The sequence below is a fragment of the Agrilus planipennis genome, unplaced genomic scaffold, assembly GCF_000699045.2.
Source record: "Agrilus planipennis isolate EAB-ADULT unplaced genomic scaffold, Apla_2.0 scaffold6, whole genome shotgun sequence".
Taxonomy (NCBI): domain Eukaryota; kingdom Metazoa; phylum Arthropoda; class Insecta; order Coleoptera; family Buprestidae; genus Agrilus; species Agrilus planipennis.
In genome coordinates, this window is record NW_020439302.1 from 243,209 (window position 1) to 310,439 (window position 67,231).

Below are 67,231 nucleotides of genomic sequence, written 5' to 3' on the forward strand. Positions count from 1 at the left end.
GTCGAACGCGCTTCCGTAATTTGCTTAGACCATAACTAAAAAATGGCTTCCGCAGTCACTCCACACTTAAAGATTTTTTTTATTAAGTTTTCTTATTTTTTATTGTTGTGCTTGTCATTAATTAGGTACAGAATAAATTTATATTAATTTTTAAAAAATGTATTAACCCACTTAAAATCTTTTTTTTTTTTTAATTCAACATTAACCTAAAATTGTCAGAAACTGGGCCAGTGTCAATAACAGAGTCTTTTACCTTATGTTATCATTAAATAGTAATTTTCTGAGCAATATAAAAACTCGACTTCTGATGAAGATTACTAAAAACTACATTGACGAATGGTCCTCAAGCAAGAAGTCAACGAATAATTTTTAGATTTTCATAAGACCCTTGCCGAAATTTTGGTATGAATATTTTCCAATTTGGTGGCATCTTTACGAATTCCGCGGAAATTAACAAAAAAAAAAGTAAGTAAAAGCAACTCAAGTTGTATTTTAAAAAGTTGTGGTACCTTTAGAAGCATTTCACTGTGATAATAAATGCCATAAGTACCTTTAGTATTTGCTCAAGTAAATTGCCAGCGCTACTAACGTGGCTGTATCTGATAACACAATATAATTATCCATCTGTTGTATTGAATGAGAGAGATTAGATAGACGATATTTACACTGAATTTTCAAAAGCGTTTGATCGTGTTGACCGTCCTTCTTTCATAGGAAAATTATCGCGTTATGGGCTGTATGGTCCGATACACTCAAATGATTGTAAAGTTACTTATCTAGACCTGGACGTACAGTAAGCGTTAGAATTAAAGGAGTTAAGTCATATTTAACTAATGTTACGTCGGATGTACCACAGGGTTCTCACTTGGGTTAATGCTAGGGTTATCGTAAATTTATAATAGCAGAAGAAGAACTTATGAAAATATATTATTAAAAATCCTACAACTTCATCGGACACATGCCGAGCATGCAACACATCTTGCGAAACAATTGACCACATCACTGGGGGGTTGCTCATTTTTAGCCAGCCGTTAATACACCAACAGGCATAATAATGTTGCTAAACAGATACACTCGCTTTTAGCCAAAAAGTTTAAACTCATAGATCAGATAGAACCGTACTATTCATACAAACCACAAAATGTATTAGAAAACCAATTAGCCTAACTTTATTGGGATAGAGACATAATTATAGACAAAACAGTTAATCATAACAGACCTGACATCACACTAACCATCAAAGAAACTAAAACATTCTACCTAATAGATGCTGCTGTACCAAACACTGAAAATCTTAAACAAAAGCATATTGAGAAAATTCAAAAATATATTCTTTTGGCAGATGAAATAAAAGAAATTTGGAATCAGAACACAGTTCGAATTATTCCAATAATAATATCATCAATACGCGTTATACCTAAAACACGTGGCCGAGTCGAAACTGCATAAGCTTACAGAAATCAGTAATCCATGATGCATGCGGAATAGTACGCAAATTTTTTAACATTACTGACATATCACCCTTTTCAGAAAACACAACAGGTTAAATTAGAAGCGGAGTTTTCAATAATCACCGATCATATTTCAGGGCAAGAAGTGCCTACTGTTAGCTCTATAAAATTTAAGAACAGAAAATTGGTTTCCATATTATATCCCAAAAGATGTGAGTGAGGTTCTTTGGCATTAACCCGTCTTCACTTGCTCAAAGTTAACCAGTGAAAACTGAGAAGACCAGGAGAATAATAAGTAATTAATCGTCGTATATCGTCTCTATTGGTCCTTTGTTTTTTAAATTTATTACGCCCACGTCCTGGACAGTTGGCGAGTTATCGAACGTACGAATGTGAAATTCCATAAATGAGAAATGCACCTGCAGTCTCTTGAGTTTATGCGTAATGGGCGCCGTCACGTTGACCATGCAACTAAGGGTAAAAAGGTACGCGAGAGAGCGAGAGCTACGGGCACTGTGAGTTTTTACGGTCCCCGTCGCTCCTCTATCTACCGATATTATTTACATTTATTGTCTTAAGCGCCCATAAAAATATATTAAAAACAATATTTGTCCTTCCCGTACATTACTTTATAATTTTATTCGCGCTGGCTTCTAAATTATTATAATGAACGCGGCTGTTTAGCCTCGGTCTCGCTCTGACGCGCGTGCAGAACCGGACTCGATCGGTTTTTATTCGCGACGCATTAACTGCCAATTGCGACCGCTCCGTCTTCTATCACGGGGCTAATGATGAGCCCCGAGAAACCTCGGACTCGCTCACAACGACCGAAACGACACAGGTGATCAATTTTATTGAACAATCGTTTAGACGAATGTTTAACTTTCGTTTGCTTTACTCAAGCGACACGCTATACGTTACAACCGCAATTTTGCATCATTCCCATTGCCAGTTTGTCTTTCCGTCGTTTGGTTTTGTTTTAAAACGACTGCGGGGGTCGTCAGAACGAGTGTTACTATAATGCACAGGGTCTACCGCAATTACCATACTTTATAAGGAAAATAAAACATCAAAATACAGTGGAACTTGGTTATAACAACATCGTTTATAACGACAACTCTGATGTAACGTCAGTTTTTAATAGTCCCGCACATGGCGCTAAATATCAATTGGATATAACGTTCAAATACACACTTGACATCTAGACTTGACTTTAGAATGTAGATAGTTTCGACAGAATACAAATCGAGCCCTACCTGCTGCCTTTAGACAGAGTTTTATGAATTAGTACAAACAGCGTAATGAACGCCATCTACAGAAAACATTGCTACATTTTTTGGGGTTGTTGGACTGTTAGGATAAGGACTTTTATTATGGCTAAATACAAAACGGTTGCTTTTCCTAGATTTTCGTATATTTTACTAGGACAAAAAATGCCCTAATTCGAGGAACCCTAGTGACACGTTCCCGAAATCCGAGGGTTCCGCGGAATACCCTTTAGGAACAGATCTAAAAGACAAGTAAATTTTGTACGGTTTCGTTGTCATGATAACAAAGCCACAAGAAACCTACCCTAACTTGCATTATTCTGTTTAGCTTGTTAACCATCCGTCTGCAACAGGCAAAATGGGCAGAAATATTTTCTAAAATGTCTAACAACAGTACGACGACATTTCCACCAGCAATTCCACCGGATATGTCTCGTTCATAGCTGTCGATGACGACAACGAGCGTCTCGTCTAAAATTTACAACGTCTGATGTAGGTCTGCTGTCCGACTCGGACCTTTTTCTTTCTTTCTCTCTCCGTCCCCCCTTCCTCGCCGCACAACCGTACACACTCTTTCTCTCTCAGAAATTAAATGATTCATTGCGATACTGTTAACGTCCCCAGCCATAAATCTTTAATATTTGTAAATCATCGTTCGAGCGTTTGAAGAATCCTGAAGATACACACACGGTTACCGAGGCTTTTAAAGTTTTATTGCTCCCGAGATAAGATAGACGGACTTAAGAGGCTTCTAAAATCCTCCTTCAAATAATTGTTGTTAAGCTCGCCCGGACCCGACGCACCGGAGGGAAGGTCGAAGGACCAACGGCAACGTTGGCATTTCACATTCAAATTATTATTTCACACATAGAAATTTAACCCAAAATAACTTCATACACAATTTCATATTATTGTAAAATATTATTGACGAAAATATGAAATACAATTTCTATTAATTTGTGACAAAAGTTCTCAAAGGTATATGTACATTTTCAACACATACCTAGGACACTGTTAAATACCATCTCTTTTATTCTTTCACCCTGTACATTAATTTTAGAAATAACAGTCTGAGAATATTAAACAATTAGAGATAAATAGGTGAACGAAACATTTATTCATATTATTTGTTTTCATTCTGAGAAATTATTAAGAAAATGTTTGATTTCGATACAAAATTGTAATATTTAATTTTGATATTTAGAGAAACTTTACAAACAACAAAAAGACGTTGATAATTACTGTATAACTTTTTCAAATGAAAACTAGTATAAAAACTCAGTTTTGTTAAATAACAGTCAGTGTTACAGTTAGATTAGCTATCAGCGGGAGTAATCTCTGCCAGTTTTGTCTTGTACATGAATTTTAGATGATATAGTTTTATAGTTGTTGTTGATAAAATCTTCGCGTCAACACACACGTATAAAAATACTGTTTGGTGTCAGAGATATACAACAACACCTTTGTGTTGATATTTGCGTTTGCTTTTAACAAGTGCTTAAAGGATCTAGATATTTTATTTAGCTATTTATAAAAACTACACAAAGGTCAAGAAATTCATGACAATATTTCATGATCTAGAAAATTCTAGACCAAATTCTTGTCTCAATTTTTAGGTTAGTACCATCAGGAGGTACTTGAATAAAAACAAGACGAAAGGCGAATTCTTGAAAACCAAGAATCTTTCAAAACCTTAATTTTACAATCGTTTTTATAAAAATATCTTTCTTCCTATTTCAGTTTACCCGCTTAGGATTTTTCAGAAATTTGTATTTGGGAAGCCAAAATTAATAGAGATTGCATGTATTTAAAACAACTTTATGTATTTATCATCTTCAGTACCTCATCAACAAACAAGATATCGACCTACACCACAAGGTTATTTATAACATTTAAAATTTTACGGTACATGATAACATGTATCAATTAATTAAACTAAATTTAAACATCAAATTATTGCAAAAGTACACTTAATCGTAGAAAAAGCAAGGCCACCTTATCTGCAAAAATATTGTCCTAGGTACTTACCAATACATCGCGTAGACGTCATCATCGCAGAGACTTCAACGTGAGATCACAAGAGAAACTCCGACACAAACCTAAAATAAAACGATAAATTAATTGGAAAATAATTTTACATAGAATTAAGAAGTTTTGCAAGACAATTAAAAACATGTGTAAATTTTGAGAAAATTTTAAGAAATATGATGTCATATTAGTATAGCGGCGTTTTTAAGAAAAAAAACCCATCAGTTTTAAAGAACAAAACAATTAAAAAACTAAATATCGAACATATTTTTTTGTTGTCCAAAATTACGATTTAAAACTAAGCTTCAAATGAGGTTAACAGGGCCGTCTACGATATTATCTCTTTATCCAAATCGTACACGCTTGGGAACAATGGCATAAGTTCGAAAAAGGTCATTGTAGAATATTTATTTTCTGATGAGCCTATTAACATTCATTTCCAACACTGTCTTGCCACACAACAGGCTAAAGTGCCTCGTGTTATCGCACCAGTATAATACGCTTTAATGTATGCAACTCGTTTGTATAAAGTAAAGAATTTACGGTTTTGTCAATTTACTAGCTTTTGTTTTCAAAAATCGTTGTCCGTAATGGCGCACTCGTGTGCGCGCGTATTTATGTACAAAAGCGGACTGTTCGGTCATTTTTGAAGCTTTACGGGCACCGATAAAGAGGCCATAAGCGACACCACACCGCGCCAAAGCCTCATCACCATTAACTCTTTGTCACTATAACGACATACGCATACGTTATTAAACGGAATAAAAGGAAAAAACAACCAACAATATTCCACCAATTATTTTTAATTTAGAAATTAATCTTATCACCGAGTGAGATTATAAATCTTAGTGCTGAGGCTACCATTGTTTCGCAAAATTTATTGAAGAAGAAGAGAAAAAGAACGATTCTGTTCATTAAAAATTCATTCAATAAATTTCACTTTACACTTAGCGCAACCAGCGTGAGAGTTAAGTCCCCAGTTACACATTGTGAATGTATAAATTATTAATAAATCACAAGTTTTAATGTGCGAGTTGTTACCGAATGTCTACACAAATCATCCGCCACAGTTATCCACTTCTCATCTTTTGTCATGATCGTTGTTTGAATTGTCAGGTGCCAAACGTGCATTCTTACACATGTGCCCAGTGTACATACATACACACACGACGCAATACGACACAACGCAACACGATCCAGAAAAACACAACACAGCATACTAGAACACAGATAACCACAACACACAACACTACAGATTAACACAATACAGTGCATTAAACAGCTACAGCTACAACACGTTTGTACAATGACGATTACCCGGCAAGCGGCACGACACAACACGACACTACACAACACAACACAATCGAGCACAACACAACACGACCTGACGCGATGCGTCAAGACACTATACGACATGTCACGATACGACACCACATAACACAACACATCACAACATAATCCAGCACAACACAAGACAGCACACTAGAACGCAGATAACCACAACACACAACACTACAGATTAACACAATACAGTGCAATAAACAGCTACAGCACNCTCTATTTTTCCTATAGATACATGCAAGACAAATCGGGGTAAATTGAACCATGAAGAGTTCAATGATGCTACCGTGGGTAGAGATTAGATATGAGGAAGTATTAAAATTAGTAAGGAAACAGATGAAGTCAATGAGAAATAGGCGAGTTAGTTTAGAGACATATTAGAAGCAGAAACAGGAGTTAAGAAGAGCAAACGTAAGGCTGGATTAGATTTATTATCATAAGGGCATCAATCCTAAGGCTGGTTGGACAGGCGCCTCCACTCTTTCCTATCCTGAACTAATCTTCGTATTTCCTTAAAACTAGAGCAACCCACATCCTTAACTATTTGACACCACATAACACAACACAACACAACACAACACAATCCAGCACAACACAGCATACTAGAACGCAAACGACCACAACACACAAGACTACAAATTAACACAACACAATGCAATGAACAGCTACAAAATAGCACGCTTGTACAAAGAAAAACACACAACACGCGGCATGACACAACACCTTGTGACCACAACGTAACAAAACACACATGGCACACCATACTTCAATCTAAAAAATTAGAATACAACACACAACGTTATACAGACCACATTAAAAAAAAAAACAACGCAATCCACACATTTCAATTTCACTCGCTGTTAACTACATCAAACGGGATAAAAATTTAAGTGTATAGGAGCATTTGCACAATTAGCTTTTTATAGTGTTAATGAAATAAACGATGAAAACAAGTAGCGGGCTTTCATCTTGCATTTTTTTAACGATTTCATCCTGTGTGTCGACTTGATGTCTTCTTCTTCTCGTTGTCGATCGCCATTGGGTTTGTAATAGCAGTACAAGACGGCCCTCCCCAGTTGGTTACTTTGTGATAAACTTGTATTATAATGAGCGCAGTTTTATGAACCATCTTAAAGACGATAATAAAAGCTTAATTACCGAAACGTGGCTGTAAGCCATTCGGGTCGGTGGAATGTAAGCGATAGTCAACGGTCACTTGAACTTAATATGGCCTAATGGAAGGAAATTGATCGCCAAAGGACGAAAAAAATGAAATTATTACGGACACATACGTACGTAACGGATAAATCAGTGTAATCATTTACAAACAATTTTAGTTCCGATTTCAAAGTTTTTCAAACGTAGTTGGACAGATGTAGATTAAAGAAATTATTTACGTGGTTCTTTTTTATACTTTGTTGACTATTTAGAAATAGAATTAGTAAAGAAATCAAAAACTGTTGGACTGTTATAAACGAATACCGCAAGTAGCAATCGGTACGGAGATAACTTTCAAGAACATTTCATAACAGTATAAATGACTGACATTTAGTGGGATACAGTCTATAGATACTAGGCAGTTAAATACAGTGTGCTAACGAAAAAAGTAATCAGTGACATAAATTTAAAAGTGATAATATAGATACCCTAGACAAAAATTTTCAGTCTCTCTCCAGTCTTTCAGCGTCTCTGAGAGCATCTCTCACAGTCTCTCAGTTATTGCCTGGGTGTTTTTATGGATTTCTCACAGTCTCTGTATGAGAGACTCGAACGATAAAATTATTAATTCAGAGTCTCTTACAGAGAGACTGAATGAATAAAACTGAAAAATTGAGAGACTCGAGTCTCTCGTAGAAAGACTGGGATCTCTGAAATATGTTGAACTTAGAAAATTTTAACCATGTCTATCGAGACACCACTTATTGAGAGATTCGAGTCTCTCGTTCAGAGACTGGATACGAAATGAGGATCTCTCTATGAGCGACTCGAGTCTCTCGTTCAGAGATTCGAGTCTCTCGTTCAGAGACTGGATACGAAATGAGGATCTCTCTATGAGCGACTCGAGTCTCTCGTTCAGAGACTGGATACGAAATGAGGATCACTCTATGAGCGACTCGAGTCTCTCGCTAAACAGTTTTTTTGACAGTCTCTCGAACAGTCTCTCTCAGCGACACCAGACAGACTCGATGAGAGACGGAGACTAGAGTCTCGCTTTCAGAGACTCTGAGAGACTGAACATTTTTATCTCGGCTAACAGATTTTATTAGATAGATAACTGCATATAAAAATATTGGAACCTAGATATTACAATTAATTAATCATGTTGTAGTTAAAAATGTTTTGTGGGAAGATATGTAATAGGCATAATATAATATTCTCTCGTCAGTGGTTAGAAAACCAAACGGCGGTAAAATATTAACCAATAATAATAAGCCGTCTGATATATGGGATAATGAAATCCTTTTTCTTCTTCGGCTTCTTTTAAGGCTATTGCAATTTTCCGTTCATATACTTATCTAAATTCCTTGCTAATATCTATTAAAACACATGCTCGTACCTATACTAACCACTACACCGTGTGACTGGATTTCAAGCAACGTAATAATATTTAGTAACTAAGTCGTTAATAATATTTAGTAACTAGTCGTAATGCCTTAAGATCGCCCGTTTCACAATTCCTGTACAATTACAATAGTTGACACCCTTTTTAGCATGAAAAATATCAGCCTTAAGGGTAAAACGCTGACGTTTGTACGTGATTTATTCAACGTAATAGAAGCAAAATTACAGATAGAGAATTGCGCCACTTTATCCCAAAAAAAATATTTATTTAATCATCGTATCGCGAAGATTTCATCCGGAGACTTCAACGTCCGATTTGACGCGAAACCCCAATACTACAGCATTTCAAATGTTATTCATTTTTCTTATCAACCCCAACCTCGAGTACGTAAACATTATTATATATGCAGTTAACAAAAGTTTATTTAAGAGATAATTTGATAACGTTAATGGATTTTTTATTACCAACCTCCTTGTTGCCACACAAACATAAAAATATTACTACAAACTGCGTGTATGGGCTTAAAAAAAAAAACTCAAATAAAAATTAAGGTCCATTAGCATAGATGATGAGACGTCGACTTCACACGACGAACAGGCAGTAAAGTCATAAAATAGAAAGGAATTACATTTTAAAAAGTGTAAAAAACTATGAAATTACCTCAGCGAAGGATCATACAAAAGAAAAAAATTAGTAGCTATTATGTGTTATTCATATGAATTGATAATTTCTAATTTCTCTATTTTTCCTATAGATACATGCAAGACAAATCGGGGTAAATTGAACCATGAAGAGTTCAATGATGCTACCGTGGGTAGAGATTAGATATGAGGAAGTATTAAAATTAGTAAGGAAACAGATGAAGTCAATGAGAAATAGGCGAGTTAGTTTAGAGACATATTAGAAGCAGAAACAGGAGTTAAGAAGAGCAAACGTAAGGCTGGATTAGATTTATTATCATAAGGGCATCAATCCTAAGGCTGGTTGGACAGGCGCCTCCACTCTTTCCTATCCTGAACTAATCTTCGTATTTCCTTAAAACTAGAGCAACCCACATCCTTAACTATTTGCAGGATAAACAGTAATCTAATCTAGGTCTACCTCTACCCTTCCTAACTCCCGTTTCTGCCTCTAGTATGTCTCTGACTAGACCTTGTCCTACCAATCTATCTCGCCTATTTCTTATTGACTTCTTCTTGAGTCCTCTGTTCTCCTATTCTTTCTAATACCTCTTCATTTCTAACCTTCTCTATCCACGGTATCCTCATCATTCGCCTGTAACACCGCATTTCGAACTCTTCTAACCATTTCTTTTCCGCCGCGCCCAACGTCTATGTATCGCACCCGTACAGCGCCGCGCTCCAAGCATAAACTTTTAATAATCTTTTTCGAATTTCTAAATTAACCGTTGATTAGATTACTGTTCACAAATATTTAAAGATGTGGGATGTTCTAGTTTTACGGAAATGCGAAGGTTAACTCAGGATAGGAAAAAGTGGAAGTGCATATTGTAGCGACCAACATAAATTAGAGCACCCTGTATATATAATACCGTTGTATAAATATGTAAATCTTTTGTATGATATTCCTTTTCTGTTTAAATATTTCTCAACATTATCTTCTAAAGCTTTTGTATTCTATCCATCTGTGCCAATAACTTTTATTACTGTAGGTACTTTCCTATAATCCCTATTAACATTTCAACTTCGCGTACTAACCGCATGACGTCTGTACTTTGCTGTCGTTCCTAATTGCTATTTTATGAGGGGTTTCTTCGGTGATTTGGGTTCAACAACTTAATTCTGTATTTTCTATCTTTAGCATTTTTCAAATCATATTTTCTTACTATTGGTTCCCTTCTTTTATCTACAACCCTTAGCTCCACCTTCATAACTTTCCTAAATTATTCAAATTCTAAATTCTTCAGTTCTAAATCAACCTTCGTTTACTTTACTCTTTTTCAACTCTAATAGTGTTTAATAAATATTTGTTTTTACCAGATTTTATTATTTTAATATTGAACACGCCAAGAACCAAAATATTTAATCAGTCTCAAGACCGACGACCTTATGATAACGATGATGATGATGATGATGATGACGATGATGAAACGAAAAACATTAGTTTTTGAATTTGTTTAATTAAAGGATTGCCGTAAATTTGTAATTTTTATCGCCAACTTAATGTACGTGTTTTTGATAAGTAAGCGTTAGAAAATCTTAAACGGCTCGGTGCAAAATTGATCGATTGTAATTCAATATAGATCCTTAAAGAGCAAAAACCTGCTTTTCTAGCCGTTGCCGTAAATCACCCGATTGATTTAATTAACACTTTTACCGCGCCAAGCTTCGAACGTCAAATAGTTAACTTACAAACAGCCTAAAATGGAAAATCAATCATTAACCTCAGTATTTATTGCTCAACCTTTGCAACCGCTTCTTTTCCTTCCACAACGTTTATTTACAGCACTCATATACTAACTCCATGCACAGTTAGTAACGTCGCATCGTTGGTAACTTATCAATTCTGCTTACAGTTCATTGATCGATTCAGGATTATAAATTATATCGTCCATCAGCTTCGACGGTTCCTTCAAAATAACGTTGATACAGCTCAGAGAACGGTGCTACCCTTAAATCGGTATCACGTTAATGTAAATCCTCTAATTTTTGATGACAAGACACCACAATCTGATTTTGTAAGAGAATTGTAAAGCATCGCTCTTTTGCGACAATTTGTCTTACTTTATCTATGCATGATGGCTCTAATCTTTAATTTATAACTGTGCTTATTGTGCAGTTTATGGTGATCATTATATATTCATCCTATTAGCCTTACTTTGTAGAGAATCATTGTAGATGCATCTTTAAAAGTACTACTCCCTCCTAGTTTTAACGACGATTTTGTAGATAATAATCATTATGTTTGTGTCACTGATGATTCTAATCACCTTCATCTATTCCCTCATTTTTTTTTAATATTTTTGTAGACAAAATGATCCGTATCACCCTTCCATTTATAGGGAAGCATCGTAGTTTTAATGATACTTCTAATTTTCTAAGTAGTTTATTGCGTCGATAAATAATGATTTTATTCCTTTTCAGTTTTCTTTTATTTCTTTGGTATTGCCTATATTGCAGAAAACTTCTTTAGTCTTTAGTCATTGTGACTCGTATTGTTTTGTAGAGAATCATTATAGAACTTACATATTGTGTATAATGAAAATGATTCGTTCTCTTAATATTGTAGACTATTATTAACTTAGCGATCACTGAAAAGTATTATGCATGACTCATAATTATGATCGCCGTACATTTTTAAATAATTATTGCAAATCCATAAGTTATGCTTATAAGCTTATCACCTTTAGTTTTCTTTAATTTTGTTAGAGTCATCATGTCGATGGTGATATGTAATTCACTTGGTCTTCCTTATATGGAAGAGAAAAATTGTAGTATCTACAATGATTTATGATTCCGGCCCTAGAAGAGTCTGACATGATTATCTTCTATAATGATCTGCTTTGGTATGTTTACTGACCTTGGCTTTCATATAGAATTATACATCCTTTATTCCCTTCTTCCTTTCTTTCTTTATTTATAATTTTGTCGATAATGATATTTACGAGTAAATCATTTGTATTCCTTTTAGTGAAGAAAAAGATTGTAGTATCTATAATGATTTAAGATCCTAATAAAATTTTACAATGACTTGCTTAGCTATGTTTATCACCTTTAGTTTTCTAATAGCATTATCTTTCTTTGTAATTTTACAAAAAATCATTATGTCGATAATGATATCAAATTCACTTGGTTTTCCTTATTATATTGAAGAGAAAAAAAAATTGTAGTATCTACAATGATTTATGATTTCGTCTCTCGAAAAGTCTGACACGGTTATCATTCTATAATGATCTGCTTAGGTATGCTTATTACCATTGGTTTTCTTTCATTCTTTACTACCAATATTGCAAAAAAACATTATATCGATGATGATATCTAAATCATTTGTCTTCCTTATATTGTTGTATCTATAATGATTTAATATTCTGATAAAATTTTACAATGACCTCCTTGGTTATGCCTACCACCTCTACTTCTCTTATGGCATCATGCTACTCCTTTCTTTCTTTGTAATTTTGCAGAGAATCATTATGTCGATGATGATAACTACAACTACTTCTGTAACGGACTCTTCATATTCATAATGTAATAAACAAATTTTAGGTGCAATAAAAGAACATAGATTGACGAATGACTACGGGATATTTGTCTTTGTGGTATTTTGTTAATCGATACCGATATTAAACGCGGAATCGGTAAACATGAATAAATACATACATACATACAATCGCACCGGTACCTACGATCCGTCTATAAATTACGACTCGATTATCCGGCTTGTTTTGTGACGTGCATATGCGTTTTTACGACTTTACCAAGCTATTAAATTTCAAAAACGGTCATACATGTGTTAAGCTTTTGTACGATCTGTCGCTTTCGAACAAAAAAAATAGCGACAAACAAGACAGTGGCGTTCGTGATTCAATATAAACAATGGATCAAGCACAATACCTAACCTAAAACAAAATTAGGATCAATCATTTCAATAGATCCAGTTGTTAAAAAACAAAAACCGATTTCATGATCTGTTTTGTGTCACTTAACGTTACAGCAAGTGAGTCACTCGAAATAAACGGATTATTATTAACATTAACATAACCTCGTTTTTAAAGTAGTCATGAAATATATATAGGTCTTGTAAATTATCCACGAAAGGGTCTGCAAAACAGGGGCATATTTTTACCAATTACTAATTATAATCTCTGTATGTGCAGATATCTACATTTGCATATCAAAATAACAGAAACTTTTACGTTCGTATGACATTAAGACACAAACCAACCTTAAAATAATTTTTGGCTGACTGTGTAAGGCGTAATCTACGAAACTATACGTACATGAAGAAGAGATTAACTGGAGTGATCTACGCTACTAGTTAAATAACAAAATCACTTAATAGCGGGTTCGTCGCTTAACCGCACGTTGTAGTCTCCACGACATTTAATTTAATCAATAATTCTCCTTACACATCAGTTTTATGAGATTTGTTAGGCCCTAAAGTTTCTCTAATATAATAAACGAATGTAATAGAAATGAATTTCAACTCCTGTGCTGTATGTGAACCATTCAAAAGAGATTTTAAAAAGTGAGTGTACATACATATTCGTGTAACTAACGGATTTTAAGTTATATCTCAACTTTAGTGCCTAATTCCTTAAAGAAGATTAACATATAAGTAGATCATGCAAATTATATCACAAGAAGAACCAAATCCACTTGCATTTTTTTTTCAAAATAGGAGTCGATTAGACCAGCAAACTGATCGACATCCCATCACGAAACTATACATACATGAAGAAGAGATTGACCGGTGTGATCTATGTTCGTTTAACGTGAANATCTCGTCTGTTTCTTATTAATTTCCACGCTTCTAACTTTTCCTTTTCCACCGCGCCCACCGGACATGTTACTACTTTTTGTTGAAGATGCCTCAACCCTGCGTTACCCTCTATTTTATATCTCTACTGCTCCTTCCGTCCTGAGTTATCTGACTTCGTATATAACCACCTAAAAGACATTTTAAAAAGTGGATCTTCGTGCAACTAACGAATTGTAAGTTATATCTCAACTTTAGTACCTAATTCCTTAAAGAAGATTAACATATAAGTAGATCATGCAAACTATATCACAAGAAGAACAAAATCCACTTGCAATTTTTCTCAAAACAGGAGTCGATTAGACCAGCAAGCTGATCGACATCCCACCATTTTTACAAAGTTTAATTAACACTTTTCTGAATAAGGAGCGGAACTATTAGAATAGTTCCACTTGTCCATCGAAGAATGCTTTGCTCTGAACACTTGCATGCGTCTTCTTCAGAAGAGGCTTGTTTGTTGAAATGAATACATTCCAATCTATCAGATCGTTTTCTAATTAAGCGGCAAAGAAATTTATTGCACCGCTTGAATTGTTAATGTAGTTTATACAAGTAGATGTACGGATACACGTCACATGCGTACATATAGTGGACAATCTATGAATGGCCTGAAATTTCTCAATTACTACAGTGATCTGAAATGCGCTCATTTCTAAACTGCAGGAGACTATGACCATGACTATACACCTGTGACGAACCGCAAGGATTCTCTGAAAGAAACGGAAAACCTTTCCTGGAATACTGTTAGCCTGAACCCTGACGAACAGATGAACAGAGAATTCTGCTTACTCTGATTGTTACAGCAACTAATTAACGTTAAACGCGTAGCCGTAAAGTAAATTCACTTTTCTGTCAGGATAGGTACACCAGATGACTCCAGACCATTTTAGAGTGTAAAAACATTTCTGCTATTAATTTTTTCTAGGTTGTTTGTACTTAGTTAATCACTGGGCAATAATCATTGGGACGCTCGCAACAGACCAACGATTGATGATAGTGGGACATTACAATGTTTCGAAAATCATTTGATAAAGGATCAGAACGCAATGGTCCTTCGAGCCGGATTTAGTAACAAAAATTCATTTTGAACTAAACAAAATATTTGCAGTGAAATTCTTTGTTTATGTTTACAGTCTAACGAATCTATTAGCTTAACGTCAGACTAACATTGCATCTATATTCCAGTAACAAGCTGGAATGACAAATTTTTGGTGTAACAAATTGTAAGACATTTAAGAAATGAGAAACATAACTTTGTTGTGCTTGCTTGGTATACGTCAATTGTCCAATTTGTTGTAGTTGTTAGGCGAGAGTTTGTGATGGAAGTGAGTTGACTTGAGTTCCATTTTTTATATTCAATTAATTAGGTATTTTTAGGTTTACATAACTTGAAGACACAAATATGCATTCTAATATTTATATTTCATAATAAATTTCGGTTGAGATCATCACCGAAAAATGAGAACTCCAATAAGTGCAACGTAATAATCGAAATAGTTCTTCCAATAAATTGTTTATTGTTATTTAATTGTCAGACGAAAAATCCGGTAGAGTGCTTTTTACATCTAAAGTCGACAAAAGAAACGCAAAGTTTATTGTTGACGATCCCTATTGTTGAAATAACAGTTATACAACGAAAGATTTCTATGGAGACTTCAACGGGCAATCAAGCAACGAACCAATAAACTATTGCGCGGACAATGCCTGCAGATGACACGTTATTACAAATTTATAGATGTCGATCTTTGACTTTTCAGTCGTGATTAAAAATTTTTAGATACAACTTTAAGAAATACTCGAAGCTGTTATCCTCAACGTAGCAAAGGTTTTTCATATATATTTAATACGTTTACCATGATGATATTTGAACACGTAATTGTTTTTCATATTAGATAGGTACATTCATTTTTATCAGAAAGACATCACAGTTGAGACAAGTTAAAAACCAGCAAAAATGTTAGGTATTTCTTTAAACAAACAAAAAACACAATTTCATAATAAAGGATATGGAATAGATACTGATATTGTTTGTAAAATATAAAGTTTAGTGGATGTGTATCGTTTTTTACAACAAATGAACAATAAATACATTTTCTTATGCAATTAAAAGATGTAAATGGGTCGATTTAGGAAGGCAAAGACGACAATAAATTACTGGACCAAAAGACAGCTATTTTATTACATTCTTTGATACTGTTTGCAATTACTCCTACTTCTGTTTCTACTTTTAGCAAAATGTCAATCCAAAAATAAATCGATCTGAGATACCTAATCCAAAAAAGGCAAAAAAATCCATTATTATTACATACATCGCGTATTCAATTAATATCGTATTGGTGCAATTAATTAGAATTATTTTAATCGATAGATAACACAGCTGTAAGCCATTGGATTAGCGAAAATTGTATTATCAGTAATTTCCTGATTTATTGTTTTAATCATTCAGCGCCAACTTATGCGACGGACAGACACTTTTTGGCATTATTAATCGAATGTTATTTATCTAAGACGCGGCTGTATTAAAACCCACGAAACCAATTAAAAACCACTTATAATTAATAAATCCGATATCAATCAGTTTCAAACTACGCTAACAGGTGTTTTCAATCGGTCGTATATTCTTCCAATTTGCTCGTTTTTGAACTCGCTTATAAATGCGGCTTCTATCCAAATTATTATAATTAATTTATGGAAACTGCTTTCGAGAATGTTTTGACTCTAACAGCTTCGTATTTTATTATGTTATTATTATTATTATTATTACTTGTCTTCTTTGCTGGAATCAAGTAGTAACGTTTGCACACGTAGACCAAACACAATAATCTATTGGTATGCGATCATCTTTCGTAAACATTTTGACTCCAATTTATTTATGTGCAGAGTTATTTTTATTAGANGTTATTATTATTATTACTATTACTTGTCTTTTTTGCTGGAATCAAGTAGTAACGTTTGCACACGTAGACCAAACACAATAATCTATTGCTATGCGATCATCTTTCGTAAACATTTTGACTCCAATTTATTTATGTGCAGAGTTATTTTTATTAGATTAGTAGAATGCGTCATCACAGAGGGTTGTCAGTCCTGAGATTGGTTAGACTCTTTCCTATCCTGAGATAATCTTCGCATTTTCCCAAAACTAGAACATCCCACATCCTTAACTACTATATTTGTGAACAATAGTCTACCTCTACTCCTTTTAACTCCTATTCCTGCTTCTAATATGTCTGTAACTAGAAAGTGTTCTATCAACCTATCTCGTCTGTTTCTTATTAATTTCCACGCTTCTAACTTTTCCTTTTCCACCGCGCCCACCGGACATGTTACTACTTTTTGTTGAAGATGCCTCAACCCTGCGTTACCCTCTATTTTATATCTCTACTGCTCCTTCCGTCCTGAGTTATCTGACTTCGTATATACCGAAAATCAGCCGCTTTAGTATTTCATCTCCATCATCTTCCAATAGTTGTTAATATTAAAGGTTCCTTGGGGACGATTTAGAAGAAAGGAACTGATTTCAGGAATAATCTTCACAAGAGTTAACATCACAGGAAATATCAATTATTAATGCCATCCCTGTAATAGTATCACAGAAGAAACGTGACTGTTTGTGATCCATTTGGTCTGTTAAAGAAAAGAAATCGATCTTCTGGTCGAACCGACCAATACACACGTCCAGCATTTTTAAAACCTATTTATCATCCCAAGTGATTCATCCGGACGTGGTACTGTCAAGTCGCAGGGGACCTCTCTCTCACCGACCACCACCAAAGTTCGTATTTCCCATGAGTTCCCGATACCGTATTCCCAGAAACTTCCCCACCGTTCGGTACTTTCGCTGCACATCGAATCCAACACTTGACGCTGCCTCGGTCAACAATTATTTTGTTATAGAACAAACAACGAGCTTTATGTCGTCCTTCAAAAATACCATATACACAAAGGGGCACACATATACACCACACCATACCACCACCTACCTGTTCCACCGTCTTCTCCAGAGCAACACGCGGAGCTTTCTCTCCCATCTCTGTCCCATCCTACGGCGCGCATTCCGTCCCTGTTTCACAGACAACGAAATCCCCTACGACCATCTCGTTCTCGCGTATTTTATTATGTTATTATTATTATTATTATTACTTGTCTTCTTTGCTGGAATCAAGTAGTAACGTTTGCACACGTAGACCAAACACAATAATCTATTGGTATGCGATCATCTTTCGTAAACATTTTGACTCCAATTTATTTATGTGCAGAGTTATTTTTATTAGATTAGTAGAATGCGTCATCACAGAGGGTTGTCAGTCCTGAGATTGGTTAGACTTTTTCCTATCCTGAGATAATCTTCGCATTTTCCCAAAACTAGAACATCCCACATCCTTAACTACTATATTTGTGAACAATAGTCTACCTCTACTCCTTTTAACTCCTATTCCTGCTTCTAATATGTCTGTAACTAGAAAGTGTTCTATCAACCTATCTCGTCTGTTTCTTATTAATTTCCACGCTTCTAACTTTTCCTTTTCCACCGCGCCCACCGGACATGTTACTACTTTTTGTTGAAGATGCCTCAACCCTGCGTTACCCTCTATTTTATATCTCTACTGCTCCTTCCGTCCTGAGTTATCTGACTTCGTATATACCGAAAATCAGCCGCTTTAGTATTTCATCTCCATCATCTTCCAATAGTTGTTAATATTAAAGGTTCCTTGGGGACGATTTAGAAGAAAGGAACTGATTTCAGGAATAATCTTCACAAGAGTTAACATCACAGGAAATATCAATTATTAATGCCATCCCTGTAATAGTATCACAGAAGAAACGTGACTGTTTGTGATCCATTTGGTCTGTTAAAGAAAAGAAATCGATCTTCTGGTCGAACCGACCAATACACACGTCCAGCATTTTTAAAACCTATTTATCATCCCAAGTGATTCATCCGGACGTGGTACTGTCAAGTCGCAGGGGACCTCTCTCTCACCGACCACCACCAAAGTTCGTATTTCCCATGAGTTCCCGATACCGTATTCCCAGAAACTTCCCCACCGTTCGGTACTTTCGCTGCACATCGAATCCAACACTTGACGCTGCCTCGGTCAACAATTATTTTGTTATAGAACAAACAACGAGCTTTATGTCGTCCTTCAAAAATACCATATACACAAAGGGGCACACATATACACCACACCATACCACCACCTACCTGTTCCACCGTCTTCTCCAGAGCAACACGCGGAGCTTTCTCTCCCATCTCTGTCCCATCCTACGGCGCGCATTCCGTCCCTGTTTCACAGACAACGAAATCCCCTACGACCATCTCGTTCTCGCCAAATATGTCAGGTATGTCCACCGTCCCGCTCTCGCCTATTGTCGAGTCTCTTTCAGCTTCTGCCAGTCGAACACAGTCGACTGTCGACTTCAGCATTCAGTTTCAAGTCGACCGACGTACGGTTCGGACGTACCATATATACGACCTCTGTGTTTCGTTCTCGTTTTTCAATCCCGTTTTGTATTGTGTATAAAATTAAGTCTGTGCCCTGTCGATGCCGGTTCACAATAACCTACGAACGTAGTTTGGTGTATCTATAGAAAAATCCGAGACTCAATTTGATTCGTTGTCAGTCGAGTGCTTATATATAGTATAGTTCTATCCGACTGTCAAATGATACTCTTTTGGACAGTGGACCCATGCACGGATAGAGTTTCATCTGGTATTAGTTGTGATGCACTAGGAGAAAAAGAGTGTGGAATGTTGTAAACTGCCGCATGATCCAATATCGTTGCAGAACCGGTAAAACTCAAGCGCCAAGAAGAGAAAGAAGTCTGTATCTATTGTAATATCTGCTTGGCGTCACGGAATTCGTTCATCAAAGGGCTGGGATCCGGAGCGATACTGATAAAACTTACTGTAGACGACGAAATTTCGTTTCGAAAACTGTTTTGACGCCGTTCTGGTCCGTGTGTGCGCGGAAAGTGATTTTGACACGACGTTTTCCCGGAACCCTGAGGTGTGAATAATTTTGTCGGTGGAGGTTTACGAACGATACCGGTATGAAATTTAGTGAAGATAAATGTTCAGAAAATAGCTGTTGGGCCTTGAGAGCGCAGCTGAGTTGATCGGCCGTGGCAAATCGTCGGCGATCCTCCACTGCGAGGAACCTGCGTACAGGAAAAGCCAGCTGACAAAACGAATTAGTCAAATTAATTGGTCGAGTGTATAAATCTCCGTCCGCTCGCGGGGATAACTGTTATAATAAATAGAAACATCGATAAAATTTGCCCGCTCGTACTGTTTCCGGACCGTCGTAAGCGTTGCCGATCGCATAAAATAAAAAGCGATAATAATAAAAGAAAAGGTCCAATTGTACGTACGTATACGCGCGACAAATTTGTCGCGAAAACTAATCGAATAAATCCGAGTCCGTAAAAACGGCGCAAAAAGACGAAAAACACGATGTTAACATGCTGTAGTCGGGAACGGGTTTAATTATGGCCGTTTCTGCGACCGGGGAACATTGAATAAAGTGCTTAGACCGACAAATGAATTTACATAAACAGGCTCAGCTGAAACAAGAACAAAACCACGACACGGCGAGCTGCTTGTACGACAATATTTAAAGACACATTATGCATTGTTTTATAAACATTCGACTACACAACTTAATTCGTGCGACACCTCGTTCGTCCAATGAGTAATGACTCAACGGGACGAAGAAAACGCCGCCTGCTACGTTTATTCAAATTAATCGTACGACTCAAGCTGCCCACGATGTCCGCTTACACCAATTTCACCGAAAAAAACTGTGCCTTTTTGTGCTACACCGAACTGAAAAACCAACCGAAGGCCCGGCCGTTCTTCAGGAACTTTTGCATCGTGAGTGTTTTCCTTGCGTTCCTGATAGGTCTGTCGGTAGGAATCTTGATACCCGTGCTGTGCTTGCAGCGCTCCCACAGGACTCATACTAATAATAGCAAATCAACAGGCCATTTTCTGCCAAGCCCCTCCGCGATACGGACGATATTCCTGAACAATAGTTACGGTTTTAAAAATAATTTAAATAAGTCTAGCAATAGTGATAAACGTTCGATAAAACAGGACTACAACGAATATCCTACAGTTTCGTTCATTGACAGGCAATCGTTCGTCCGTTTAAGCCAAGACCTTGTCGAAGACGGGATATACTGGGGATCCAAGGTGGAAAAAGCTTTGCCGGAAGGTTACGGCAAGAAGAAGCACGAACTGTGGACGAACTACGTCCAAAACGGCGTAGCGGTAAAGCTCCAGGCAGGATGCGGAAGGATGCAGAATCGCATGGTCGTGTTCCAAGACGGAACCCAGGGATGCGTGAGATATCGCCAGAACATCGACCAGATCCAAGGGGAACTTTTCAGTTTCTATCTAGCGCAAATATTGAAATTACCAAACCTGGCCCCGTCAACTGTCAGCGTGGTAGACTTGAAATCGTCGCTTTGGCAGAACCTGGCGAAAGACATCGCCGCGGCACAATGGAATTCGAACAAGCCCATTGTACTCACTCAGTTCATCGGAAACTTGGACTCGGCAACAATACCGCCAGTGTTTAAGCCGGCGGAGCGTCACCTTAACAAGTACGACGTTCATAATATGACAAAGAACGAAATATTGGACGAGGACGTGTCACTGAAGAAGTTGGTCGAACTCGCTCAATGGTCCGATTTGATTATTTTCGATTATCTGACCGCCAACCTGGACCGGATCGTGAACAACCTCTACAACTATCAATGGAACGTGAATATAATGGACGCGCCGGCCCATAATCTCGCAAAGAAGTTAGACAGCGATCTCCTCCTATTCCTCGATAACGAATCCGGTTTGTTACACGGCTACAGACTATTGAAAAAATACGAAATATACCACTCGCTACTGCTCGACAATCTGTGCATATTTCGTAAGCAAACGACAAACATCATTCGCGAACTGAAAGAGAAGAGAAACATCGGTACGTTGATGAGACGGATTTTCGAGAAACAGAACAACGCTCAAGTGAAAGACGTGCTACCAACTCTGCCGGACAAAAGTGTGAAAATATTGAACGAACGAATCGAGCGCGTTCACAACCAAATAGTCAAGTGTCAAACCATGTTTAGAGAAGACGCCACGTGAATACGCCGCATACCTACTTCAAGCCGTAGGAGAATCTCTCGACTGATCGAAGAAGAATGCAGGTGGTGTTCGTTCTTGTACGGAGTTGTTGCTGTCGTGCTGTTGCTGTCTACCCCCCCGAGAATTCGATGCTGTGGGTAAAAACTACTCGAACATCGTATATATTATATATATATATATATGTATCTGCCTATGTATGTGCATGCGTGTGTGTGTGTGTGTGTATGTATGTGAAGAGATTTGAGAATGACTCACATTTTTTGTCGGACGGCTATCATGACACAGGGCTTCTATTTAGTACCGTGTGATCCCGAGCCACATAAAGTGCTCTTTTCAAAAATAATTAATTTCGACGTAAAAGCCAGGCGCTACCAAACGCAGCCGAAAATTGGTTTTTAATTAACCTTATATGTACGATCGGATCGAGCAATGTTCATTCCGAAATTAAACTCGCTCTTCTTTTCGACCAAATTCCGCTCGACAAATAAACAGACGGTGTAACTAACGAAGCAACTGTATCGTAATTACTATATAGGAACGAATTTCTTCAAAAATTTTATTTTAATTTATTAATTTTTTTATTTCCGCACTCGCAAATTGCCATTCTGACACCAAGGACTTTGCAATTGGTGTGAAATATTTCTTCACATTTAAAAGTTTTAGCATTCATTAATTGTTTCTAAAAATTTTATTATTGGTGCTGAATTTGGTTACTTAAACTCTTATTTTGTTCATTTTACGACAATATAATATTACACACGCAATAATCATTTAAACAATAAAGATATTAGATATTAGATAAAAACAGTTGGGGTTCTTTCAGGGTTACTTCCGATATTGACCCTTGACTCAATTGAAATTTTAGTACTTGAATAATTCAAATTTCCAAAAAAAAAGGTCTCATCCGACTGAAAATGCCACAACTATCCACAAATCGTGAATCACACAATAAGGGTATATATAATTAAATAATTTTATATCTGCTATAAAAAAAACTTTCTCTTTGACGAAAACTGTTGTGTTGATGTTTTTCAATTGAATATTAAACTTTATTACAACACTTAAGAGAGTTATTAATGAAAGAAACGTTAAGAAATCGTTTGTTTTATGAAGGCCATTAAAAAAGATACTTATACATTTCTTAAGTATCCTGAAAGTAATTCAAATGTGTAAGGAATTATTGGAATACCGAGCTTGGAAAGCTATTTTTATTAACATTTCGTAACTTTAATTATTGTGGAGTAACTAATAATTGTCGTATTAAATGCCAAAGAAGGATATTGTAAGTAATTAATGCTTAATGACATTTAAATTATTATTTTACGTAATCGTCCTTTATTGCGACTATGAGACAAAAACTAATAAAAAGTTGAAAATCTTTACACCACAAATATTTTTATTTGCTGGTATATTTTTAACTTATAAGTTGTATAAGTCGCGATTTTACGTTCTTAAACAGTGCGATTTTTTTTATAAAAATTCAAACATCAACCATATGGCCGATGTGTCTCGTTTCTAATAATACTTTCTATAACAGTACTTTAAATAGTTGCATTGTATCTTATTTACGATCGTTTAACTGATCTTAGCAGTTATCAGCAATTGACCTTTGTAAATGGCACTACAGAGAAAAACTTTGACCATTTGTAGTTCTCTTAATTTGGTAGGAATTACAAAGCTGTATTATCGGATACAATTTATTACTTGCAATTGTTTTATGACGCCAAGGAAATTGGTTAAATCGTATCGAGGTTATGCATGCTCAATTGTTTTATGAATCAGTGGAATCAAGAAATTCCTTTCTGCTTAAATGAAGTTGAGGATTAATTGCAAAATATCAATATTACAGAACTAAACTAATATTAGGTGCTCGAAATTATATTCGAATCAATTAGAATATTGAAATGTTTCAATAGTTATCCACAATCAAATATATTCAAAAAAATATTTATTCAAACCTCACACCTCCAAATATTTAATTATTCAAATTCCAATTTTTTATGCTGTTGTTTGTTTTTGAGTAATAAAAATTAATGCAGAATTTTTAAAGATCTAATTCTTTTGATATCGAGTGAAGATTGATAACGTTTGATGATTGTGATTGAGTGTTCGAATCATTAATTAAAATTTCACATATTTAAATATTTGATCGTGTCCGACGAAAGGACATGGTGGTGGTAATACCACCCCTAGTCACTAATATTTAAACACACCGAAACTGGAAGATTCTTTATTTCAAATCATATTTAGTACGACAAGAATGTAACTTCTAAAACTGATGTTAAGGAGCATTTAGGCTGACATAATTCATTTCTAACATTAATGTTAGGAATAGTTTGCGTTTATTTCCAATATTGCCCTGTCGCATCGGTTCCAGAAATTGTTATACAATGTCATGCCCATTCATTAATTAATGCCTATAATATCACAGAGGAGAAAGCTCAGGGTCAGGTTTGGACTGTAGGTTAGATGACTGAGCTTTTTCAATTCAATTATTGGTAAACCCATCGATTAATTAATGCTTACAATAACACAGAGGAGAGACCTCAGGGTCAGGTTTCGACTGTAAGTTAGATGACTGAGCTTTTTCAATTCAATTATTGGTAAACCCATCGATTAATTAATGCTTACAATAACACAGAGGAGAGACCTCAGGGTCAGGTTTGGACTGTAAGTTAGATGACTGAGCTTTTTCAATTCAATTATTGGTAAACCCGTCGATTAGTTAATGCTTATAATAACACAGAGGAGAGACCTCAGGGTCAGGTTTGGACTGTAGATTAGGTGACTGAGCTTTTTCAATCCAATTATTGGTAAACCCATCGATTAGTTAATGCTTATAATAACACAGAGGAGAGACCTCAGGGTCAGGTTTGGACTGTAGAGGAGAGACCACGGAGCCAGGTTTATTGGTTAGATGACTGAGCTTCTTCAGTCCAATCATTGTCAAATCCATAGATTCATTAATGCCTATAATAACACAGAGGAGGTCATTGGGTTGGGTTTGGACTATTGGGTAGATGATAGGGCTTTTGCAAGCGAATTGTTGTCAAATCCATCGATTCATTAATGTCTACAATAACGCAGACTAGGTTTGAACCATAAGGAATCGTATACATGATGTCAAAGTCATGGATTCACTAATGCCTGTAATAACTCATCTAACTCATACAATATGTACATATCCACGTGCACTCAAACTAAAACTTTATTTTTGGCGGAGTTCCCAGACAGTTGCCTGTTTCTCCCACAGGAAAGATCTGCTGCTACGATTAAGTCCGTTCATTCATTCGTACGGTTCTCCCCCACTCCACGTCACGCCGTTGCTTTTTACCGTGTTATTAACAAACAAACGGCGTTTTTACAACCTCGCCAACTACGATTTTCACTTAATGATTTTCTGAGGAAACGAATCGTCTCATCCGCCGCCCGTCCGTCCCACCGGGTATAATTAAGGCCGTTCGGCCCGCCGCTTATGCTTACGTGCACGTTTGTATTTTTATGTGTGCGTGTGTAAGACGGGAACGATTTAAACGAGAACGCCGGCACCGCCCCCTGCCGCCCCCTTGACACGTTCCGTCACAATGCACTTCACAAAATACACAAAAAGAAGACCGTCCTTCCTCCTTGTATTTCGAAACGTCTTATTATTTATTAATGGGAACATCGAGCACACGCCCCCCGTCTCGTGACCGAACAAACAGTATTCGTAAATACGGACCTGTAATTTATTACAGTACTCCTTTAAAACGAAGGAGTCAATAAATAAAATAAAATAAATCGATGATTTTTTTTCTTAATTATATGGAAAATCTTGTTGAAAATGGTAAAAAAAAATACTGTGAAAGTTAGAGCTCTTAATATTAATATTAAGAGGTGCCGCATCGTAAATTTCAGTTTCCCATTTAAATAACATGGGAACGACGTTCTCTTGGATTTTGGAATTTTTTAACTCTCGTTAGAGTTAATATTTTAAAATGATCAAAACAAATTTTTATACAAAATTTAACGCTCTACAAAAAAGGTCTCTTACAGTGTTTTGATATATTCATTTTTTCAAAAGTTATTTAACGTTAAAGTTGGATTGGTTTAAAATTTTTACATTTTTCTTAATTTCCGACGCAACCATCAACTTTATGGGAAAATTTTATGACACATTTTTTGTAGAGAATTTAATTTTCTATAATTTATCTCTCAAAAAGTTNTGACATTTATTTAAAAAAAATTTCAGTTTTTTGCAGGTAACTTATGATCTTCAAAAAATATCAAAAACTTTTTGAGAGATAAATTATAGGAAATTAAATTCTCTACAAAAAATGTCTCATAAAATTTTCCCATAAAGTTGATGGTTGCGTCAGAAATTAAGATTTTCGATATAATTAAGAAAAAAAAACAGTCTAGTGCACAGGGTAGTATTTCAGATAGGTAGCAGTTTTTTATTAATATGTAGGCAAGGTAGTGGTGGACATAAACCTGGTTTTCAAGGTCTCAAATTCGGTCTTCTACCCCTAGAGCCTAGATCTAATCAAAAATCCTACAAAAAATTTAGCTGAGCTTTTTTGTAGCTAATGAAAAATGCTTTAAATTAAATATCAGAAGGAAAAGTCAAAAAACGAATGTCTAAAAATATTTACAGTAATAACATTGTCTTATTTTAATTTACATATGCATTTATAGAGTACCAATAAAATTAATTCCAAAATACATTCATCACAACAAATTTTACTAGCGTCCGTTAAGTCAAGTTTGTTGTGTACTGAACATTACCCTATATAACTTTTTGGATAATAATTTCACTCACTACAAAACAATGTTTATATTATTGTTTTTATTTATTGTTCTGGTACGTACCATTTTTTAATTATTTCAATTACACTGCAATAATGCAAATGGTTAAATATTTAATTGCAATTCGCGCGTTCCCGTGAACCCATAAATCTGTTGAAAATTTAGCAACATTTATGCGTTACTTCTCAAAATTTGAGATAATTATCACCTTCCATTTCCTTAATTAATGAAGCGTTAACTTATCCTAAACATTTATTACATAAACACAAAGCATAATAAACGATTTCTAAATCTTCCGAGGTAATTGTGGTAGAAGTAGTAGCAGTAGTAGTAATAAAAATGACACTTTGATGACGCATTTTCTGCAGTTTTGTTGTCTGCATTATCTATGTAGTATATATATTTTACAAACCTCATCTTTCAAGAAGCAAACTGTTATAAAAAGCGCTAATTGGATATATTTACGACATTTTTCTAATTAAGCATGTAATTAATTACTTCCTTAAATATTTTATTACCTACGGACTTTACGAACAGTAGCATAATATTGTATGTATATGCTAATTTAATTGAACTATATTATGGCAAAGAACGTGACTTAAAGTTTCCTAGTAGCTAGTACCTCCTAATCATTTACAGTTTATAAAACTTTTATACTTCATAAGATATGACTATATAGTAGGGGTCGAAATTTTTCATAATTATTCAATTTTTTTTACGATTTTATTTAAATATCCAAAGTATCCATTATTTAAATATTTCTAAATAATCAGATACTATTTGACCAATCAAATATTTAATGTCCCATCCTACGGCGCGCATTCCGTCCCTGTTTCACAGACAACGAAATCCCCTACGACCATCTCGTTCTCGCCAAATATGTCAGGTATGTCCACCGTCCCGCTCTCGCCTATTGTCGAGTCTCTTTCAGCTTCTGCCAGTCGAACACAGTCGACTGTCGACTTCAGCATTCAGTTTCAAGTCGACCGACGTACGGTTCGGACGTACCATATATACGACCTCTGTGTTTCGTTCTCGTTTTTCAATCCCGTTTTGTATTGTGTATAAAATTAAGTCTGTGCCCTGTCGATGCCGGTTCACAATAACCTACGAACGTAGTTTGGTGTATCTATAGAAAAATCCGAGACTCAATTTGATTCGTTGTCAGTCGAGTGCTTATATATAGTATAGTTCTATCCGACTGTCAAATGATACTCTTTTGGACAGTGGACCCATGCACGGATAGAGTTTCATCTGGTATTAGTTGTGATGCACTAGGAGAAAAAGAGTGTGGAATGTTGTAAACTGCCGCATGATCCAATATCGTTGCAGAACCGGTAAAACTCAAGCGCCAAGAAGAGAAAGAAGTCTGTATCTATTGTAATATCTGCTTGGCGTCACGGAATTCGTTCATCAAAGGGCTGGGATCCGGAGCGATACTGATAAAACTTACTGTAGACGACGAAATTTCGTTTCGAAAACTGTTTTGACGCCGTTCTGGTCCGTGTGTGCGCGGAAAGTGATTTTGACACGACGTTTTCCCGGAACCCTGAGGTGTGAATAATTTTGTCGGTGGAGGTTTACGAACGATACCGGTATGAAATTTAGTGAAGATAAATGTTCAGAAAATAGCTGTTGGGCCTTGAGAGCGCAGCTGAGTTGATCGGCCGTGGCAAATCGTCGGCGATCCTCCACTGCGAGGAACCTGCGTACAGGAAAAGCCAGCTGACAAAACGAATTAGTCAAATTAATTGGTCGAGTGTATAAATCTCCGTCCGCTCGCGGGGATAACTGTTATAATAAATAGAAACATCGATAAAATTTGCCCGCTCGTACTGTTTCCGGACCGTCGTAAGCGTTGCCGATCGCATAAAATAAAAAGCGATAATAATAAAAGAAAAGGTCCAATTGTACGTACGTATACGCGCGACAAATTTGTCGCGAAAACTAATCGAATAAATCCGAGTCCGTAAAAACGGCGCAAAAAGACGAAAAACACGATGTTAACATGCTGTAGTCGGGAACGGGTTTAATTATGGCCGTTTCTGCGACCGGGGAACATTGAATAAAGTGCTTAGACCGACAAATGAATTTACATAAACAGGCTCAGCTGAAACAAGAACAAAACCACGACACGGCGAGCTGCTTGTACGACAATATTTAAAGACACATTATGCATTGTTTTATAAACATTCGACTACACAACTTAATTCGTGCGACACCTCGTTCGTCCAATGAGTAATGACTCAACGGGACGAAGAAAACGCCGCCTGCTACGNTTAGTCACAAAGGCCGATGTGGTACTTCATCTGTAAGAAATGAAAAAAATGTGAGTTATTTTGTATAAAAGTTTGCCTATTTTTTCTTGCCCCTTTGCATTAACCCCTCGCCCTATTGATTGTTTTATCCTGTGAGAACAAAGGAAGAACACTTTGTACCACCTTGTTGTTGTAAAATATGAAAATTGATCGCTTGTAATAATGTATAATAATAGTTAATTTTAAAAATATTAGCATTTTATTGGACTGAACATTGTAAATATTAATTTATATAATAACACGAAACCTACTACACGGTGCCATCTGTCGAACATGCCATAAAATAAAGAAATATTCGTATAAATGTGCCTTCAGTATATTGTCCCTTGAGTGAGTAAGTACTGGTTTATAGTTTAATAACAATAATAACTGTTTTTGTATCTGCAAGAATTCAAAAGTTTATTTTTCTATTTTTTTCTGGTACTAAACTAAATAACAGTTGTGTTACGGCTACAAACGAGTGCTTACATACTAGGCATGTTTTGTTTATGTAAAATTAGTTTTTTTGTATTTATTGTAAATTGAAATTGTGATAAATAAATAGATAAGTTCGGCGCGGCCATTTGAAGCCGTCGTCTTTCGCAAACCAAATACTATACATTATAAGTTATTGCTGTATATAATTTTACTTGTAATTTATGCAAAATTGTAAATAAATCAATTTTTCTTTCACACACATTGTTGCATTTCAATTTCACACTTTCGAAGTGAAAACTGGCTCTAAAAAGAACCTATAAATAAAAGAATAATTGGCATTCCCATGCATATATGTATTTAGGTAAGAAGGTATCTAATAAAATACTTTCAAAATTTATAACTTAATAAAGCTTTCCTTAAACAACAGCGCCCACTCCGATAGTGCGATATTTTTCGTCATTTAAAAAGCGAAAGCGAAGCGCAGCTCAACCTCTTAGGCGAGACATCGCATTTACTAATTATTAGATATTAAGTTTCGTATTTGCATCCTTTAAATCAGGGAAAAATATCGCACGTTCGATAAGGGTACAGTAATTGGTAAAAGAATATAAATAACTATTGCAAATTTACAGAAAATATTCAGATAGAATAGCTTCATAAAAAAATCAGCATTCGACTATGACAAATTTTTAAATACACAGTAAACTCTATAACAATCTCTGTATTTGTGGTGCCTCCAACTTAATACATTTTTAAAAGCAGTCGATCATTTACCCTTATGTGTAGAAGAACACAACTGAAGTAAAAACTTTGTCAAAAATTAATGTGAAAATTAATTTTCAATTTTTTTACCCAATACAAACTGCCTTAGGTTAATGAAGAGAAAATTTGTTGCTTTTGCCACACCCTCATTAACATGAGGTAGTTTGTAGTGGGCAAAAAATTGAAATAAATTTTCGCATTAATATTTGACATTAACCACTACTAATGTGGAAGTGTTTCATATATATAATATTGAAAAACCTTGTCGGAAACCTATCAACTGATTTCAAGAAAATAAAGAAAGAAAATGTACATTGGCGTCAATATAAGTATAATATATAGGGTTGCAAGTAATTGTTTTTTAAAAAGTACCTACTTGGATTATGGATATTTAAACATTGCAATATTTGCTACCATAAAATATCAATTTTAGGAAAAATTTGTTTAACGATCATTTTTTAGTAAATTCTAATTTTTACCTATTCAAAATTAGAATTTACTGATGATTCTTATAGACAGAATCAGGGCATCATTGACATTGGTATGCCAGTAATTACAATGCTGCCAAAAAAGAGAAGCCGTGAAACTTCGTGAGTCTTGTCTTTTCCTACCGCCAGCTTAAAGTTCCTAGATTCATCCGTTAAAAAAATAGTTAAAAAATAAAGTAAAAACAAAAAAGAGAATACTGTAAAGTAGATTCACGGATCTGTATTCCTATAATCTAAAATTTATTGAACATTGTCGTAAGGACTGGTTTTAATTAAAACGTGCCTAGTCGCAGCAAGAATGAAATAATTGTTAATTCTAGTTTTACCTAGTCAAAACTAGAATTAACTATAAAGGAATATGAAAACTAGTTTTTCTAGATAGACCACGTTTTAACTGATTTCGGGTTTTTAGGGTAACATTTTGAAACAATTCTAATATAATTCCGAGTCCTAATAGCTGTGTGAATAGTTATTAGTATTAAACAAATACAGATCACAATAGATTATTAAATACTTGGATCTTTTCAATTGTAATTTTGACAGGGTCACTAACAGTCAATTACTTCGTCGTCTTATGTTTTCTGAGGTGCCTTTATTGCTATTAAACGCTTACAAACTACAGATAATCTTAAACACAATGAGTATTCAAACAGAGTAGGCTATTTTTAATCATAAGAAGCCATTCTTATTCCGCGCTGCATAGACTTCGAGAAAATTTGCCTTGAATTATAAAACCATTTGTATTCAAGGAATTAAATGTAAAGGCAGTAGGCCATTTCAGGCAATTGATATGTGAGAACCTTATTTAAAAATGGTTGTTCTATTCACAATCACGTTCATTTTTCACTCTTTTTCATTTGTAATTAATTTTACATTTCATAATAACAGTAAATTACTTGAAATACTACGAAATTTACTATGTAGATTCATAATTTATTCATAATCCTTATGAACAAGACGAAAATAATCACGAATTTATTAATATTCAACAAATAAAAATAATAAAGTAATTTTTTTATTATAACTTACCGCGCACTTAGTNTTATACGGCTTAAATGTGAAGTTGGGTGCAAAAGAATACAATTAAATCCTCTGTCGGGAAAAAACGAAATGACTTTCCGAACAACCCGATATTTTACCCAATAGTAAATATTCAGGATTCCTAAAACAAGTAAAAGAATTTATTCTGATTTATTCGTTTAACTTTACATAATTTACAAAGATACTGAATATACAACCGAAAAATACGATTAAAATACAGTAGTACGTTTTTCTGAAGAATACGCTAACTTGAGGAGGTAGTAACGTAGTATTATTTAAAGCTATGTCACATCATCGCTAAGTAAATATATGCCTAAATAAGACAGAAGACCTCACCACCGGAGTCGAAACGAATTTTTAGACTGCCGGTCGGTCACCAACCGAGTTGTCTTAAATACTTCCACAAATATTTAATTTGACGCCCAGCGTGCTGATACAGTTTAAACAAACTTTACTAATAGACAAGACATGATTTTTTCCAAATACAACCAGAAATGAATGCCAAATCAAACAACAAATTTTAATATTTACCGACAAGACAACTGACGAAACAGCAAAGGCAGATGGCGCTAAAATAGCCAAATACTATAAAGGCATGAAATCAACTACAGATATACTTGGTCTTAAACAAAACGAAAGTAAGAAATCGTGGATAACAAACGAGATTGTAGCATTAATAGAAGAAAGGGGGAAATACAATAAGAGAAGAAGGGCAAAAAAGATATAATAAGGCTATAAAGTGTGAAATAATTAGGAAGTGTAGGGCAGCTAAGGAACAAATGATTGATATGAGGTGTAAAGAAGTAAAAGAAAAGTTTGAAGTAGGTAAAACGGATAAGATTTATAATATAATTAAAAGGAATTTAGAGATGTAGGGTACAGCAATAATATAAGAAACGAGGCAGGGGTCATTCTGATAGAAAATGAGGAAAAGGCACCCAGGTGGAAACAATACTTAGAGAGAACCTATACGCGGGCAATGAGTTAGGAGATATATCAGACAAGGAAGATAGTGTGGATATAGATGAGCTGGATTATCCCATAATGAGAGAAGAGTTCGATGTAGCATTAAAAAACTTAAAGAATAATAAGGCACCAGGTGTAGACGGGATACAGGAGGAAATTCTAAAACATACAGGACAAGAGGTTAGAGATCGTATGCTTAAGCTAGTTAGTCACATTTTCGAGGCGGGGAATGTCCCATAGGATTATAAACGAAACGTGGTAGTAACCATACCTAAAAAGAGAGGCGCGGATGGGTGCAAGACATTTAGAACAATTAGCTTAACTTTCCATGCATCAAAAATCTGAACTGGAATTGTACAGAGGAGGATGGAAAAAAGGGCGGAAGGACTATTAGGGGAAGATCAATTTGGGTTTAGAAGGAATATAGGTACGCGGGAGGCTATTCTGGCTTTTCGCGTAACAATAGAGAAAACGATAGAAAAAGGAAAGAGTGCATATATAGGATTTATAGATTTAGAAAAAGCTTTTGAGAATAGTAAATGGGACAAGATGTTAAACATACTTAAAAATGAAGGGATGAGTTACAGAGATAGAAGAGTGATATTTAGTTTAGGGAAATTATGAAGCTGGAGCTGCAACATAGAAAAGTGAATATTAGGAAGGAAGTCCGACATGCACACTGTCTACGCTACTATTTAATCTATAATCATTAAAGACAGTATAACTGTAGGGATAGTTAAACAGGGGCAAAAGATTAGAATGCCTAGATTTGCACATGACATAGCAGTATTAGCATCTAGCAAGGAGGAGTAAGAGATAAAATAGAAGCGGTATTGACAAAGCAGTGTTGTACGAAAATATATAAAAGTGCCTAAAACAAAAATACTGGTATGCAAGGGAAAATAAGGAAAGAGCGAATATAAAGATAGGAAACGAAAGATTAGAAGAAGTGGCTGATATTAGGTATCTAGGAAGTCAAATAAGTCAGGACGGAACAAGTAGCAGGATCGAGTCGCTTTCAATAAAAAGAAGTTAATTTAGAAATTCAAAGAAGATTGTTAAAGGTGTATGTTTAGAGCGTTGCGCTTTACGGGTGCGAAGCATGAAGAGGTAGATCTAGATAAAATTACTGTTCGGAAATAGTTAAGGATGTGGGTTGTTCTATTGAATTGACCGAGCGGCATGGCCTAGAGGTCTAGACCATTGCTTAGCATTCGGGAGGACGCCGGTTCGATTCCGGGTCCGTCTGCCTTGGTCCAAGTTTTTCTGTGGTTTCCTTGGATCACTTAGGCAAATGCTGAGGCAGTAATATTCCACAGATAATCTTTCACTCTCTTCTGTCTTCATTTCGTCCGTCTCATCTTTCTCACCCGAACCACCACCCACCCATTCCCACGATTCCTGAAAGCAGGCTGAAGAGGGCCTTCCGCCCTACCTTCCGGCATAGTCCGGAGGGACTGCCCGCCCACCAGCATTACTGGCTGGTGGGAATGAAACACCCAAAAGTTTTTTTTTTTTTTTCTATTGAATTGTACGAAATAAAGGAATGTATGTAAATTATGGTAAAACTACTCCTACCCATCATTTCTAACTTCCTTTCTGCTTCCTATTTTTCCAAATCAAACAATACCACACTTATTACAATTTTACGTCGTTATCAACTAGGTACACATTGTTAAAGAAAACATAAGAGTTACAGAATCAGCGCTAATAGTCCCGCGTCTGTCATTTGCATTTATATTAATGCATCAGCTACGTACTCGGGCCTGGTATTATAACATATACACTAACTGTAACTAACACACTTCGCCATTGTATTCAAATCGACGCAATGGGAAAAGTCGGTAGTTAATATAATATAACGAAGTTAACGTTATTTTATTGTACAGACAATGGCCACTTCCCACAAGAATCACAAATTCCGAATGAATTATCAACTAAAACAAAAACGCTCGTTTATTGGGCAATAAAACTGATTCTTTTAGGTTGATGATCGACGTAATGTGTCGAGAAATAGATAAACAGTATGTTACCTATTGAGATGGATATGGTAAGAGCAATGTCGTCTGGATGCAATACTAACAGACTTTTACAGGACTCTGAGGTATGAGATTACTATGTGAGTGTTCTTTTAGGCAATTTGTTACGGTTCTATCACGTTATCCAATATATATTAGGGCATCAGAATCAATTTTTGGTTAATATAACACATACTCTTCATTATTTACACTAGATTTTCACTCTGATGATGAGAGAAAGTATAAGGTGATTCTATAACAGAGCAAGATCCCAGAGCCCACCAACATTACTTCTTTTCTAAGTAACAAGATGAATGGGATTTCTTAAGGTCTGAGTGCTAATTTTTACATAATTTTTCACAGAATATTGTTAAAAATTAATAATCAACCCTGCGAGACACTTCCGTAGGCGGTAATTTCTGCCAAACACTTCAAAGTTCGCAAAAAACAGATCGTAACTTTATTTATAGTCTGAGTCTTCTCTTCTAAATGTGATACATAGGTAACTATTTCAATACTTTTTGGAAGCAGCCAGACCAGTTGTAGGGGGCCAAACATCTCCTAGACACAATTAAAATGTCGCGTATACTCAGCGACATTTTTGGTCTCGCTGCTCACAATTGAATTGAAATTGTTATCTAATTTAAAAATTAAAACTCCGATTATAAGTAAAATTACGATCTGTTTCTTGGTAACTTTGAAGCATCTGACAAAAATTAGATACCGGCTATGGCAAGTGTCTGACAGTGTTGATTATTAATTTTTAACAATTTTCTGGAGAATCTGGGATTTTGAACTGTAAGTACTAAGGATTCCATTTTTTTGTCACTGCTCCTACTACTTCCGCAACCAAGATTTTGGATATTTTATTGTATGCAATTAGAACTAGTTTTCTTGGCCGTGATGATATAATCGCAATGCCCTATTGAAATTATTGAATAACGGTATTTGACAAGGCAGATACTATGTTACCAATCTGTCTGAAACCGTAAGAAAGTGAAGAGTTTCATTCATGTAACCCGATCCAGCGGAAGACTAATGGTTCGGAGGTGCAATACATGCAGTTCCGTTGTAAGGAAGATTGTGTTCCTCGTGGAGATTATGTTCCAAAGATAGAGAGGATGTACGGCTTGATACTTACTACTGAAGATATTTTTTCATCTTTTTATCTTCTGTAATGCATAATCGGAGGTATGTTCTCTTAACATAATTAAATTGAAATATCCACTGTCCTTTATCAGTAATTATTATACTAATCAAAAGTAGAAATATGCATATGATTCTATTGGATTATTTCAATCAAAAATTAAGTATGCTTCTGTACATATACGTCGGGTAAAGTAATAGAATCATAAAATATTGACTAAAAGAACACAAGAAATAAAAAGGCGATAATTGACAAACTCAATTTAGCAGAAAATTTGGAAATATATGAGAGATAATTGTTCAAAATAATAAGCTTTTTAATCAATTTGTTATCACGTTTTTGTTACAAATTACATTACAAATAATTTGTTGTTTAGTTTTGCGATTAAGTATGCCAGGCTGTTGTTGAAACAATCTGTAATACAACACAGAATAAATGTAACATGCAAGTTATTTTTTTTTTAAATTTGGGGAAGGATTTTCTGGCCTGTGGTCAATATAAAAACTATTGGTGGAAGCGCCTACCTCGAAATATTGAGTTAAGTATAATCTATAGAAATGAAATTAATTTCCATATTAATTACACCCAATACTGTATACATAGATTCCTACAGCTATGATAAACTGAAAAGTTGGATATATTTACAGTACTTCTAAAATTAATCAAATGCATAGCTATAGTTCTACAATGTAGAAGTATTGTCTCATAAAGTTTAACTCAAATATAGAAATAGTGTAACTTGCGATATAATTCTAATATTTGTAATTAATTTTACATTTCATAATAACAGTAAATTACTTGAAATACTACGAAATTTACTATGTAGATTCATAATTTATTCATAATCCTTATGAACAAGACGAAAATAATCACGAATTTATTAATATTCAACAAATAAAAATAATANTTTTTTTTTTTTTTTCTATTGAAATGTACGAAATAAAGGAATGTATGTAAATTATGGTAAAACTACTCCTACCCATCATTTCTAACTTCCTTTCTGCTTCCTATTTTTCCAAATCAAACAATACCACACTTATTACAATTTTACGTCGTTATCAACTAGGTACACATTGTTAAAGAAAACATAAGAGTTACAGAATCAGCGCTAATAGTCCCGCGTCTGTCATTTGCATTTATATTAATGCATCAGCTACGTACTCGGGCCTGGTATTATAACATATACACTAACTGTAACTAACACACTTCGCCATTGTATTCAAATCGACGCAATGGGAAAAGTCGGTAGTTAATATAATATAACGAAGTTAACGTTATTTTATTGTACAGACAATGGCCACTTCCCACAAGAATCACAAATTCCGAATGAATTATCAACTAAAACAAAAACGCTCGTTTATTGGGCAATAAAACTGATTCTTTTAGGTTGATGATCGACGTAATGTGTCGAGAAATAGATAAACAGTATGTTACCTATTGAGATGGATATGGTAAGAGCAATGTCGTCTGGATGCAATACTAACAGACTTTTACAGGACTCTGAGGTATGAGATTACTATGTGAGTGTTCTTTTAGGCAATTTGTTACGGTTCTATCACGTTATCCAATATATATTAGGGCATCAGAATCAATTTTTGGTTAATATAACACATACTCTTCATTATTTACACTAGATTTTCACTCTGATGATGAGAGAAAGTATAAGGTGATTCTATAACAGAGCAAGATCCCAGAGCCCACCAACATTACTTCTTTTCTAAGTAACAAGATGAATGGGATTTCTTAAGGTCTGAGTGCTAATTTTTACATAATTTTTCACAGAATATTGTTAAAAATTAATAATCAACCCTGCGAGACACTTCCGTAGGCGGTAATTTCTGCCAAACACTTCAAAGTTCGCAAAAAACAGATCGTAACTTTATTTATAGTCTGAGTCTTCTCTTCTAAATGTGATACATAGGTAACTATTTCAATACTTTTTGGAAGCAGCCAGACCAGTTGTAGGGGGCCAAACATCTCCTAGACACAATTAAAATGTCGCGTATACTCAGCGACATTTTTGGTCTCGTATATCAGACAAGGAAGATAGTGTGGAGATAGATGAGCTGGATTATCCCATAATGAGAGAAGAGTTCGATGTAGCATTAAAAAACTTAAAGAATAATAAGGCACCAGGTGTAGACGGGATACAGGAGGAAATTCTAAAACATACAGGACAAGAGGTTAGAGATCGTATGCTTAAGCTAGTTAGTCACATTTTCGAGGCGGGGAATGTCCCATAGGATTATAAACGAAACGTGGTAGTAACCATACCTAAAAAGAGAGGCGCGGATGGGTGCAAGACATTTAGAACAATTAGCTTAACTTTCCATGCATCAAAAATCTGAACTGGAATTGTACAGAGGAGGATGGAAAAAAGGGCGGAAGGACTATTAGGGGAAGATCAATTTGGGTTTAGAAGGAATATAGGTACGCGGGAGGCTATTCTGGCTTTTCGCGTAACAATAGAGAAAACGATAGAAAAAGGAAAGAGTGCATATATAGGATTTATAGATTTAGAAAAAGCTTTTGAGAATATTAAATGGGACAAGATGTTAAACATACTTAAAAATGAAGGGATGAGTTACAGAGATAGAAGAGTGATATTTAGTTTAGGGAAATTATGAAGCTGGAGCTGCAACATAGAAAAGTGAATATTAGGAAGGAAGTCCGACATGCACACTGTCTACGCTACTATTTAATCTATACATCGAAGACGCGATCAACATCATTAAAGACAGTATAACTGTAGGGATAGTTAAACAGGGGCAAAAGATTAGAATGCCTAGATTTGCACATGACATAGCAGTATTAGCATCTAGCAAGGAGGAGTAAGAGATAAAATAGAAGCGGTATTGACAAAGCAGTGTTGTACGAAAATATATAAAAGTGCCTAAAACAAAAATACTGGTATGCAAGGGAAAATAAGGAAAGAGCGAATATAAAGATAGGAAACGAAAGATTAGAAGAAGTGGCTGATATTAGGTATCTAGGAAGTCAAATAAGTCAGGACGGAACAAGTAGCAGGATCGAGTCGCTTTCAATAAAAAGAAGTTAATTTAGAAATTCAAAGAAGATTGTTAAAGGTGTATGTTTAGAGCGTTGCGCTTTACGGGTGCGAAGCATGAAGAGGTAGATCTAGATAAAATTACTGTTCGGAAATAGTTAAGGATGTGGGTTGTTCTATTGAATTGACCGAGCGGCATGGCNTCAAATGCATAGCTATAGTTCTACAATGTAGAAGTATTGTCTCATAAAGTTTAACTCAAATATAGAAATAGTGTAACTTGCGATATAATTCTAATTGTAACGCATTTCAAATTTGTTTTTGGACACCAGCTTACCTATCAAAAGAATGCTTAAAAGTCTCTCACAGTGGCATAGAAGAAAAAAGTAGAACAGCATTTATTAATGCAACGAGGATAAAAAAGAAATAAATGACTGAAAAAAAATGAGAGGCAGGCAAATGATAGAAGATCATTTGTTTAAAACAATGTGTTTTCTAGCCACTACATGCGGCAATAGTCATTTAATGTTAATTACAAGCCTTTACGATCCTAGCTCTCCTAGACAATAAGTGCCACGCTTCCAGTAGCTTCCCCGATGGTCGGTGGCTATTAGCAAAACGACGTATAATTTATTCATACCATACTAATATACTACCAGCATGACGCCAAACAAAAACCTGCCCGTTCCTCCGACATCCAATAAAAACTAGAACAACTGCTATTACAGACATGGCACTCCACACACTCACACACAAACGATCCCATCTCAACTACGCACACTTTGTTTTGCTAGAATTACAAGAATACAAATAACTGTAAATGCCACATAAACACTTGAAGGCGCAACAATTAACCGATATAACTATTATAAACACTGGACTAATAATCGTGGTAATTATTAGCAAGCGGGCATTTATAATAATCGAAATACTGACGCGAGTGTAACTGTGGTTATACATTACAACAATTTTTTTCTTTGTTTGGTTTAATTCATTAAAGAATTTTAAAAGGCTTTTAGAAACCAAGTAGCCAACACTTAAAAATAATTGTAAAGAATCAGCAACCAATGTTTTTATTGAGATCTGTCAAATAGCCATGCACCACCTAGTGGCAAAACTTTTAAGCAGAAAAGTTGCTGCATCCTTATCATTTGCAGCGAGTGCAAGCATTGCTTGAAACTTATTTTCTGCCACAGTGGTTTCGAAAGAAAAGTGCTGCATGGCATAATTTTTTCTATATTACGGTGTTGCACACGATAGGGAATTTTGCATTTGCACAATATTCACTATTGGTGCGACGCAAATTTGGATGTCGTGCATCCTTCACAATTTCAAGAGCTGTTTTCGGCAAATGTGTGGTGCGAACTTTAACAAGCCTCGGCAATACATCAATGGTGGTGTAGAAATTTGCCTTAATTTTAATAATATTACAATAATACTACCTGTAGTTATATATTATTTAAGATATTTCTTTGGAACAATAGGTTTCCAATTTTCGGACATAATTATCCCATAACCATGAAAATTAGACAACATTCCTGTAATTACTAAAAGTTCATTAATTTACCAATTACAAAATAGAAAAGAAAACTAACGCGTTTGAATTTACCAGTTTCGGCATACATATATAACGATATTCCTTCAATTAGACTTCGTGATATAATAATGCCTCCTGATACAATAAATCAGTGTATCTAGTATGCGAAATGCATCCAGAAAGGTCTTTGAACATGGGTTAAAAGTATAAAAAATGTAACACACGTGTTTCGTAAAAACTGTCACCTACTGAATTATTAATGTCAAACGTTCGCAGAAAACAAACGAACAGTGTGAGTGTCTTATTTTTCTCACCATGGATTTGACTCAACCGTGTGTGATTGAATCACTAGTTCGGCGAAGCGATGCTCGGATGAATTTAAGCGATTTCCGGGTCAACAAAAGCAAATGTGAAATGACTTCTCATATTTAACAAATTTTAGGTATTTGAATACCATATATACCAAGATGAAAAAATGTAGTTCTGATTGGCGACCACTCGTGAATTTGCCATAACTAGTTTAAAATATCATGAGTCTTTACACGAGTAAAGTTAAGGTGCATGAAATTCTGAACTACCTCTACAAGAAAAGATAAAAAAATAAAAAAATTTAATGTACTACATCAGCTAGGATCAATTTATATAAAAGATCTTTCGACTTGTTGTTTCAATTACAAGAACCTTTTACCTTTCCTTACTTAATATTGGGTCATACAGTACGTTTTTCCAGAATTTATCATTGAAAAACAGAGACCGATTAATAAACCAATTATTATTCATGCTAACCGAGTTTAAATATGTGGCAGCTAGGAGTCTGTCTCACATAAGAATATATACCGATTGAATTATGCATAAGAAGAAGGAAGTTTACTTGGAAACGATTGACGACATGAAAGACCAGCGAACTCATCTATTAGAAAATATTCTTAAGTACAACTTAATTACTTGAGGTTCTGTTATAATAATTCTACCTTAAGGATATACATGTGTACCTCGACAGCAACGTCAGGATACAAGACCTCATTGGCAACAAAATATTAACTGTCATTATTATCATAGGAAACAAATAATTAAATAAAATGTATGAGCAATTAAAATTGTGATATGCGTGATGCAAAATAAAAACACTACTTTTACCAACCACCCTTGCGGTATACCAATATTTTTAGTTCCTTCTCTGTCGATACCGCTTCCAATTTAGATGTCTTACAATCAGATAAAATTTATTAACTTTCGTTTTATTGGTTAACCATAAATTTTGTGGCAGTCTTAACAAACGCAACTTGACCGGTTAGCGTTATATAGATTGTTTCTGTCAAATTTGTGGAAGCGCCTACCTCGAAATATTGAGTTAAGTATAATCTATAGAAATGAAATTAATTTCCATATTAATTACACCCAATACTGTATACATAGATTCCTACAGCTATGATAAACTGAAAAGTTGGATATATTTACAGTACTTCTAAAATTAATCAAATGCATAGCTATAGTTCTACAATGTAGAAGTATTGTCTCATAAAGTTTAACTCAAATATAGAAATAGTGTAACTTGCGATATAATTCTAATTGTAACGCATTTCAAATTTGTTTTTGGACACCAGCTTACCTATCAAAAGAATGCTTAAAAGTCTCTCACAGTGGCATAGAAGAAAAAAGTAGAACAGCATTTATTAATGCAACGAGGATAAAAAAGAAATAAATGACTGAAAAAAAATGAGAGGCAGGCAAATGATAGAAGATCATTTGTTTAAAACAATGTGTTTTCTAGCCACTACATGCGGCAATAGTCATTTAATGTTAATTACAAGCCTTTACGATCCTAGCTCTCCTAGACAATAAGTGCCACGCTTCCAGTAGCTTCCCCGATGGTCGGTGGCTATTAGCAAAACGACGTATAATTTATTCATACCATACTAATATACTACCAGCATGACGCCAAACAAAAACCTGCCCGTTCCTCCGACATCCAATAAAAACTAGAACAACTGCTATTACAGACATGGCACTCCACACACTCACACACAAACGATCCCATCTCAACTACGCACACTTTGTTTTGCTAGAATTACAAGAATACAAATAACTGTAAATGCCACATAAACACTTGAAGGCGCAACAATTAACCGATATAACTATTATAAACACTGGACTAATAATCGTGGTAATTATTAGCAAGCGGGCATTTATAATAATCGAAATACTGACGCGAGTGTAACTGTGGTTATACATTACAACAATTTTTTTCTTTGTTTGGTTTAATTCATTAAAGAATTTTAAAAGGCTTTTAGAAACCAAGTAGCCAACACTTAAAAATAATTGTAAAGAATCAGCAACCAATGTTTTTATTGAGATCTGTCAAATAGCCATGCACCACCTAGTGGCAAAACTTTTAAGCAGAAAAGTTGCTGCATCCTTATCATTTGCAGCGAGTGCAAGCATTGCTTGAAACTTATTTTCTGCCACAGTGGTTTCGAAAGAAAAGTGCTGCATGGCATAATTTTTTCTATATTACGGTGTTGCACACGATAGGGAATTTTGCATTTGCACAATATTCACTATTGGTGCGACGCAAATTTGGATGTCGTGCATCCTTCACAATTTCAAGAGCTGTTTTCGGCAAATGTGTGGTGCGAACTTTAACAAGCCTCGGCAATACATCAATGGTGGTGTAGAAATTTGCCTTAATTTTAATAATATTACAATAATACTACCTGTAGTTATATATTATTTAAGATATTTCTTTGGAACAATAGGTTTCCAATTTTCGGACATAATTATCCCATAACCATGAAAATTAGACAACATTCCTGTAATTACTAAAAGTTCATTAATTTACCAATTACAAAATAGAAAAGAAAACTAACGCGTTTGAATTTACCAGTTTCGGCATACATATATAACGATATTCCTTCAATTAGACTTCGTGATATAATAATACCTCGTGAACCAATAAATTAGTGTATCTAGTATGCGAAATGCATCCAGAAAGGTCTTTGAACATGGGTTAAAAGTATAAAAAATGTAACACACGTGTTTCGTAAAAACTGTCACCTACTGAATTATTAATGTCAAACGTTCGCAGAAAACAAACGAACAGTGTGAGTGTCTTATTTTTCTCACCATGGATTTGACTCAACCGTGTGTGATTGAATCACTAGTTCGGCGAAGCGATGCTCGGATGAATTTAAGCGATTTCCGGGTCAACAAAAGCAAATGTGAAATGACTTCTCATATTTAACAAATTTTAGGTATTTGAATACCATATGATACATAGCCAGACCAGTTGTAGGGGGCCAAACATCTCCTAGACACAATTAAAATGTCGCGTATACTCAGCGACATTTTTGGTCTCGCTGCTCACAATTGAATTGAAATTGTTATCTAANGGGGTTGTAAGAAGGTGTAGTAACTGATAGCCGCCAGGTAAATGTTGACATGAACTAACTTAAGATTTTTATTGTTATAAAGGAATAAACGCGTGCTTTAAAGGTTAAAGAGACTGAATTTAAGTTCCATTTATATTAATAACGACCAGAGTATAATATTCTACAATATTTAGTAAAGCGTTTAAATGAGACAGACAACATCATCATAAGGTCGTCAGTCCTAAGACTGGTTGGACACGCACCGCCACTCCTTCATTATCCTGAACTAATCTTCGCATTTCCCTAAAACTACAACATCCCATCATCAATTATTTGCGAACAGTAATCTAATATAGGTCCACTTCTACTCCTCTTAACTCCTGTTTCTGCCTCTCATATGTCTCTAACTAGACCTTGATGTCTGTTTTTGGTAGGCGCCCTAAATGATAAGTATCATCAGACTTGGCAATAATCTTCTACAGTTTTCTACAACGCGACATCTGTCTGTTTTTTACTGAGATAGGCGGCATGTGTTTTGTAGGAACTCATCATTAGTACTCATCTACAATTCACATGAAAAGAGACACATCATCTACCACATTTTGTAATAATCGCTCGCATTTGGTGAAGACTTCGCGACAGGCGGCATATATTTGATAGGCAGCCATCCTTAAGTCATATTGGAAACACAACCTCACTCATGCATACTTTACAATTCGTCCTGATGGCGTATGAATCACCTGCCGCACTTGGCATACACCCCATTCTAGAATGCTCAGCAATGCGTCTTGCGCATTTGGTAAAAACTTAACGACAAGCGACATACTTTTGTTGGCAGTTGTCGTTAAGTCACTCATTTGCACTCATATACAATTCGTTCTGAAAACATAAGTACCTCCTACCTCTCTCGGTGTATATTTTATGATTTGTTCTGAAAAACCATGAATCATCTACCGCACTTAGCGCACACCATTCTAGAATGCTCAGCAATACGAATTGCAATTGGTGCAAAACTTCTAACGACATGCGGCATATTTTTTGTATGTAGTTGTCGTTATGTCTTTCATTTGTACTCTTGTACAATTCGTTCTGAAAACATAACTATCTCCTACCTCACTCAGTGTATATTATACGAGTCGTCCTGAAAACGTATGAATCAACTACCGCACTAAGCGCACACCATTCTAGAATGCTCAGTAATACAACTTGCAATTGGTGTAAACTTCTAATGACACGCGGCATATATTTAATAGGCAGTCGTCGTTAAGTCACTCCTTTGCACTCATGTACAATTCGTTCTGAAAACATGAGTATCTCCTACCTCACACGATATATATATATTTTACGATTTATCCTAAAAACGTATGAATCAGCTGACACATTTGGCGTGTAGCTCTCTGTAACTCCAGAATTCTCAGCAATTTCATGCAGACGACATATTTTTAGTAGACAGTACTCAATATGTGCTCGCCTACAACTCGTTCCGAAAACATTTTGTGCAGCATACTTTAATAGTTTTTAAACGTTTTGAATATTGCGAGCTGTTAGCGAGTGGTAGCGTTTTGCATAGAATAAATTTGTATTAATGCGGTGCTTAGTAGGTACTTTTCGAGGTCGACAATGATCTAGCGTCAATGTTTGCATGCGTGAATGAAAAAGAATTTTTTAATTATGTAAAAGACGTCGGTGACAATCTTTCGGTTGTCGGTTTTTTTCACTCGTTTTCGTTCGAAAGATAAAATCGCCGGTGATAATTATCGCTGCCGATCTTTCCATTCTGTTCAGATCGTTGAACGGTTTGACAACTCATTTTAGCCACATAATATATATATACATACGAGAAAGAGACAAGTTTGACCAATTCTGTTTGCTTACGACAAACAGACACTTTTATCGGTCGCGGCGGTTACTCTTTTGTTGTCCCCAGCCAACTAACTGATTACTCTCGTTGATGCTTCTAACGTGTACGGTAAACAGTCGGGTTTTATGTTTTGGACCGTTAACCTCTCTTGCCACGCAACATTTCCATGTGATTTTCAGCTTGTTATTTACCTCTCCATGTCCGCCTCTTTGTAACCATCGCCACTTGCAAAATGTTATTAATAATGTGATAATTTTCAGGCGCGGCCGAACGGATAACGACAAGAATTCGAGAAAAGCACAAATATCTTCGAATCTTCTTACATTCTCATTCCCATTCAAATGGTTGTGGGCAAATTAAGAAATCTTAAGAATAATCCGTTCAATTTACAGGATTCATCGAAAAATATGCAAATGTGTGTTGTGTTCAGGATATTCAACATTCAAATAAGATTTTTTAATAACTTTTTTTGAATTTCTAAATTAACATTGCTTTTTGTTAAAAACGACCCAATCCCGCAGTGTTCCTTGTTTTGAGCTTTATGAATTTATACAAGAGCTGATACCCTTGCTTCGCCCCTGACCGAATTACAAAACGAAATATTAATACCTCACATCGTAGCCTTTTATCTACAGGCTAACGTTACAAAATTGAAAGTCCGGACCTGTTAAATCCTATGTGCAGTAGACGATCAAGTTAAAACTATCAAAATGGAGCGTTTAGACAAGATAAAGAAAATTTTATTACAAAGCTCGTGACAATGAATGAGTCGTTAATCCATCATTAAAATGTAGAGACCAAAACACAGAGAGAGGAATAGACCCATTAGGGCTCACCACCCCCAAAGATGCAATCATCAACAGAGAAGGTAATGTTAGTTGTGTTGTAGGATCCTGAAGGTGTAATTTTGCTAGATGTCCTGCAAAAAGGGACTGCACTTACAGAAGCTTATTATGCCAATTCAATTACGCCAGTTGATAAAAGAAGAACGTCGAGGAACTTACGCTTAGATGTTCTCTTGCAACAGGATTACGCATTCAATTAAAAGTCCGCGACTGCGAAAGGTACAGTTTCTAATGCGGGCTTCCAATTAGTTGAGCATTTGCCAGATTTGGCTCCTAGTGATTGTTGATTGTTTCCAAAACTTAAGGAATCCTTGCGTGGTAAACGATTTTCGTCAAATAAAGTGCGGTAAGACTGAAGAATCTTTTTTCCGAGAGGCGTTAGACCACCGATGGTAAAAAAGTGTTGACCTCAATGGACACTATGTTCAAAAATAAATGTCAAATACTTATAAACTCTTCATTGTAAATATCAGGGTCGGAGCAAAGAGATAAGTCCCCGTACATGGTTATGTACTTGTGGTTTTGCATTGTCATTTTATTGTGATTGCACGAAATTAAAATCTACAGCGATGTGGCGCACCCTTGTCCCATACAAAGAAGTAGCTTCTTCCCGTTAAAGAAATATTACAAAAATGAACTGAAAATTCCGATTGATTTTGTTATCTTTTCAATAAGAAAAATATTCATATGACACCGTGCGTACAATGGTCGCGCTACTTCTAAAAATTCCATCCAATTACCTGTGTAAACTCATCGTAGCCTTCGTTTTATATCAAAACTCAACGACGACCGACCGTGTACATTGCTATTTCGAGTGGTTATAACGAAAACACAATGTTTGTTCAAGAATGAAACTGTTACTACGTGTCCGTATATACTGCCGTCCTTTGGCTAAGGCACTTGAAAGATCGATGACAGCCCGATGGCGTTCCTCACTATTTTATTATACGCGTATGGATCTCAAGACCTTGACGAAAAAAAAAAAAAGAGAAGAGGAGAACAAGAAGAAGAATTAAATAGCGAATTGAATGAGATGGCACTCGAGGCGAGAATTCGTTTCCAAGACGTTTTGTTAGAACCTTGAAAAGTCACAACCCGTTCTTAAATGTTATTGTTAAACGTTACTCGCTACTGTTATTATTAAACTCATTACTTGACCAAGATGTGAGCACTTTATCAGAGACATGTGTGGATGTTGCTCTACAGTGTGATACATAAAAAATGCAGACTATTCCACATGGCAACTAGAAACTGGCTGCAAAAGGGATACTACAAGATATATATTGGAATTTGGAGTAAGAACTATTAGATGTATAGGGTTGTTCGGAAAGTCATTTCGTTTTTTCCCGACAGAGGATTTAATTGTATTCTTTTGCACCCAACTTCACATTTAAGCCGTATAATTTTTATATGCTTTGAGAGCTCATATAGCAAGGCTTGTGTGTGAAAAATTCCAATTAATTCTACGCAGTAGTTTTTGGTTGGTGCCCTTTTAAATATGGAGAGCGATAAGCAGCATTTTCGACATATCTTACTGTTTTACTACAGAAAGGGTAAAAATGCTGTTCAAGCCAGAAAGAAATTGACTGATGTGTATGGAGAAGGTGTGTTGACAGTACGCCAGTGCCAGAACTGGTTCGCTAAATTTCGATCCGGCAATTTTGATGTCGAAGATGCACCACGTTCGGGAAGGCCGGTTGAAGCTGATAAAGACGCGATAAAGGCATTAGTTGATGTGAACCGGCGAATAACAACACGTGAGATCGGATTGAGGTTAAATTTATCAAATTCAACAGTTTATGACCACTTGAAAGGCCTGGGATTATCCTCGAAGCTCGATGTATGGGTTCCCCATGTTCTCACAGAGAGAAATCTGTGTCGCCGCATTGACGTCTGCGATTCGCTTCTCAAACGTCACGAAAATGATCCGTTTTTGAAGCGCATCATCACTGGGGACGAAAAATGGGTTGTATACAACAACGTCAAACGCAAGAGGTCATGGAGCAAAAAAGATGAACCGGCTCAAACCATTTCCAAAGCCGATATTCACCAAAAAAAGGTGATGCTGTCTGTTTGGTGGGATTTTAAAGGAATCGTTTTTTTTGAGCTTTTACCGGATAACACAACGATTAATTCGGAAGTCTACTGTCATCAGCTGGACAAACTGAATGATGCACTTCAACAGAAAAGGTCAGAACTAATCAACAGGAAAGGTGTAGTGTTTCACCAAGACAACGCGAGACCTCACACAAGTTTGGTCACTCGCCAAAAGCTTTTACAGCTTGAATGGGATACAATGCTACACCCACCATATTCTCCAGACCTGGCACCATCGGATTATTATTTGTTCCGGTCACTCCAAAATTTTTTAGACGGTAAAACCTTCACCTCAAATGAGGAGGTCAAAAACCTCCTCGATCAGTTTTTTGCCAGCAAAGACCAAAAATTTTATGAGCGTGGAATTATGCTACTACCAGAAAGATGGCAAAAGGTGTTGGACCAGAACGGTCAATATATAATTTAATAAAGTATTTGTTTATTATACGAAAACTGTCTTTCATTTCCACAAAGAAAAACGAAATGACTTTCCGAACAACCCTATAGAACGAGCCTCAGATTTGGATACGATCAACATCATTAAAGACAGTACAACTGTACAAATTAGTAGATTTGAAGATGATATAGAAGTACTAGCTAGAATGGCCTCCCGCGTTCTTCTATTTCTTTTAAACTCAAATTGATCTTAAAATTTTTGACGTATGGGAAGTTAAGTTAATTGTTCTAAATGTCTCGCACCTATCCGCGCCTCTCTTTTTAGGTATGGTTACTGCCACGTTCTGTTTATAATCCTCCTGGACACCCCGTCTCTTAAATGTGAATAACTAACTTAAACTTACGATCTCTAACCTGTTGTCCCGCATGTTTTAAAATTTCCCCCTGTATCCTATCTACTAAGTTTTTTAATGCTACATCGAACTCTTCTCTCATTATGGAATAACCTAGTTCATCTATCTCCACACTATTTTCCTTCTCTAATACATCTCCTAACTCATGACCTGCGTAAAGGTTTCTCTAAATATTCTTTCCACCTATTTGCCTTTTCCTCATTTTCTATCAACATGACCCCTGCCTCGTTTCTTATATTGTTACTACTGTATCCTACTTCTCTAAAATTCCTTTTAACTATATTATAAGCCTTATCCGTTTTACCTGCTTCAAACGTTTCTTCTACTTCTTTACACATCCTATCAATCCACTGTTCCTTAGCTGCTCTACACATCCTACACATTTCCCACTTTATCGCCTTATATCCTTTTTGCCCATCTTTGTCTGTCCTGTTTTTGTATTTCCATCTCTCTTCTATTAATTCTACAGGGTTTCCTAATTTCGAAGGTGCTGACTTTAAACACGTTTTAACGCAGTTCCATTCTGTCTCTATGTCCCTGTCATTCGTTTCTCCCGTTTTCTTTAGTATTTCGTCTGTCCTACCTTCCCATTTTTAGAACTACTTTGAAGTTTCCTACACCTATTGAGTTTTCCTGCCCTTTCACTAAAATTAACAAGTCTATTTTTATACCTACCATAGTTGAAATTAATATTAGGTGCACTCACTATCCTATCCATCAAGTGCGTCTGTTTAGACCTGGCCGAACTTAATCAAATTTTAATTTTTGCTCTAACATTTAAAGCAATCGTCAAACGGTCTAAAGAAATGAACAAAATGATTATTTTCTGATCGCTGCAAGTGGGCGAAGCGCAGAGCACAGACAGACGGGCAATCTCCGATGGTAAATGACGGTGGTGGTTGAAATCAAGCCTTACTTGATTAATTAATTTGTCTCCGTTGCATACGTTGGTGCTTTATATACCCACATATGTACCTACAGTTATGTAGGTACGTAATTTGCCTTCGGAAATGATTTCCTTCTAATTGCAAGTGAAGTTAGCTGTAATAGAATGCTAAACGAATAAAATGGAGTTCGGAGGCATTTCGCTACATGAAACGCGACTAATTTGACGGCTATTAATTTTCGTATCGATCAACTCTTGCCGCTGTATTTATTGCAAACAAAGGTAAAACGCCAATTAAAGACGCAGAACGGTCATATTCGGAAGAAAACTGCTAATGGTGTATTAAGATAATCCGGATATTGAACTGCAATAAATTGACACCGTTTACCTTACAACACTTGATAAATACTTGCAGGATTCTAATCATTATAGTAATGTGATATCGTATATACAAATATGTAGATAAGTAAATCGACGAAACGTAAAAGATGGGGGTTCACACGTGAAAGTAGCATACAAAAGCACAATAAATGACTAGCGACTCGAAGTAAATTGGTATAATCTTTAAGTGAAGTCTGTATTGTACACACTTTTATGTATTGTTCTAACGAGTGTCGATTGAGTCCTTCTAATCCTCATGACACATGACTACATAGAAATATGAAATGTGCTGTTTGATTTATCCAACAACCATATCTTGGGGTTTCAGTCATGTTTTGTTAATGTGAAAATTCATATCCAATTTTCTATCCATTTTACAAACTACCTCAGGTTAAGGAGGAAATTTTTTTTGTTGCTGTTGTTGTCACACCCCCGCCGGGAATCGAACCCGAGACCTTTAGCTTTACACACCAATGCTCTGACCACTAGGCTACGAGAGATGACAACAGCAATCACGACAAACCGAGCCTATAAGGTTACAAATCCGTCGATTTTTACTATCATAATTACAAATACTAAATATATGAAACGCTATGACATTTTTAATTATTAATAGTGGTTAATATGAGATATGAATGTGAAAATTCATATTCAATTTTCCGTCCATTACAAACTACTGATAATGAGGGATTTTTTTTGTTGCTGTTGTCACGCCCCCGCCGAGAATCGAACCCGGGACCTTTCGCTTTATACACCAATGCTTAAACCATTAAGCTACGAGAGATGACAACAGTAACCACGACAAAGCGAGCCTACAAAGTTACAAATCCGTCGATTTTTTACTATCGTAATTATAAATAATAAATATTTGAAACACTATGACATTTTTAATTATTAATAGTGGTTAATATGAAATATTAATATGAAAATTCATTTTCAATTTTCCATCCACTACAAACTACACCTCAGATTAATGAGCGAAAACTTTTTGCTGCTGTTGTAGTAGATGGAAAATTGAAAATGATTTTTCACATTACTATTTCATATTAACCACTATTAATAATTAAAAACATCATATTGAATTATGTTTATTGAAAGTTTTAGAACGAATTTATATTTTTCTCGTGGTAATTTCTTGACAATTTGATTCGTTTAGCCTGGACAAATTAATCGGGAGTTATTATCGGGGTAACACACTTGTTTCAATCGGCGAATCGTCGTAAAATCCCGCGTCGTTTTTAATTACGGTCTTGTACAGTAAGAGGTAATTCATAATATCTGTTGTTGTGGCTATAAGTTGTCGTTACGGCACCCGTTCTTACGGCCGGTGCAATAATAAAGTTGAAAAAGTTATTCAAACAAATTGTAATGGAACATGTCCCGTTTAATGGTCCCGTAAGTCACTTCACCATTGGCCATCTCACGGCCAATTTACATACATGCTTCGTCGTTAGTACTACTACTACTAGAAAACAATAAAAGGACCCCATTGTCGCAATTTTTATGCCCCCTCAAAGAATTCTATTGAAACATACCATTAACATCAACGATTGGAAATTACACAGATATTAAAGACCTCCCGCAAAAACGATAGCAAAAATTAGTTGTACTCTGGTAAATCTACCGACCGTTCGTTCGTACAAAGAACCCTCTATGACTGCGTCAATGCCTTCTTATAACCATGTAACTACATAATACAATCGCCAGTTTTGTTTCCAAGTAATTAGATTTCATAGAGGTACCCACCAAGACATCGTTAAAAACAGGGCTTTAACAATACAGGACCACGAAAAAGTGCAAGCAGACGCCGTGGTGAACGCCATCTCTAGAAATATGTTACTAATTATATTACGAGAACAAAACCAAACCACTACTGCACGACACAAAGATATCAAAACAACTACAGACGCCGTGGTGAACGCCATCTCTAGAAATATGTTAGTAACTATGAATTAATCAAGGTTGTTTTAAACTGTATCCATGGCGCAGCAAACTGACTAGAATTNAGTAAAATATATAATAAACATGATAAGTTTGTTTCAACGGTGTCAATTCAACCCCCTTGTTGAAAATCCGCCAACCATGAATTAAAATTTCATTACGGTTTAGTTTATAAAGAGCAACAGGCAGTTATAGAGTTGGAACTACAACGTAGAGAAGTCAATATTAGGAAGGGAGTCAGACAGGGATGCACCCTGTCACCGCTACTTTTTTATTTATACATCGAAAACGCGATCAACATCATTAAAGACAGTACAACTGTAGGGATAGATATATAGGGGCAAAAGATTAGTATGCATAGATTTGCAGATGATATAGCAGTATTAGCATCTAGCAAGGAGGAGTTGGAGATAGCTTTAAATAAAATGGAAGTACAAAACAGTATGTATAAAGATAAATAATAGTAAAACAAAAATACTGGTATGCAAGGGAAGAAAAACTAGGGAAAGAGCGAATATAGGAGATGAAAAATTAAAAGTGGCTGATTTTAGGTATCTAGGAATTCAGATAAGTCGGGACGGACCGAGAATAAGTTGCAATTTAATTTTTAGGGCATTTCTATTTGGAATTATTTAGAATGCAATTAAGTTATCTAAACAACGACGCTGTATTTTAATTTTTTCATTATATTGTGAATTAATTTTATTTTGTCTTAAATTAGTCAATAATCTGCGCTCCATACGCTTCTAAGATTAGGAAACATCAAAGTTAACATTTAATCGTGGCATTTACATAATTTAGAAGCCAAAACAACATTTTTATGCAAATAGTCATCCTCTAGACAACACTCGATGGCTTAATTGTTAAATATTTGACGCTATTTAGTCACCTTTGTAATTTAATATTACAATAATCATAAACATGTCTCGTTTGTGGCATTTTCCAAATCAGTGGCAGCTGGTGCACAAGCTCGCAAGGGCACGCGACTTCTCCTCCCACTGTTTAGAAAACGGAAAAGCAGCAATTTTTGTTCAATATTTTGATATTACATTGTAATTCTCATGTGGGTGTAAATACAAAAGTCTCCGTAGGTCCTTGGTACAATGTACAATGTCAAAGTAGTAATGAAAAAAGCAAGATCAAAACCAAGACTGTCCCAGACACGCATTAACGACATCTTCAGGAGTTCTTCTTCCTAGGAAGATGCGTGTCAACGAATCGTTGAGGACAAAAAAATCCGAGCGACCGACAAAAAGCCCGAAAACTGACAATTCTAAGCATAAATTTTTCTATTTACAGACAGGATAATTGTTTTAAATACCTTCAAATGCATAAATTGACCTTTTAGCAAACAAAATAGTTGAAAGAATTAAAATAATATCGAAAAATAAAAGTGTTTGGACATGCAATCTTCGAGGTGAGAGATCTTCCGATAATGAACATTGTTATGCCGGTCTATGAGTTTTATTTGTTCGTGGTTTATTCCTTTCCTGCTGATATCTATCGTCGTTTTTGATAAGCAATTTTAAAGCGAAATCCATCGTATATTATCGGTGTCTTCGGTTTTATTTGTAACGCGCGGCCTTGCACGTTGGTCGTAAAGGCCAAACATTAAAATTCAGTGCGGATTCTAGCCGCCGACGATCCGAAGAATAAACAATCATGTTCACATCCTTAATAGTGAAAAAACCGATCCGAAGAAATTTTCAAACAGGCGTGCGAGAGGTACGCGTGAGAATTTTTTTCGGGCGGGGTATTCGCAAGAAAGAATTAATTACAAACAACATCTGCATGCAGATCGGAATTCGCACAGTTCTTATATATACGTGTACAGTATGCAAGTGTTATGTGTGTATAAATTGCACCATACTTGTCCTTGAAGAAGAACAACCGATTCGTTCTTTACAAATAGAATACGGCTCGAATACAATAATAACAGCATTGTAGAAATCAATAAAAGATTAATAGGAACAAATTTAATACGTACGAGATTGGTTTGAACGCTTAATATCGGAACTGTAAAGGGTTAAATCATGAGCGCCGCTATGGGGTTGTAAGAAGGTGTAGTAACTGATAGCCGCCAGGTAAGTGTTAACATGAACTAACTTAAGATTTTTATTGTTATAAAGGACAATTTAGGACGAAAGAATTGAAGACCACACATGGAATAAATGCGTGCTTTAAAGGTTAAAGAGACTGAATTTAAGTTCCATTTATATTAATAACGACCAGAGTATAATATTCTACAATATTTAGTAAAGCGTTTAAATGAGACAGACAACATCATCATAAGGTCGTCAGTCCTAAGACTGGTTGGACACGCACCGCCACTCCTTCATTATCCTGAACTAATCTTCGCATTTCCCTAAAACTACAACATCCCATCATCAATTATTTGCGAACAGTAATCTAATATAGGTCCACTTCTACTCCTCTTAACTCCTGTTTCTGCCTCTCATATGTCTCTAACTAGACCTTGATGTCTGTTTTTGGTAGGCGCCCTAAATGATAAGTATCATCAGACTTGGCAATAATCTTCTACAGTTTTCTACAACGCGACATCTGTCTGTTTTTTACTGAGATAGGCGGCATGTGTTTTGTAGGAACTCATCATTAGTACTCATCTACAATTCACATGAAAAGAGACACATCATCTACCACATTTTGTAATAATCGCTCGCATTTGGTGAAGACTTCGCGACAGGCGGCATATATTTGATAGGCAGCCATCCTTAAGTCATATTGGAAACACAACCTCACTCATGCATACTTTACAATTCGTCCTGATGGCGTATGAATCACCTGCCGCACTTGGCATACACCCCATTCTAGAATGCTCAGCAATGCGTCTTGCGCATTTGGTAAAAACTTAACGACAAGCGACATACTTTTGTTGGCAGTTGTCGTTAAGTCACTCATTTGCACTCATATACAATTCGTTCTGAAAACATAAGTACCTCCTACCTCTCTCGGTGTATATTTTATGATTTGTTCTGAAAAACCATGAATCATCTACCGCACTTAGCGCACACCATTCTAGAATGCTCAGCAATACGAATTGCAATTGGTGCAAAACTTCTAACGACATGCGGCATATTTTTTGTATGTAGTTGTCGTTATGTCTTTCATTTGTACTCTTGTACAATTCGTTCTGAAAACATAACTATCTCCTACCTCACTCAGTGTATATTATACGAGTCGTCCTGAAAACGTATGAATCAACTACCGCACTAAGCGCACACCATTCTAGAATGCTCAGTAATACAACTTGCAATTGGTGTAAACTTCTAATGACACGCGGCATATATTTAATAGGCAGTCGTCGTTAAGTCACTCCTTTGCACTCATGTACAATTCGTTCTGAAAACATGAGTATCTCCTACCTCACACGATATATATATATTTTACGATTTATCCTAAAAACGTATGAATCAGCTGACACATTTGGCGTGTAGCTCTCTGTAACTCCAGAATTCTCAGCAATTTCATGCAGACGACATATTTTTAGTAGACAGTACTCAATATGTGCTCGCCTACAACTCGTTCCGAAAACATTTTGTGCAGCATACTTTAATAGTTTTTAAACGTTTTGAATATTGCGAGCTGTTAGCGAGTGGTAGCGTTTTGCATAGAATAAATTTGTATTAATGCGGTGCTTAGTAGGTACTTTTCGAGGTCGACAATGATCTAGCGTCAATGTTTGCATGCGTGAATGAAAAAGAATTTTTTAATTATGTAAAAGACGTCGGTGACAATCTTTCGGTTGTCGGTTTTTTTCACTCGTTTTCGTTCGAAAGATAAAATCGCCGGTGATAATTATCGCTGCCGATCTTTCCATTCTGTTCAGATCGTTGAACGGTTTGACAACTCATTTTAGCCACATAATATATATATACATACGAGAAAGAGACAAGTTTGACCAATTCTGTTTGCTTACGACAAACAGACACTTTTATCGGTCGCGGCGGTTACTCTTTTGTTGTCCCCAGCCAACTAACTGATTACTCTCGTTGATGCTTCTAACGTGTACGGTAAACAGTCGGGTTTTATGTTTTGGACCGTTAACCTCTCTTGCCACGCAACATTTCCATGTGATTTTCAGCTTGTTATTTACCTCTCCATGTCCGCCTCTTTGTAACCATCGCCACTTGCAAAATGTTATTAATAATGTGATAATTTTCAGGCGCGGCCGAACGGATAACGACAAGAATTCGAGAAAAGCACAAATATCTTCGAATCTTCTTACATTCTCATTCCCATTCAAATGGTTGTGGGCAAATTAAGAAATCTTAAGAATAATCCGTTCAATTTACAGGATTCATCGAAAAATATGCAAATGTGTGTTGTGTTCAGGATATTCAACATTCAAATAAGATTTTTTAATAACTTTTTTTGAATTTCTAAATTAACATTGCTTTTTGTTAAAAACGACCCAATCCCGCAGTGTTCCTTGTTTTGAGCTTTATGAATTTATACAAGAGCTGATCCCCTTGCTTCGCCCCTGATCGAACTACAAATCGAAATATTAATACCTCACATCGTGGCCTTTTATCTACAGACTAACACGTTACAAAATTGAAAGTCCGGACCTGTTAAATCCTATCTGCAGTAGACGATCAAGTTAAAACTATCAAAATGGAGCGTTTAGACAAGATAAAGAAAATATTATATTACAAAGCTCGTTGCAATGAATGAGTCGTTGATCCATCATTACAATGTAGAGACCAAAACACAGAGAGAGGAATAGACCCAATAGGACTCACCACCCCCAAAGATGCGACCATCAACAGAGAAGATAATGTTAGTTGTGTTTTAGGATCCTGAAGGTGTAATTTTGCTAGATATCCTGCAAAAAGGGACTGCACTTACAGATGCTTATTATGCCAATTTAATTACGCCAGTTGATAAAAGAAGAACGTCGAGGAATTTAAGCTTAGATGTTGTCTTGCAATAGGATTACGCATTCAATTAAAAGTTCGCGATTGCGAAAGGTACAGTTTCTAATGCGGGCTTCCAATTAGTTGAGCATTTGCCAGATTTGGCTCCTAGTGATTGTTGATTGTTTCCAAAACTTAAGGAATCCTTGCGTGGTAAACGATTTTCGTCAAATAAAGTGCGGTAAGACTGAAGAATCTTTTTTCCGAGAGGCGTTAGACCACCGATGGTAAAAAAGTGTTGACCTCAATGGACACTATGTTCAAAAATAAATGTCAAATACTTATAAACTCTTCATTGTAAATATCAGGGTCGGAGCAAAGAGATAAGTCCCCGTACATGGTTATGTACTTGTGGTTTTGCATTGTCATTTTATTGTGATTGCACGAAATTAAAATCTACAGCGATGTGGCGCACCCTTGTCCCATACAAAGAAGTAGCTTCTTCCCGTTAAAGAAATATTACAAAAATGAACTGAAAATTCCGATTGATTTTGTTATCTTTTCAATAAGAAAAATATTCATATGACACCGTGCGTACAATGGTCGCGCTACTTCTAAAAATTCCATCCAATTACCTGTGTAAACTCATCGTAGCCTTCGTTTTATATCAAAACTCGACGACGACCGACCGTGTACATTGCTATTTCGAGTGGTTATAACGAAAACACAATGTTTGTTCAAGAATGAANACAAAATTGAAAGTCCGGACCTGTTAAATCCTATGTGCAGTAGACGATCAAGTTAAAACTATCAAAATGGAGCGTTTAGACAAGATAAAGAAAATTTTATTACAAAGCTCGTGACAATGAATGAGTCGTTAATCCATCATTAAAATGTAGAGACCAAAACACAGAGAGAGGAATAGACCCATTAGGGCTCACCACCCCCAAAGATGCAATCATCAACAGAGAAGGTAATGTTAGTTGTGTTGTAGGATCCTGAAGGTGTAATTTTGCTAGATGTCCTGCAAAAAGGGACTGCACTTACAGAAGCTTATTATGCCAATTCAATTACGCCAGTTGATAAAAGAAGAACGTCGAGGAACTTACGCTTAGATGTTCTCTTGCAACAGGATTACGCATTCAATTAAAAGTCCGCGACTGCGAAAGGTACAGTTTCTAATGCGGGCTTCCAATTAGTTGAGCATTTGCCAGATTTGGCTCCTAGTGATTGTTGATTGTTTCCAAAACTTAAGGAATCCTTGCGTGGTAAACGATTTTCGTCAAATAAAGTGCGGTAAGACTGAAGAATCTTTTTTCCGNACCAAACCACTACTGCACGACACAAAGATATCAAAACAACTACAGACGCCGTGGTGAACGCCATCTCTAGAAATATGTTAGTAACTATGAATTAATCAAGGTTGTTTTAAACTGTATCCATGGCGCAGCAAACTGACTAGAATTTTGAAGGGGGTGCAGGTAGGGTCCCTAAGTGGGTAGCCTACAACTCCTTGCGGGCCCCAAGAGGTTGCCCCCTAGAGCAAGGAAGGGGCATATAACGCCTTGCCGCATTTGCGCATCATCAGGAATGCCGTAATCCTCACTTTAGCATCACCACTTTTTTTGGTGGAATTTTCACGAGGATCTACGGGGAAATCCCTGTATCGCCATGCCCTTCATTAACGACATGAGGCCCGTACGCTACATGGGGATGCCCCTTATAAATTGTAGTCGGGAAGTTACGAAATGCCAAATAGGACAATTAATTCGACCTCGAGTCATGTACAATTAAGCAGATCGTTTGTCATCAGATGTCTAATTAGGGCAACTTGACCTAACCTAGCCTAACCTTACCTTACCTTGAACAGGATCATAATTTCTTTTTGTTTTTAACGGTTAAAGCTTTATCTTTTGATAGAGTCTACCTATTGCTAATACTACTCGCATTGTTACGTTGCAACAGAATTTTACTGTTAATGTTCTGACTGTTTTGAGACACCCTGTAATTATTAATGGCCGTGGAAGTTATTGGAGACACTAACAACAATCCACGACAAAACAGCTGTGCCGTATGACATAATATACGAGTTATGAGATTTCTGTGTACGGTTAATAAATGTGGTGCAGAAACTGTGGAAAATCGGAGGAGGACTAAAACGAATTTGAAGTACTTATACACCAACATTTGTTATAAGCCATGCGAGTATTAATAAAGCAAATGAGAAGTGACCCAGTAAATCATCGTACCTACGAATGCATAATCTACACAACTCAGCTGCTAACTCGCATTTTCCATTGTCTGTCATATTGATACCTACGGTATGGTAGATGGTATGGCATGGTATGGTATGGTATGGTATGGTATGGTATGTGTACGTAGTAAAGCGATAATGGGAGTGGTTACAGTCGGTAACTTTTTGCAGTCGCGGTCGCCACACTTTGACGTTGTAACGGGTGAGTTATATTCTCGGGTCTTAGATGACCATAAAGAGAATTAGCCAATTAACGAATATACAACGATATTATATTGCTTTCTTAGAAGTGACATCTGGTGAAGAGAACATACAGAGCTTCGAATTGTTATAGCTACCATAAAACTGAAGAATCAATGGAAAAAACAAAACAAGAAGATACTTAGTCACTAACGCATTAATATGAGATAACAAAAAGTAAGGAATGCCGCGGATGCTACAACAAAAGCAATTTCAGAAAGTAAAATAAAATTAATGCCCTTGGCTTTACTGTTTTAATATCAGAAAGCTCAATAGTTGTTTCAGAAAAAGGTACGATTGATAGTGGCTTAATGGCTAAAACAATTGTAAAATTGAAGTATTACATTTATTTCAATTTTTGGAAGTCGTAATAGTTCACAAGTTTGCTATTACTACTTCCAGACTAATACCAAAGTTGTTCTTGACGCCACAAACTATAGGTTTTGGCACTTGTGATCTAAGTACTGTTTTCATTAAAATGCCTAAGAATCATCATCATCATAAGGTCGTCAGTCCTAAGATTGGTTGGACACGCACCTCCACGCTTTCCTATCCTGAGCTAATCTTCGTATTTCCCTAAAACTAGAGCAACCCATATCCTAAACCATCTGCGAACAGTAATCTAATCTAGGTCTACCTCTAACCATCCTAACTTCCGTTTCTGTCTCTAATATGTCTCTGACTAGACCTTCATGCCCGAGAAGGTGTCCTACTAACCTATCCCGACTCTTTCTTATTGACTTCCATAGAGTCCTCTGTTCTCCTACTCTTTCTAAATCCTCTTCATTTTTAACCTTCTCTATCCACGGTATCCTCATCATTCGTCTGTAACCTGTAACAACACATTTCGAACACTTCTAACCTATTCTTTTCCGCCGCGCCCACTGTCCATGTTACGCACCCCTACAGCGCCGTGCTTCAAACATTCACTCTAAATTAACCGTTTTGAATTCCTAAACTAACTGTTTGTGAGACTAAAAATGGACAAATTTTATAATTTATTAATATTATACAAAAAATTAAACAAAAAAGTATTTAAAATGTTCCTCCACCACAACATATTTGTTTGTATACCAGTTTGAGTTTTTTCATAAACTTTAAGTTAATATTAAAACTCCAAACACCGATAAACTTTGTAAATCTAGTGTTTTTAAACCTCATTTATAAGGGAAAAACTGGCAGAACTTCCAAAATAAAACTCAATGAACATAAAAAACTCATTATTCGCAGCATCCCAAATCGAAAAAACCTTTTTCTAAAAATGAAAATACTACCAACAAACAGTGTTAAAGAAAGGGCATAAACATCTCCAACAATTTGCGTCAATAATCAAATCTGCCCCCTCTTTACTCCTGTTTCTACTGCTAATATGTCTCTAACGTTTAGCAACTTTCATGTAAAGAATTGAACTTTAGCTGATTCTATCAACAGTTTAGAAAAAAAGAAACGAACCACAACCGTATTTCTAAATTACGTCCTCTTACGTTAATAACAACAACACAATTTTAAGCCAAAGAATAAAGGAGACACACACTGTAGAAACAATTGCAAAATAATACCAAGAAAAACAAATATATGAAACATTAAAAGTTGAAAGAGATCAACCTAGCAATCCTGCGAATAATAATAGAACTGGTTTAGAAGTTAGTTCTCTTCTGATGGTTTGTAGATGCCGTTCGAAAAATGTAGGTCAAGTTTTCTTTTTTCATTCGTTATTTTTTCCATTTTGTATTCAAATTCATATGTTTCAGTAAACTGAATGCGCACAATCACCTTATTCTTCATCGTTGATTTGCTCGCCGAAGCAGACTAGGTACGGACTGATAGATATCTAAATTAGTTTCGCATGCATCGTTAAGGTGATTATTAAATTTTGATATGTTGAGAAAGTTGGACCCGGGCCCAGTGCGATTTCGCGTCCGTTTGCTAGTTCCACGACAGAATTATCGATTATAAATCTTAGTAATGCTCACACGGCATTCCGGACTTTCTCCAAAATTCATTATCGATGCCATTCATCAATAGCCAGTATAAATCTACGTTCGCTATTTCCTGCGCCTCTAAATATATATTAATACTGAACAACCTAATTTCCAATTAAGGGCATACATAATTTAGCGAGACGTCAAATTTCCGAAGAATTATTCTCTGTACAAGCTTTCGCCTTTATAAAAAGAATTGGCAAATTAATTCATTCCAATCAAAAAGATGCTAAGATATAAGAATAACATACAGCTCCATTGGCGAAGTTGGTCATTAATCAAAAAACTGAAATTCAGGATATACATAGTGTGGCTCAAATGGTGTGCAATTAACTTTCAAAATGACACAGAAATCATCATGCAAAGGTCGTCAGTCCTAAGACTGGTTGGTAATCTAATCTTCGCATTTCCCTAAAACAAGAACAACACACATCCTTAAATATTTGCGAACAGCAATCTAATCTAGGTCTACCTATACTCCTCTTAAGTCCTGTTTCTGCCTGTAATATGTCTCTGACTAGACCTTCATGTCTAAAAAGGTGTCCTACAAACCTATCTCGCCTATTTTTTATTGACTGCCATAAAGTCCTCTCTTCTCCTATTCTTTCTAAAACTTCTCATTTCTAACCTTCTCTATCCACGGTATCCTCATCATTCTCCTGTAACACCACTTTTCGAACGCTTCTAACCTTTTCTTTTCCGCCGCGTCCACCGTCCATGTTCTTCTCTAGCTCATGGCCTCCGTATAGGTTCTATAAGTATTCTTTCCACCTGTCTGCCTTTTCCTCATTTTCTATCGGAAAAGCTCACTTGTAACTACTTTCATGGATTTTTGAAAGAAAGGTACATAATGCAGTGATATTTAATGTAACAGGTCAATTGAAAAGTCCCCGGCCTAAAATAGTAAAACACATTTTTTTTGCAAAATTCGTTTTTTTTATTCAACATAATTCCCTTCAAGGGTGATACACTGATTATAGCGATCCTCCAACTTTTCGATACCATTTTTGTACTACGATTTGTCCTTTGCTTCAAAATAGGCCTCAGTTTCGGCNCATAGTTCTTCCGTCCTTTTTTCCACCCCCCTCTGCACAATTCTAGTTAAAATTTTTGACGTATGGGAAGTTAAGTTAATTGTTCTAAATGTCTCGCACCTATCCGCGCCTCTCTTTTTAGGTATGGTCACTACCACGTTCTGTTTATAATCCTCCTGGACACTCCGTCTCTTAAATGTGAATAACTAACTTAAACTTACGATCTCTAACCTGTTGTCCCGCATGTTTTAGAATTTCCCCCTGTATCCTATCTACTAAGTTTTTTAATGCCACATCGAACTCTTCTCTCATTATGGGATAACCAAGCTCATCTATCTCCACACTATTTTCCTTCTCTAATACATCTCCTAACTCATGACCTGCGTAAAGGTTTCTCTAAATATTCTTTCCACCTATTTGCCTTTTCCTCATTTTCTATCAACATGACCCCTGCCTCGTTTCTTATATTGTTACTACTGTATCCTACTTCTCTAAAATTCCTTTTAACTATATTATAAGCCTTATCCGTTTTACCTGCTTCAAACGTTTCTTCTACTTCTTTACACATCCTATCAATCCACTGTTCCTTAGCTGCTCTACACATCCTACACATTTCCCACTTTATCGCCTTATATCCTTTTTGCCCATCTTTGTCTGTCCTGTTTTTGTATTTCCACCTCTCTTCTATTAATTCTACAGGGTTTCCTAATTTCGAAGGTGCTGACTTTAAACACGTTTTAACGCAGTTCCATTCTGTCTCTATGTCCCTGTCATTCGTTTCTCCCGTTTTCTTTAGTATTTCGTCTGTCCTACCTTCCCATTTTTAGAACTACTTTGAAGTTTCCTACACCTATTGAGTTTTCCTGCCCTTTCACTAAAATTAACAAGTCTATTTTTATACCTACCATAGTTGAAATTAATATTAGGTGCACTCACTATCCTATCCATCAAGTGCGTCTGTTTAGACCTGGCCGAACTTAATCAAATTTTAATTTTTGCTCTAACATTTAAAGCAATCGTCAAACGGTCTAAAGAAATGAACAAAATGATTATTTTCTGATCGCTGCAAGTGGGCGAAGCGCAGAGCACAGACAGACGGGCAATCTCCGATGGTAAATGACGGTGGTGGTTGAAATCAAGCCTTACTTGATTAATTAATTTGTCTCCGTTGCATACGTTGGTGCTTTATATACCCACATATGTACCTACAGTTATGTAGGTACGTAATTTGCCTTNTCAACTGTATTTTTTCCCTTCAAAAAGCAATATTTTATCAACACGCGAAATTCCTTTTTATCCATTTTTTTCACAATAACAAAAGTTGCTTCACTAAAAATGCTATAATTCACAAACTAATGATCCGACAGCCGTCAAATTTATAGACGCGTCTTTTGAAGGTTAGGTCTAACTGAAAATCATATGGATTTAGTTCTGGTGCCGCCATCTATGTGTCAGGCCGGGGACTTTTCAATTGACCCTAGTAAAGGCAGTGGGGAAACGTCGCCGTTTCTAATAATGTCGGGCATCACTAGTTTCTATTACAAGAAGACCACTCTTCATCCCTTTCGTCCGTCATTAATAATAATAATTTTATCTTTTTTTACCGCCTTTGCCTTTATTAAGTGTAATTATTGTTGCGGAGTATTAGTTGCCAGCCGGTAGGGCTTGGTCCTATTTTTTTTCCTCTTCCGACTTGACGGTGAGACGGCACGTAGCCGGTTGCGGAATGACCGGCCACCTCAAACACTTAATTTTCCTTCTCGCAAATGAACGATATCAATTACATACATACGTGAGCATACTCATACACACATACACCTACATACACAGGTTTGTGTGCAACTGTAGGTTGTAAGCGCGAACCCTGCGGCTTCGACCGTGTGCCCGCCGCGCGTATCTAAAATATTCAGTGCCGAACTGAACTATCTGTAGGTACTTGCAGCGCGGATGCGGTTCCACATACTTGCGTAGGTGATATATTTGTATTTACTAGAACCAGATTAATTTTCAATTGACTATCGATGTATTGAACAGTTAACAGGCCGATGAATCTCGAATCGGGGTTTATCTAGCGATTAATTAATATTGTGCTTATACTATCTAATAAACTACATTTGATTAACGATCAATTTCGATAAGAGAAAGACGCATGCGATAAGAGAGACCATAAAACACGATATAAGGAGCGGGTGCAGCTGTAAAATTATGTCCTGGGGATCACTACTAGAATACACATTATCCTTCAGTGAAGATTTAAATTTAAAAGTTGATGCTTTCTTAATACGTCTAGATAATAAACTGCTCACTCATAGGTCGACTTTTCTTATTTTCATATTTATTGACTTAATTAAAAGTTGCAAGTGTACCCGTAAGCCAACAATTGTAACAATTGCGATGCTCCATCAGAATGCTCATTTGAATAAAAATTGCCAAGTTCAACTAACACCAAAAGAGCTTAAATCTAAACCAAATCTACACAACGCTAATCATGCAATATCGACCTAATTGCTTTGCTAAGTGTCTAATGGAACGTGACATTAATGAGTTATTTAAGTAACTTGGCGGATGAGAACTTGGCAACATTTTCAGGGTTTAACATCAAAGCTTAACAAATTAACAATAATTTGGCATCGTTACTTATCAAAATATAATCATTGACCAAGTTCAACTAGCACCAAAAGAGCTTAAATCTAAAAAAAATCTACACAAACCTAAACAAGCAATATAGACCTAATTGCTTTGCTAAGTGTCTAATGGGACGTGACATTAATCAGTTATTTTACTAAGCAACTTGGCGAATAAGAACTTGGCAACATTTTCAGGGTACAACATCAAAGCATAATAAATTAACAATAATTTGGCATCATTACTTATCAAAATATAATCATTGACCAAGTTCAACTAGCACCAAAAGAGCTTAAATCTAAAAAAAATCTACACAAACCTAAACAAGCAATATAGACCTAATTGCTTTGCTAAGTGTCTAATGGGACGTGACATTAATCAGTTATTTTACTAAGCAACTTGGCGAATAAGAACTTGACAACATTTTCAGGGTATAACATCAAAGCATAACAAATTAACAATAATTTGGCGGGCGTCATTATTTATCAAAATATAATCATTGACCAAGTTCAACTAGCACCAAAAGAGCTTAAATCTAAACCAAATCTACACAAAGCTAATCATGCAATATAGACCTAATTGCTTTGCTAAGCGTTTAATGGAACGTGGCATTAATCACCTATTTTATTAATTAAGTAACTTGGCAAATAAGAACTTGGCAACATATACAGGGTATAACATCAAAGCATAACAAATTAACAATAATTTGGCATCATTATTTATCAAAATATAATCATTGACCAAGTTCAATTAGCATCAAAAGAGCTTAAATCTGAACCAAATCTATACAAAGCTAACCATGCAATATAGACCTAATAGCTTTGCTATGTGTCTAATGGAACGTGGCATTAATCAGTTATTTTATTAAGTAACTTGGCAAATGAGAACTTGGCACCATTTTCAGGGTATAACATCAAAGCATAACAAATTAACAACAATTTGGCATTATTACTTAACGAAATTTAATCACTGGCCAAGTTCAACTAGCGCCAAAGCTAATCATACAATATAGACCTAATTCCTTTGTTAGATGCCTGGTGGAACTTGACAGTAATTAGTTATTTTATTAATCAACTAATTTAGTAAACGTTTCACGGTATACTATCAAAACACAACAAGTTATATACTTTCCCTTCCTTAACAAACCAATCTAACATGATGAAACATAATAAAATCCAACCCAAGTCAATCCAGCGCAATCTAGGCTAACCTAACCTAACCTAACCTAACCTAACCTAACCTAACC

General features: G+C 35.8%; 1 protein-coding gene across 1 annotated transcript; it reads left to right on the plus strand.

Moving 5' to 3' along the window:
* Positions 1-19,420: 19,420 nt before the first annotated feature.
* LOC108732665 (extracellular serine/threonine protein kinase four-jointed) lies at positions 19,421-22,346 on the plus strand. Its single transcript, XM_018463586.1, has one exon. It carries the CDS (start codon positions 20,842-20,844, stop codon positions 22,294-22,296), a length of 1,455 nt encoding a protein of 484 aa, XP_018319088.1. The 5' UTR covers positions 19,421-20,841; the 3' UTR covers positions 22,297-22,346.
* Positions 22,347-67,231: the final 44,885 nt, after the last annotated feature.

Bases quoted from the DNA above. Each gene is read 5' to 3' on its own strand.
- LOC108732665 (XM_018463586.1), top strand. From the start codon at position 20,842: ATGAGTAATGACTCAACGGGACGAAGAAAACGCCGCCTGCTACGTTTA.